Genomic DNA, 72,089 nt, shown 5'->3' with positions numbered 1-72,089 from the left:
ATGAGGATACATTTTCACATATTTGAAACATGATAAATAAATAACAAGAATTTCTTTTATATTCAACCCAATAGAATAGGTTTTTTGTATGATTCACCTAAACGTCCACTTCGTTGGGGTTTTCCATTGTTTGTCACAACATTAATTAATCAATTACTGTCAATAGTCCCAAATTATGATTCTTTTCAACTTCACTTCAAAATTCCCTAATAACAGCGATAAATGCCAAAAGGTGTTGGTTTTCATGTTGCCTTTTCATAGACAATGGCCAACATTGTTATCAGCCCCTTACACAAATATCGAATTAATATCACTTAAATAAATTATCAAACTTACAATGGTGCATGAAATTGAATGATTTTCTAGAAAATAACTGCACACATGCATTTTCATTATTTATGTGCTCAAATTCAACAAAACTAATGGTAAGATAATGATAGTTACAAGCATACAAAAATACACAATTTGAATATCAATATATTACTTTTGCCAGAACTGGAATAGGGAATAATACACACATTCAAGTGTGCATAAAATAAAGTTACGAAATCAACTTTACTTAGATATGAGAAATATTAAAACAAAAAAAAATTGAAAAATAAAGACAAAGGTAACCAAACTAAACTTAAATTAAGTTTAAACAAAAAATAATGAAATCAACCAGTAAGGAAGGGCAAAAGTCGGGCGGTGCCGACTGTATTATACCCTACACCAACCCTATAAGTATTGGGTTGCCCAAAAAGTAATTGCGGATTTTTCATATAGTCGGCGTTGACAAATTTTTTCACAGCTTGTGACTCTGTAATTGCATTCTTTCTTCTGTCAGTTATCAGCTGTTACTTTTAGCTTGCTTTAGAAAAAAAGTGTAAAAAAGTATATTTGATTAAAGATCATTCTAAGTCTTATTAAAAATGCATTTACTTTCTTTTAAAAAATCCGCAATTACTTTTTGGGCAACCCAATACAATGTGGGTGCTATATCCAATTCTGAACCAATTTTTATGGACCTCGGCGAGCAAATATGTTCAAACTGTAACGACTACGGTTAACAAATGACAACATTCATGCAAATTGTCCAAAATCTGACGAACATATATATGGGAGCTATATCTAATTCTGAACCGATTTATATTAAATTCACCAGTAATGTCGAGAGTCAAGAGAAAATCCTCTCTGCGAAATTTCGAAAGAATCGGTTAACAAATGACCATTTTATTGCATTATTACTGCAAATCGGACGAACATATACAGGGTGGCTGATGAAAGCCGCTACCAAAAAAAAATGTAATAACTTTTTTTCTATTTAATAATAATAATTTAATAATTAATTTAATTAATTAATTAATTAATTTAATTAATAATAATTTAATAATTAATTTAATAATTTAATTTAACATGAATAAAAGAAAAATGTATTCCATACACCGAAAAAAAAATGTAGCAATATTCATCATTGTAGCAATATTCATCAGCCACCCTATATATGGGAGATATATCCAAATCTAAACCGATTTTTTCCAATTTCAATAGGCTTGATCTATAGACCGGATGAAAACTTCGACCTGTAATTTGTACACAAATTAACATGGACAGACGGACAGACAGAAGGACGGCCAGACAGACAGACGGGCATAGCTAAATCGAATCAGAAACTGATTCTGAGTCGATCGGTATACTTATCAATGGGTCTATCTCTCTTACATTTGGGTGTTACAAACAAATTCACTAAGTTATAATACCCTTTGCCACAGTAGTGGTGTAGGGTATAAAAATGCATATTTGGCCATGAACATTCCACAAAGGAAGAGGGGAATCTTCTTACCAATCAATGAGTGTTGCCCGATTCAAGTTGAAGTTCAAAGGTACGTTAGGCTAGGTTAGGTTGAAAAGAGGGTGCAGATATTAAACCGCTCCATGCCACTATGGACATACACCTAAGCCAGTAATCGGCTTGTTGTACGCTCTAAAAACTATAAATTAACCTCTAAAAAGAAAATTTTAAGTTAGGAATTCCGTGCTACTTACAAAATCCTTAATTGTTTTCAATGCCACTCCTCTAAGTTGGTTCATGTGTGATATTGTGTCTTCACCTAAGTACCGGTATCCGTTGGACGCGCCAGCCGGGCAATGACAAAGGAATTGCTCCAACGTCTCATCATTTTCCTCGCATGCCCTACACATGCTATCACTTGCCTCACCGATTTTACATAAGTGATCTCGTAGTCCTATGTGTCCCGTTATGATACCAATAGCTATACTGACCTCCTTCTTGCTTCCTTTCAGTAATAGCCTCGTCTTCCCACGATGTGGATCCCCCTATAGGATTTTCGCCGTACTACCGACCGTTTCGCTGGTCCACAATATTGCATACGCATTCGTCGCCCACTTCCTTAACTCGAACTGCGTCGACCCGAAAGGCTTCGGGTTAACCAATTTGATTGACGGTAGTCCTCTGGCCTTCACCGTCAAATCGCCTGTCTTTTCATTTCCCCTTACTCGGTTATGGCCCAGCACCCAAACGATGCGGATTTTGCCATCCTCAGAAAAGGCGTTAATCTCCTTCTTACACTGCAAGACTGTTCGTGATCTTATCGTCCTGGTTGTTATTGTTCTTATGGCAATTTTACTGTCGGTAAAGATGTTCACACTCGACGTCCTTGCGTTAGCACCACACCACTTTACGCATTCCGCAGGACCGTAATATGGTCAGGCAGTCTAAAACACATGTCAGTCCCTGGATGTTCAATGCCCACTCTGTCCTCTAGCTTTGGTCCATTCGTGTAACATGATCTTCCTGATGGCAATTCTAGGGTTCCGTCAATCCAAGACTGTGTCGATGGCAGCAGTGCGTCGCACTCGACTTCAAGGTTCATCTCAGGTATCCGATCGAAAACCTCTCCCCTTTCTTCCAGGTTTCCTATCGTCGCCTCGATTATAACGCGATGGTATGAGCTGCTCTCATCCACAATTCATTCTCCCATCGCCTTAAGTCTCATAGCCGTAGTGGCTGCCTCACACTTAATCTGTATGTCAATTGGTCGTATACCTAGAATAGTCTCCAGTGCCCTAGTGGTCTTTACTAGTCTTTCCCGTATTGAGAGATACCGTGATTGTCTCGTTGTCAGCCCCCTTTTTGTTAGGCAGTGTTGAGTCACCTGTCACTGCACGGCCTGGTGTCGCAAAATAAAAATTACTGCCTATCCTAGTCTAGCCAATCTTGAAAAAGACAGCTTTGCTCCCGTAGTGCGCCATGCCTTTAGTCTTAGCCAAACTTGTCACGGAGACTTGATCAATGCCAACCACAAAGAGAGTTCCTTCCGCCTCTCCTCCCTCCGCCCTCCTATGGAGCGTGAATACTTCTGACGAGCTGTTTGACGGTATCAATACATTCCGCCGACGCAAAACGCAGCGTAAAGATGTCCCCTCTAAACTCGCAGCTCATCATTTGTATGGGTGGACCCTCAACAGAGTTCCACACAAGTTCAAACATCCGATCGTTAACCAGATCCTTCACTTGGGACCGATGATCTGGTGGAATCCTACCGGATGCACAGCCGATATCGATGACTGCATAAGTCAGCTCATCTCTGTTGTGCTTCCTTGCCACGCTGGCTTAAGAGTGCGGCTCCTTACCATTCTCAGCAATCGTCTTCCCCTACCGTGATGGCTGTGGCATCCTCTTGGAAGTAACAGTCTTCCATGAAGACTCAGCGGCCGTGCGCGCTTCCTTCGTTCCTGTTCCAACTTTGTCCACCTCCGCAGGATATTTTCTGGAGTCTCCATTGCGGGATGGCTGGCTTGGTTTTTCCAGAGTACTCGAAAGCGGGAAGCTCTTTTTCTTCTCCTGTATTTAGCCGTGTTATGCTCTTCGGGAGATGTGATTCTTTTTCTAGCTTCCGTAGAAGTGCTTTGAATGTCATATCTATCCCTTCCAGCATCCTGCACTTTTTCCCGATTACGCTGCCGGTACATACTCCTATGTCTCTTTCATCGTGCACCGGATCGCTTTCTCGGTCTGCTTGTGAGCTTAGCAAAGCCATCGCTCACTTCTAATGTCATCCCGGTGTCCTCATCTCTCGATTCGGCTGCGATGACTGTTTCGTTGATACAGTCGCTGTCTGACTCCGAGTCAGAAATTCCACCTTTACTTAAAGGCTGGGGACGAACTGTGCATCCCTCTGGTTTATTCGTCTCTTCCTCATTTACGACGACTAGTTGTGCGCTTGAAGCATTACTCTCGACTACAGGTGCCAAGGCACCCACACCTATAGGAGGGGAGTACAATATGCTTCAGTCTGACGCCACCACCGCAAATGTTGAGTCTTTGGAGTCCAATTCTAGTCTACTTCAAAAGGCTTTAATTTTTTTTTCGTAATAGGCTGTACCTATTCCGATATACGAATATATATTTATTTTTCTTTGAGGAGCGAAATAAAAACAAAAACGCTTCACTCAATGGCTGCAAATAATGTCGGACCTTTTATAGTCGAGTCAGACTCCTACGCTGCGCCTTCTATAACTCTCTAATAACTTTTAGGGACACTTCGCCCTGAATGCGGATATCGAATTCGTGCCACTGTAGCCTACGACGCTGAACGCGTTCGATTACTGACGAGAACATCGGACAAAGCGGTGTTTATCCCCTCTTAATGTTGTGGACATTTGCGAGGTACAATGCCATGCATGGTCATTTAAAACAATTTTCCCCAAAGAGGGAACGCCGTTCGGACATGGCTATAAGAAAAGGTCCCCTTCATTGAGTTTAAACTTGAGTCGGAAATCACTCATTGCTATGTGAGAATTTGCCCCTTCTCGGTTCCTGGTGGTATTGTTCTTCCCTAGAGAAATGTTCTCATTAGAGGAGGGATGGCACCTCAGCCATTTCGACTCAAATATGGATATCAAATTCGTTATTTTTTCCCAACGGAAATGAAGTTCAGTTTAGGGGGTGCTTTAGGGCGTACCCCAAAACACTTGGCTCCAAAATTGGATATCAAATTCGTTTTCTACTCTCAAATACCTTTCATTTGAGTCCCCTCTCGTCATAATGGGTCAAATAACCCATTTGACGTATTGTATCTTTAGGAGGAAAAGCGCCACCTAGACTAGAATGTAAATTTTAATGTCATATTCGTAATCCACTTTTTAATACCTTTTATTTGAGTCCCACATAGCCTTGATCGGTTAATATGACCAGTTGGGGGTATTTGGGGATGGGTGACCTCCCATTACTTGGACCTAATGTTATATGCCATATTTGTTATCTACTGCCTTATACTTTTCATTTGAGTCCTATATTGACATGAACTTCGAATATATCTGCTTAGACGAGTTTTGGGCTTGGGGGGCCCGCTGGGTACTTGGACCCAAATTTTAATACCATATCCGTTTTCTGGTCTCCAATACCTTCCATTTGATGTCTTTATTGTGCCCATCGGACCATTTTCGGATAAGGATGGGATTTTTAGGGTTAGGGGGAGCGTCCGCCTCCACCCGATATCTAAAAATTATGTAGCCTATGTTTCCTCCCAGATAAACCTATGAAAATTTTAAGAAAATCGGTTCGGCCAAGTATCATATAGTCACAATGGGTCTAATGCCGTTTTTGAGGGTTGGCGTGACCTCCTATACTCATATCTGATTTTGTATGCTAGATTCGAAATTTGATACCCATATTTTCCTTATCGGTCCACTTTAGATTTTGGGTGGTATTTTTGGGGGAAACAATGGAGGGTCCGCCCCCTTCCGTTATCAATAAATTATAAAGCCTATTTCTAATTCCTGACCATATTCGTAATCTACTCCCGAATACATTTCATTTGAGTCCCATATTGTCATGGTCGTCAAATAAACCTATTTTAAGGGGTTTTGGGGCTGGGCGGTCCCCCAAGTACTTGGACCCAACTTTTGTTATGAAATTCGTACTCTACTCTTGAATACCTTTCATTTGAATCCCATATTGTGCCGAGCGATCCACTTTTATTTTTGAGTAGTACTTTTGCGGTAAGGGGGAGAGTTCGCCCCCTCCCGATATCAAAAAATAATATAGCCTATGTTTCCTTCGAGACCAACCTACACAATCTGTGTGACAATTTCAAGGTAGTCGGTTCTACCGTTTTTGAGTCTATACGGAACAAACAAGCAAACCAACAAACAAACAAACACAAGTTGAATTTTGTATATATTCGAATATTCGACCTATAAGATGAATTTTAATTTGTAAAACCTCAAACCGCAATATGAAATTTCGTCACAGGAAATGCTTTTGAAATTTAATTTTTCCAAAAAAAAATTTAATCTGATTGCAGTTCTACAGCAAGTTTTTAAGTCTTGCTGAGGTTTTGGTATTTCTTGAAAAAATTATATATGATTATAGGGATATTCTACGTCAAATGTTTACACTTGCAGCGTAAAAGGTAAATTCTAGCAAAAGAGAAACAAATAAAAACCATAAAATAATCAAACAAAAATTTAATTTGCCCGCATGACGTCAAAATGTATTAATGATAAAAAAAAAGCAAATCTTAATCATTGTCAAGGCACACAGTCATTTAGTCATTCGGCATCATGAAAAGCTTTGGGCAAAGATTTTTTGCACAAGTGCCGAATCACCAAAAGCTTTGGTACAAATGAAAGCAAATGCAGACACGGCCGTCGGTGTGTGTGTGTGTGTGTGTTCGAAAAGTACATGAACAGCTGGTTTCCAAAAGCTTTCATATTTTCCCCATTGCCCCATTGAGTTTATGAAAATATTTTCAAATTTTCATGGTTGTTGGGTTTAATTATACCTTTCGCTTTGTGTTGCTATTCGTAAACGAACATAGAAAACAAAACAAAACCGAAATGTGCCATAAACACTAAAAACACTCACGGAATGTTAGCATCCGTTGTGGCACGCTTTTCGATTGACAAACAAAGGCGCCTTAGCCGCCGTTCGTTTATGTGTTCATCCATCCTCTCTCTCTCTCTCACTCTCTTTCTATTACCACTATGTGCGTGTGTATGCAGTGTTTTCCCATTAACGCACTCACCCATGCTGCTTTGCTCAATGGGCACGAGCCGCGTTTTATACTCGCGTGTCTCGTGTTTGACCTGAATGAAAAATGAAAAACATTTTAGCCATTACGCCTAGAATGACCACATGAACATGACATTTCCTATTTGGGGAGTAGTGTAACTCCGATGGATAATTTGCGTGACATTTGTCGTTCGTTGACAATGATGATAGGTGAATTTGGGTGATGGGATAGGCGAACCGCCTGGGAGAACTTGTCTAACAAAACAGCACACAGTGCGTGATGTTAAAAAATTTTATCACAAAACTGGGTGCATGACCGGCTATTCGTATGGTTTATTAAAAATGGCAAAAGGTCTTCGACATTCTTGAGTATTATAAATAAACTTTAAGATATAAGCACTTCGCCTCTAATTTATTTTGGGCGAGATACCTGAAAAAGTAAGGAAAAAGATGAGAAGTCAGTGTGAATAAATTTGGGTTTTTAGGGAAGCATATCGATTGAAAGATCTGAATCGATTTTGACGAAATGTTTTACACATATTGAGGCTAAAAGTAAAACATCTTATGTAAAATTTAGGTGGGCTGGCCCCCCAACGACTTGGTCCAACATTTGGATATCAGGTTCGTATTGTACACTCAAATAAAGGGTGATTTTTTTGAGGTTAGGATTTTCATGCATTAGTATTTGACAGATCACGTGGGATTTCAGACATGGTGTCAAAGAGAAAGATGCTCAGTATGCTTTGACATTTCATCATGAATAGACTTACTAACGAGCAACGCTTGCAAATCATTGAATTTTATTACCAAAATCAGTGTTCGGTTCGAAATGTGTTCGTGTTTTGCCAACCAGGGTTGGCAAAAAGTTAATAGCTAAAAAATCACCCTTTATTTAATCGATATAATGAAAATGTTTTTATGACCATTTCAGACACCTGTTAAAAAGTTTGAGGGTTCTTTTTCCCCAGCCACCATCACGAATTCACGAAATGCCGCATTAGATTTTAATGAATTGTTAACTGTTGTCACATGTGGTTCTTTTTTGAGGACCCACAAATGGGCGTCATATTTGACTGACCATTTCCACTCCTCCAAATGTAAAGAGTAGATAACACTGTTTGCATACCAAATGGTTTGTCAAAAAGCAGCGAGTTATCGTTAATATCATAATTTTCGAAGGCGATTTATCCTTCTCTTTGCGCTATGTCATGTGGCATTACTTTCATAAGTTCTTGCATGGATGTTAGTTTAATAATCCCAGTGCATTGAAATTAGGCCAAGTTTATTAAAATTCAAAAAATTAGACTTATGTAGAAGCCGCCAGGCGTTTCGGTCACGTGACATTGCGTGTTGAGTTTTAGAATATATTCAGTTGGTTAGTCAGTCCGAATTCATGGTAGTGGCTAGTTTGGATTAGTAAAAGGGCAAATGCAATTTTTGATTGCGTGGGAATTAAAAATTTGTAGTCTTTTACATGATAAGAAACAAGAAAATGCTAAATTCGGCCTGACCGAATCTTATATACCCTCCACCATGGATCGCATTTGTTGAGTTCTTTTCCCGGCATCTCTTCTTAGACAAAAAAGATATCAAGATATGGTCCGATTTGGACCACAATTAAATTATATGTTGGAGACCTGTGTAAAATGTCAGCCAATTCGAATAAGAATTGCGCCCTTTGGGGGCTCAAGAAGTAAAATAGAGACATCGATTTATATGGGAGCTATATCAGGCTATAGACCGATTCAGACCATAATAACCACGTATGTTGACGGTCACGAGAGGATCCGTCGAACAAAATTTCAGACAAATCGGATAAGAATTGCGCCCTCTAGAGGCTAAATAAGTCAATACCCACGATCGGTTTATATGGCAGCTATATCATGTAACGGACCGATTTGAACCATACTTGGCACAGTTGTTGGATATCATAACAAAATAATTCGTGCCAAAATTTCATTCCAATCGGATAAGAATTGCGCCCTCTAATGGCTCAAGAAGTCAATATTCAAGTTCGATTTATATGGCAGCTATATCAGGTTATTGACCGAATTGAACCTAACTTAACACAGTTGTTGGAATTCATAGCAAAACACGTCGTGCAAAATTTCATTTGAATCGGATAAGAATTGACCCTCTAGAGGCTCAAGAAGTCAAGACCCAAGATTGGTTTATATGGCAGCTATATCAGGTTATGGGCCGATTTGAACCATACTTGGCACAGTTGTTGGAAGTCATAGCGAAACACGTCGTGCAAAATTTCAATTGAACCGGATGAGAATTGCGCCCTCTAGAGGCACAAGAAGTCAAGACCCAAGATCGGTTTATATGGCAGCTATATCAGGATTTTGAACGATTTGAACCATACTTGGCACAGTTGTTGAATGTCATAACAAAATACGAAGTGCAAAATTGTATTCCAATCGGATAAGAATTGCGTCCTCTAGAGGATCAAGAAGTCAAGACTCAAGATCGGTTTATATGGCAGCTATATCAAAACATGGACCGATATGGCCCACTTACAGTCCCAACCGACCAACACTAATAAGAAGTATTTGTGCAAAATTTCAAGCGGCTAGCTTAACTCCTTCGAAAGTTAGCGTGCTTTCGACAGACAGACGGACGGGCATGGCTAGATCGATATAAAATGTCACGAAGATCAAGAATATATATACTTTATGGGGTCTCAGACGATAATTTCGAGTAGTTACAAACAGAAGGACGAAATTAGTACACCCCATTCTATGGTGGAGGGTATAAGAATTAACAAATAAAAGTTTAATAAAATTCTAAGTTTTGTGAAAAAACATTTTTTTACGCATTGCTTTTCATACCCTGCACTGTGGTACAGGGTGTTATAGATTTGTGCATTTGTTTGCAACGCTAAGAAGGAGAAGAGCTAGACCCATTGATAAGTATACCGATCGATTTTGAATCAATTTCTGATTCGATTTAGCCATGTTCGTCTGTCCGTCTGTGAGTCCATGTATTCTTGTAATCAAAGTGCAGGTCGTGTTTGTTGTCCGATTGTCACGAAATTTTGCACATATCACTTTTTTGGCCCAATGACAAACGCTATAGATTTTGAAAAAAATCGGTTCACATTTAGATATAGCTCCCATATATATCTTTCATCCGATATGGTCGTTTAAGGCTGTAGAAGCCATAATTTTCGTCCGATCTCCACAAAATTTTGCACTGGATATTTTATTTGAAGTCTACATGTGTGTGCAAAATTTCATAAAAATCGGTTTAGATTTAGATATAGCTTCCATATATATGTATCGCTCGATTTGCACTTATATGGCCGTAGTAGCTACAATTTTCAACCGATCTGAACTAAATTTGGCACGAACTGTTTTGTTACTGCACTTAATATATCTGGGAAATTTCATAAAAATCGGTTCAGATCTAGATATAGCTCCCATATATATCTTTCATCCAATTTGAACTATTAAAGCTGTAAAAGCCACAATTTTAGTCCGATCTTTACCAAATTTGGCGTGGAGTCGTTTTTGTAAAGTCTCAATGTATGTGTATAATTTCATAAAAATCGGTTCAGATTTAGATATAGCTCCCATATATATCTTTCATCCGATTTGGCTTTTTAAGGCTGTAGAAGACACAATTTTGGTCCGATCTTTACAAAATTTTGCATGAGGTGCTTTATTTGGTGTCTTCATATGTTTGCAAAATTTCGTAAAAATCGGTTTAGATTTAGATATAGCTACCATATATATCTTTCATCCGATATGGCCTTTTAAGGCTGTAGAATCCACAATTTTCGCCCGATTTTACATGAGACGTGTAAATTGACGTTCCAATACGTGAGCAAAATTTCATTAAAATCAGTCCTAATGTAGATATAGCTCCAATGTGTATATTTCATCCAATATGGATTTTTAAGGTAGCAAAAACCACAATTTTGATCACATCTCAACAATCTAGGGCGTGATTGTATGTGTCATTAAAATTGGTACAGGTTTCCCACATAATATTTTATTCGATATCGCCTTTTGAAGATGTGGAAATCCAAATCTTTTGTCCTATGGTAGGAAAATCTTATAAGATTATAAATTTCTTTTTCAATTGGTATCCAAATTAAAGTCTGACTAGATTTCGAGATATGTTCTACATATAAAAAGGGATACATGCGCTAGGTGGTGTAGGGTATTATATAGTCGGCACCGCCCGATTTTTGCCTTTTCTTACTTGTTATGAACAATTTTGTCTTCGCCAACATTTTATTCTCCTAAATATTGGGTTGACCAAAAAGTAATTGCGGATTTTTAATATAGTCGGCTTTGAAAAATATTTTCACAGCTTGTGACTCTGTAATTGCATTCTTTCTTCTGTCAGTTATCAGCTGTTACTTTTAGCTTGCTTCAGAAAAAAAGTGTAAAAAAAGTATATTTGATTAAAGTTCATTCTAAGTTTTATTAAAAATGCATTTACTTTCTTTTAAAAAATCCGCAATCACTTTTTGGGCAACCCAATAGTTATCCAAATGCACATTTCAACAAAAAAAAGTTATCATAATTTTACTTAGTAAGATTTTTATTGAAGAGTATGTTAATAGTCAATTTTAAGAAAAAATATTTGGGTAATAATTTTTCGAAAAAAAAAATATTGGTTTTATTTTTACCACAGAAATACACACGAATGCGCAATTACTTATTTTCCAGGTTCAATGATCGCGAACTGACAAATTTCTTATATCTGGCCGACTTTCTATTTATGTTTAAACTTTCTATCTCACACAGCTATCGATTGGTACACTTTAACTACTTTTCCTACTATCACATCAATATTTCAATGAAATGTAAAAGAGATGTAAGGAATTTGATGTTTAAACCTTTATCCTTGTGGCATGTAGTAAAGCTTTTCGCTTCTCCTTTTTGTATTACTACTAAAAATCCTTTTGTAACAAGAAAAAAAACAACTCAACTCAAGGTCAAAGAATAAAAAACAAAACTTCCATCTCCCTTTCATTGTCATACTCATATTTCCCAATGATTTGACAGATAAATAAAAGCAACCTGTTTTCTTTGCCTTTTTGCCATCATCATTACCCCAAAAAAAAAAAAAAATAATAACGAGTGTACTTACTACTCAGCCTTGCTTCCGCACCCAAAACAATACCCTTTGAATAAAAGTAGTCTAAATGACCAAACACTTTAATATTTTGTTGTCTTCTTATTATTCCACATACATAGGTATGTATAAAAAAACTGCTTACCTAATAAAATGCGATAAAAAAAATAAGACTGACTGCCATCGCAAATTGTTCTAAATACGAAAATATCTCAGAACGAGCGACCAACAATCAAACACAGCAAGCAAAGCAAATCTACTTGTAGTGACTACACTGGGCATTGTTTAAATAGGTCTAAGGTGAAAAGCATATGAATGAAAAACAAGTAAAAAGGCATTTGGATATCCAACATTTTGGGTATATATGTAAACCACCTTTTGTCATAATCCGGTGAAAAAGGTGTAATTTGGGAAGAAGTTTTAATATGGCATAGCACCTCACAAATGTCGCCAGCACTGAAAATATTTTCTGATGTTATGACCAGGATTCGAACCCAGGCGTTTACCGTCAGAGGCGGACATGCTAATCTCTACGCTACGGTGGCTTCCTTCTCACGATCCGCAAAGTGATGTAAAATTCAAATTATAGCTTAATGAGCGACTCAATTTTTTTCCTATTAGAGCGGAGTGTATCCAATCAACATCTCTTTGTAAGGAAATTTTATAGGGCTGATAGCCTCATATGTTATATACCAGCAGCATTAGCGACACCGCTGAAATAAATGTCTGATATTCTAGCGAGGAATATCAGTCCTTCAGAGACATGGTATGAACATACTGTTTGAACATACAATTTTATTTTACTTAACCTATTCAAATGATGGCCAGTGTAGACCTACACATCTCGGTTCATCACAAAGGTACACGGATATATCGCTGATTGAAATGAACAAACTTGACTTTGAAAAATTAGCCGTGCCGTTGTTACAGACGCAAACCGCTGAAAACCAAATCGAAAGCGGAGCATAAAATGTACACCAGCGGCAGATCAGCTAGGCAACTACAACACAGAAAAGCGAAAAGCTCTACAAGCGAACATATGCTGGTTAGCAAGCTTCAGCTGTTGTCTTACCGTTGCTTCTGTTGCCGCCGCCGCTGCTGATTAGTTGGTCGTTCGGTCGATGATTGCGTGTAAAGAACTTTTGTGTGCAAAACGAAGAGGCGTAGGGGAAATCACCAGTGGACGAAGCACACACACAACACCGACAAAACAATAGCAGCAGCAGCAACAACAAGTAAATCACACAGCATTAGTTTAGTGATAGCCATTCTCATTCAGCCAAGCCAAAACAACAATCGGTGGCAAACACAGCCAAGCAGTTGTCAAGTTGCCTTCGCTCAGGGCACACACATTCAGCATTCAGTCACTCAGTGAGTCAGTCGGTCGGAGGTGGTGCACAGCTGTCACACTCACCCAAAATACTCTTTGGCTCTAGCGGTGTGTCGTGCGAATTCATTCTGGTGGCGACAGCCATCTCTTGCGGAAATTCTGACAATTTAATTTTTTCGGCTCTCGTTCAAGTGATTAATAATCAAAGAAAAGATAATTCCGAGAATTATTTGCAAAGGAAAATTCAAGCTTTTATGTGATAATCATAGTGGCCAAACAATAGCAACAACAACATAGTGCTGTGAGGGCTTTCTCATCCTTTAGTGCTGTTTGAGTGTATGTGTGTGTGTGTGTGGTGTGTGTGAAGGCTACACGTGAAATAAAAGTTTATGCTGTAAGGACACCCAAAAGCTCTTCTTGGGGCCCCCTGTGCGTATGAGTATGGGGTTGTAATGCGTAGCTCAGGATAAATGAGATATAAAGAAAGAGCTTTACATTGCCAAAGTGATAACAGACTGTCGATGACAACAAAAGAAGAGAAAAACCACAACAGAAAAGCACGAAAATCGCATAAATTGTGTACACAGAGATAAGAAGAAAAAAAGAAACAAAAATTACATAAAAAAGTAAAAGTGAAAAGCATCTTAAAAAAGAAAAGTGAAATTAGTACATACATATAAGATTTAGAAAAAGGTAGTTCACAAAACAAAAAAAAAAAGGAAACTAAAACCAAATCAAGCAAATATTGAGTAAGACTGTTCAAATTGTTGACAATTTATTAAGGCGCCTTGCAAGCAGCATATTTTGTTTCCCCAAAGATTATTTACAAAACAATATGGGAACCATGCCTACCTTGGAGCAAATCAAGTTGGGACTAAAGTAAGTAGAACAACATAGAAAAACATGAAAGAAAATTTACACAATCTCTAAAACGCCAAATTGCCATTTGTCATTATTAGCCATAAGGTGCTCCAACATTAAACTGTTAATTTAGTTCACTCGTTCATTCATTCATCTTGTCATCCATTAACTGAACTAATTTCGTTATATCATGTCGTTCTTCGTTATTCCCAAACAATTTCCGCTATATTTAAAAGAACAAAAGTGCAAAAAAAACCCCACAATCTATTCTTGTCATTAAATTCCCATTCGAATTGCTTTCTCTATTCCTTTTATTATCATAAAAGAAAATATTTTCTAATTTATTGTCTTAACGGTGTGAAAAATAATGCATATGGTTGTTTGTTCGGCGGTCTCAAAACCGAAACACCAATACATATTGTCATTCACAAAATTGTAAAGAAAAATTTGTTTTGGTGGCCAATGAGCAAAAATCTCATATAGCCAAATATTTATGAACATACAGAAGCTTATTTGTTTTTGTATGTATAAAGGAGACAAATTGTCAAGGCCTTTTTGCAATAGGCCTGAAGGAAGGCCTTTAGAATTTTTATACCATCCACCATAGGATGGGGATATACTAATTTCATCATTCTTATTGTAACACTTCGAAATATGCGTCTGAGACCCCATAAAGTATTGTATATATATTCTTGATCCTTATGTCATTTTATGTCGATATAGCCATGTCCGTCCGTCTGTCTGTCGAAAGCACGCTAACTTTTGAAGGAGTAAAGCTAGCCGCTTGAAATTTTGCACAAATACTTTTTATTAGTATAGGTCAGTTGGTATTGTAAATGGGCCAAATCGGTCCATGTTTTCATATAGCTGGCATATAAACCTGTATTGGGTTTTGAATTCTTGAGCCTCTAGAGGACGCAATTCTTATCCGATTTGACTGAAATTTTGCACGCGACATTTTGGTATCACTTCCAACAACTGTGATAAGTATGATTCAAATCGATTCATAACCTGATATAGCTGCCATATAAACCGGTATTGGGTCTTGACTTCTTGAGGCTCTAGAGGACGCAATTCTTATCCGATTTGACTGAAATTTTGCATGTAGTGTTTTGGTATTATTACAATAACTACGCTAAGAATCGTTCAAATCGGTCTATGTTTTGATATAGCTGCCATGTATACCGATTTTGGGTCTTGACATCTTGAGCCTCTAGAGGGCGTAATTTTCGTCCGATTTGACTAAAGTTTAGCATGTAGTGTTTTGATATCACTTCCAACAACTGTGATAAATATGATTCAAATCGGTTCATATCTTGATATAAAGCTGTCATATTATCCGATCTTGAATCTTGACTTCTTGAACCAATAGAGGGCGCAATTCTTATCCGATTTGACTGAAATTTTGCACGCGATGTTCATGTTATGATATAGTTGCCATATAAACCGATCTTGGGTCTTGACTTCTTGAGCCTCTAGAGGGCGCAATTCTCGTCCGATTTCATTGAAGTTTTGCACGTGGTCCTTTGGTATCATTTCCAACAACTACGCTATGTATCGTTCAAATCGGTGTATGTTTTGATATAGCTCCCATATAAACCGATCTTGGGTCTTGATTTCTTGAGCCTCTAGAGGGCGCCATTCTCATCCGATTTGACTGAAATTTTCCATAAAGTGCTTTGTTATGATTTCCAATAGCTTTGCTAAGTACGGCGCAAATCGGAATAGAACCTGATATATTGGGTTGCCCAAAAAGTAATTGCGGATTTGTCATATAGTCGGCGTTGACAAATTTTTTCACAGCTTGTGACTCTGTAATTGCATTCATTCTTCTATCAGTTATCAGCTGTTACTTTTAGCTTGCTTTAGAAAAAAGTGTAAAAAAAGTATATTTGATTCAAGTTCATTCTAAGTTTTATTAAAAATGCATTTACCTTCTTTTAAAAAATCCGCAATTACTTTTTGGGCAACCCAATAATTGCCCTATAAACCGACCTGGCATCTTGACTTCTTAAGCCTCTAGAGGGCGCAATTATCATCCGTTTTGGCAGAAATTTTGTACAACGTCTTCTCTCATGACCTTCAACTTATGTGTCTAATATGGCCTGAATCGATCAATAGCTTGATACAGCTCCCATATAAACCTCTCTCCCGATTTTGCTTCTTGAGCCCCTACAAGGCGCAATTCTTATCCGAATGAACTGAAATATTACACAATGACTTCTACAATGTTCAGCTTTCATTAATGGTCCGAATCGGACTATAACTTGATATAGCTTCAATAGCATAACAGTTCTTATTCAATATTCTTTGTTTGCCCTAAGAGAGATACCGCGCATAGAGCTCGACAAATGCGATCCATGGTGGAGGGTATATACGATTCGGCCCGGCCGAACTTAGCACGCTCTTACTTTTTTTTTTTTGAGAATGTGAGATATGGTAATGACCTATGACAATAAAATTTGTATAATCTATAGTCAAAAATTTTAAAAACATTTGGATATAAGTTGAAGTCACCCTACTTTATTTAAGCAATTAGGTTAGGTTAGGTTTTTAGTGGCAGTATGCAATCAGATCCACTGAGACATTTGTTGTCCATTACGACACCACAGGCACAGAATTCAGCTCGAAGAGTCTACAAATGTGAGATAAGTATGTGAGAAGTTTGCCCCTGTTCCTTAGTGGAATGTTCATGGGCAAAATTTGCATTTTTGCCATATAGACCGATCTCTCAGTTTTAGGTTTTGGGGCCATAAAAAGCGCATTTATTGTCCGATGCTGCCGCAATTTGGGACAGTGAGTTATGTTAGGCCCTTCGATATCCTTCTTCAATTTCATTCAGATTGGTCCAGATTTGGATATAGCTGCCATATAGACCGATCTCTCGATTTAATGTTTTGCACCCATAAAATGTGCATTTATTGTCCGATGTTGCCGAAATTTGGGAAAGAGAGTTAAGTTAAGCCCCTCCACATATTTCTGCAATTTGGTCTAGATCGATCAAGATTTGCATATAGCTGCCATATAGACCGATGGCTCGATTTAAAGTCGTGTCCCCAAAAAAAGCTGCTTTTATAATCCGTTTTAACTGAAATTTGACACATTGTTTTAGGCTTTTCGATATCCATGTTGTATATGGTTCAGATCGGTTTATTTTTAGATAAAGTTACTAAAAAGACCAAGATTTTGTTATACACAATTGAACAATGACTTGTACCTATTAGTATTTGGTCCAAATCGGATCATATTTCGATATAACTGCTATGGGACATAAGGTATGCAATTTTCACCAGATTTTGACGAAAGGTGGTTACCCTAGGTGGTGGGTATCCAAAGATCGGCCCGGCCGAACTTAACGCCCTTTTACTTGTTTTATTTCCGCATATTAAGAAAACTTGGCGAGGTTAACCCTTTTCGTATCCAAAAGATGCTGTTCAATCGTATCCAAAAGAAGCGTTCAATAACCATGTATTAGAGGTGTCTTTATGGGGGCGGAAAAATTGCTTCGATAATTGGTTAAAGCGTATGCAAAATTATTGGTTGCCCAAAAAGTAATTGCGGATTTTTTTAAAAGAAAGTAAATGCATTTTTAATAAAACTTAGAATGAACTTTAATCAAATCTACTTTTGTAACATTTTTTTTCTAAAGCAAGCTAAAAGTAACAGCTGATAACTGACAGAAGAAAGAATGCAATTACAGAGTCACAAGCTGTGAAAAAATTTGTCAAAGCCGACTATATGAAAAATCCGCAATTACTTTTTGGGCAACCCAATATATAAATCATGCTGGAGAATACTTTGAAAAGATTAAAACCATTTTAGATGATAAATAAGTGCAGTTTCATTTTCAAGCCAAAAATATATATAACAGGCCACGCAAGAGGCTTAGCTTTTGTATTGTGGCATCCTTCCAACATTTTATGGCATTGATTTTTTCACCATTCATCCTTATCTAAAATCTGCTAGTATTGGTGAACTTAATCTCACTCACCAATAGTGATGTCCTTCATATATATTCCAAATCAAGTTTAAAAGATGTTAATTTTTAGGTGGTAACTTTCATAATTTGCCAGCAAATGTCCAGAAAATCGCTTACAATTTTCTGAAAAAAATAACCCCCGGAATATGAAACTCTAGCGCCTCTTATAACACTATGAGGCCCTCATAACATGGTGTTTAGGCCCTGGGTTTCGCGTTGGGGACAATACAAAATGGGGTAAGAATAAACATTTTCGCGTTATTCATCATGCCCAAATACACATGGTCATCATGTTCATGTATTGATAGATGTACATGCATATGGGAGTGTGAGAATTTTCCAACAGCTGTTTCAACTAATAAATGAGCTTTTTCCCTGTGAGTGTCCTTTATATGTGTCAATATCCCTGTGGATATTGTTTTTCTATGACAATAACACCATATGCATATGTTTTCATTTGATCTTATTACTATCGTTTCACCCTGCAAATCGCCCAAAACAAAAAATACCAAAAAAATTTCCGAGGTAGGTATGGCATGAACACCTACCCCCATACAACAAAGGTTGTAGTGGCCTTTAGAAGAAGACAAAAAAATGTGTAATACTACTATGCTTTAATGGCTTATATCCCTGGTGAGATAACAAAGAGCGAATTTTCTTTGAAAATCCCTCAAGGAACCTTGAAAGCTTTTTGAAAAAGCCATAATCGCTGTGTTGTATGAATCGAAAGAACTGAAATTAATGAATATTTACTTATGGCCTATTAAGGGTTCCAAAGGGATTTCACTTTCACTTTTTTGTTTGTTTGTTCGAAAAATAATTCCTTTTATTTATTCACATTCACTGTGAGTTGGAAATTTATTAATTACATCATACTCTTGCCTCATCGTTGTTGGTTTAGGAAAATATGTATTATTTATTTTCCATCAAGTGTTTTAAGATGAGCTCATTTTTAAACAATTATTTGATGAAGTATGGTGGGAAGATCATTAGGAATATAAAAAAAAACAGCCAGATGTAATGTTACTTGCTGCAGCTTTAAGCTGAACATACATTCATACATGTGTACAGCGTAATGAATGCATCATAATTTTCGCCTAGAATACAAAGTTTAACTCACAGCAAAAAATCAAACTTTGTCAGTTGCTATTTATGATAAACCTCTTATCTCTTGCAGATATTTTTGTATTTGAACACATAATGACTCATATTTGCCAATTTTATTTGACATGTTCATAAATCGTTTCTATCGACTGAAGTTTTCAAATTTGCCATCAGTGTGCTGAGTTTTATCTACCCTAAGGTGATGGCGATAATTATCGCATAATACCGAGCACTTAAGCCTCTTAGTAGGCACTAGATAAGATAGCATAATCCCTCATTAGACACAAATTGTTGGAAGTGCAGATCTACAATGACTTTCAGATAAAAATCTACATTTTACACAACGAACCTAAATCCCTCATGGACATAGATTTTGTTCCATAATAAATTTCCTTTCGAATTGCAATAAAGTAATTTCTTTTTTTATACCCACCGCCGATGCATGGGGGTATATTCATTTTGTCATGCCCTTTGCAACACATCGAAATATCCATTTTCGACCCTATATAGTATATCTGTTCTTGATCAGCGTAAAAATCTTAGACGATCTAGACATGTCCGTCCGTCTGTCTGTTGAAATCACGCTACAGACTTTAAAAATAGAGATATTGAGCTGAAACTTTGCACAGATTCTTCTTTTATGGACAAGCAGGTTAAATTCGAAGATGAGCTATATCGGACTATATCTTGATATAGCCCCCATATAGACCGATCCGCCGATTTAGGGTCTTAGGCCAATAAAAACCACATTTATTATCCGATTTTGCTGAAATTTGGGGAACAGTGAGTTGTGTTAGGCCCTTCGACATCCTTCGTTTATTTGGCCCAGATCGGTCTAGATTTGGATATAGCTGACATATAGACCGATCCTCCGATTTCGGGGTCTTAGGCCCATAAAAGCCATATTTATTGTCCGATTTTGCTAAAATTTGGGACAGTGAGTTCTGTTAGGCCCTTCTACATTATTCGCCTATTTGGCTCAGATCGGTCCAACTTTGGATATAGCTGCCATATAGACCGATCCTAGATTTGGATATAGCTGCCATATAGACCGATCCTCCGATTTAGGGTCTTAGACCCATAAAAGCCACATTTATAATCCGATTTCGCTAAAATTTGGGACAGTGAGTTGTGTTAGGCCCTTCGACATCCTGCGTTAATTTGGCTCAGATCGGTTCAGATTTGGATATAGCTGCCATATAGACCAATCCCCGGATTTAGGGTCTTAGACCCATAAAAGCCACATTTATTATCCGATTTTGTTGAAATTTGGGACACTGAGTTGTGTTAGGCCCTTCGACATCCTTCGTCAATTTGGCTCAGATCGGTCCAACTTTGGATTTGGCTGTCATATAGACCGATCCTCCGATTTGGGGTCTTAGGCCCATTAAACCCACATTTATTGTCCGATGTCGCCGAAATTTGGGACAGTGAATTAAATTTACCCCCTTGACATACTTCTTCAATATGGTACAGATCGGTCCAGATTTGGATATAGCTGCCATATAGACCGATCTCTCGGTTTTACAATAGGTTTTGGGGCCATAAAAAGCCGAATTTATTGTCCGATGTCGCCGAAATTTGGGAAAGTGAGTTTAATTAACCCCCTTCGACATCCTTCGTCAATTTGGCTCAGATCTGTTCAGATTTGGATATATCTGACATATAGACCGATCCTCCGATTTAGGGTCTTAGACCCATAAAAGCCACATTTATTATCCGGTTTTTTTGAAATTTGGGACACTGAGTTGTGTTAGGCCCTTCGACATCCTTCGTCAATTTGGCTCAGATCGGTCCAACTTTGGATATGGCTGCCATATAGACCGATCCTCCGATTTTGGGTCTTATTCCCATAAAAGGCGCATTTATTATCCGATGTTGCCCAAATTTGGGACAGAGAGTAAGGTAAGCCCCTCCACATATCTTTCCAATTTGGTCTAGATCGATCACGATTTGCATATAGTTGCCATATAGACCGATATCTCGATTTAAAGTCTAGTTTTTGGATGTTCAATATTTTGTAATACACAATTGAAAAATGACTTGTACCTTGAGGCATAAGGTTTGCATTTTTTTACCGGATTTAGACGAATGCTGGTTTACGTATATACCAGAGGTGGTGGGTATCCAAAGTTCGGCCCGGCCGAACTTAACGCCTTTTTATTTGTTATACCCTGTACCACCACTGTGGTACAGGGTATTATTGATTTGTGCATTTGTTTGCAACGCTAAGAAGGAGAAGAGCTAGACCTATTGATAGGTATATGGATCGGCTTAGAATCATTTCCTGATTCGATTTAGCTATGTCCGTCTTTCCGTTTGTCTGTCCATGTATTCTTGAAATCAAGGTACAGGTCGCATTTGTTTTCCGATTTTCAAAAATTTTGCACAAGTTTCTTTTTTGGTCCAAGGACAAACGCTTTTGATTTTGAAAAAAATCGGTCCAGATTAAGATATAGCTCCCATATATATCTTTCATCCGATATGCCCTTTTAAAGCTGTAGGAGCCACAATTTTTGTTCGATCTTTACCAAATTTGGCAAGAAGTGCGTTTTTGAACGTCCCAATTTATGTGCGAAATTTCATCAGAATCGGATCAGATTTATCTATAGCTCCCATATATATCTTTCATCCGATAAGGTCTTTTAAGGCTGTAGAAAGCACAATTTCGATCCGATGCTTACAAAATTTGGCACAAGGTGTATTTTTGGTCGTCTTATTGTGTGTGCAAAATTTCATTAAAATCTGTTCAGATTTAGATATAGCTCCCATATATATCTTTCATCCGATATGCTCTTTTAAAGCTGTAGAAGCCACGATTTTTTTCGATCATTACCAAATTTGGCAAGAAGTGCGTTTTTGAACGTCCCAATTTATGTGCGAAATTTCATCAGAATCGGATCAGAATTATCTATAGCTCCCATATATATCTTTCATCCGATAAGGTCTTTTAAGGCTGTAGAACGTACAATTTTGGTCCGATCCTTACAAAATTTGGTACAAGGTGTTTTTTTGGATGTCTTAATATGTGTGCAAAATTTCATTGAAATCGGTTCAGTTATAAATATAGCTCCCATATATATCTTTCATCCGATATGTCCTTTGGAAGTTGTAGGGGCCACAATTTTGGTCCGATCCGACCAAATTTAGCATAAGATGTTTCGTGTGACGTTTTAATATGTGTGCAAAATTTCATTGAAATCGGTTCAGATTTAGATATAGCTCCCATATATATCTTTCATCCGAAATGACCTATTATGGCTGTAGAAGGCAAAATTTTGGTCCGATCTTTAGCAAATTTGACACGAAGTGCCAATATGTGTGCAAAATTTTATCAAAATCGGATCAGATTTATATATAGCTCCCATATATATCTTTCATCCGATATGCCCTTTTGAAGTTGCAGGGGCCACAATTTTGGTCCGATCTTTACCAAATTTGGCACGCAGTGCTTTTTGTGACGTCCCAATATGTGTGCAAAATTTTATCAGAATCGAATCAGATTTATATATAGCTCCCATATATATCTTTCATCCGATATGGCCTTTTAAAGCTGTAATAGATACAATTTTGATCCGATCTCTACAAAATTTTTCGTGAGATGTTTTTATTGACATACCAATATGTGTGCAAAGTTTCATCAAAGTCAAATCAGATTTAGATAAAACTCCTATATATTTTTTTGCGTTTTAACTTTGAAGGCTGTAGAAGCCACAATTTTCGTACCATCGTAAGAAAATTATACAAGGTTCTATTCGATATTTCAAAAGGTATGCAAAATTAAAGTCTGACTAGATTTGGTTATAAGGGCTATATATTAAAAGTATTACGTATACTCGATGGTGTAGGGTATTATATAGTCGGCTCCGCCCGACTTTTGCCTTTCCTTACTGGTTTTTTTATAGTTTACTTCCTCCATCATACAAGAACGAACAATAATTGTGTTTTTAGCCCATAAAGGATATTTGGACCTCTGTGCCCTAAAATAATTCCCAATGATAACGAAAACAACAACGAAATTAGGTTAATTTCTCTATCATTGATGTGTGTTATACACCCATCAACCCACCACAGCCGTACTGGTTGCATGCAATTAACTCGCCCGATAAAGAGACATAATTAGTGCGTCGGGTTAACTTTCCATTTGGGTCAATAAATCCATTTGGCATTATGATATAAGGGATGATTACGTTCAGTCAAAGGACTCAGAGACGTCATCAAAGAAAATTATTAATACTATGCACCCACAAAGGTGCTCTGCGTTTAGCTGACTCCCTCACCGCAAACTATTGCTGGGGACTATGAGTGTTGCGTTTGTTATTCATAGGCTGGACTTTGTTTGGCGGTGGGAGTTTCATTGCAATTGGGTGTAATAAATTTAGACACTAATGGGAATGTGATATGCGGTTTTAGGGCAAATCAAATTTAATTACACAAAGTAATTGTAGCCAACTAATGATGCGAACGCTTTATTTTTTTGTCATAGTATTAGTAATGAAACAAGAATAATGTAGCTTTTTTTTGTATATGTATGTATGTATGTCTATCGATGAGGAGTATAATTAGGAAACTACGCAACTATTGTGGTTTTAATAGATGGCGTTAGTTACAAAAAAGTGGGGCTAATATTAAATGCACTAGAAAGTTTTAAATGTAGGGGGATAAGATTCTGTATTGGATGATTTAATTAACAAACCACAAATTTTTATGTTAGTCGCATATTGACATCTTTGAAATTTAAAGATTTCTGCTTCAACAAGATATTTGCGGTCTAACGCACATTTGTGAAAAATTATGTTTTTATCTGCTACCAGCTGAACCGGGCCCGCTCCGCTGCGCCTTATATGGATTGTATGGATCAAAATTATCCTTTGAATATTTATTTTCGACAGCTAAACAGCTGTTAGTGAAATGCTACGAAAATATTACATACATATCGCTTGACTAACAGTATGACAATATAAGTGTCTTTGTCTGAATCCCATGTGATCTTTATTGGACCGTGAATTCGCTCGGAGGGTTTAATGCCATTCGAAAAAGACTTCATTTCCGCTCGATATGCTCATGATGTCCGTTTTAGGAGTGCTTTCGGGGGTGAGGTGGTCCCTTAGACACTTGGCCCTGACCTCTTGTCGAAAATACCATTTATTTTAAACCCCATATTGCCATTGGTTTAAGTAGAGTTTTAGGTGGGGCCAAACACTTGGCCCCAAAAATTGGTTATCAAATTAGTTTTCTTATCTCAATTATCTTTCATATGAGCCACATATGGGCATGGTCGGAAAATTTTTACCTTTTGGGCTGTTTATGGAAAAAGAACGGTGCCCCAAATACATGGTCCCACATTTGCATATTCGTATTCTACTGCCAAATACCTATATTTGAGCCCCATATTGCGATGGTTGGTAAATAATTGCTGTTTGTGGTCTATTTTGGGAAAGGGACAGAAAATTGGTTTCGAAATTGAGTAACAATTTCCTGCTTTACTCTCCAATACCTTTCATATGAGCCCCACATTGACATGGTCGGTAAATATTACCGATTTATGGGTGTTTTGGGGAGTGGCGTAGTCCCCCAAACTCTAAGCCCTGAAAATATATCAGCGTCGTGCTCTATTCTCATGTATCTATATATCATTTATTTGAACCCCATATTTGCATTGACCTTGAAATTAGATATCAAATTCGTTTTCTTATCTCAAATAACTTTCATTTAAACCCCTTATTGCAAAAGTCAGCAAATATGGCTGGTTTGGGGTATGGGCCCCAAAAACTATCAATATCGAGCTCCACTGCCTTGAAGATGAAAATTGTCTTAGTGAGCAAATACGTCCTATATGGGGGTTGTTATGGTGGTGGGACGTCCCCGAATGATGATATCAGATTCGTGGCCTTCTCTCGAATACCTTTTATTTGAGCCCCATATTTCCATACTTAGTCAACATGATCGGTTTGGGGGTGTTTTGGGGGATGGGGCAGCCACTCATTGACTAGGCCTTGAATGTATTTATCGTATTCGAGTTCTACTTTAAAATACCTCTTATTTGAGCTCCATATTGCAATGGTTAGCAAATACTTCTTAAATGGGGGGTGTTATGAGGGTGGGGTGGCCCCCTAGAAACTTTTTCCCGAATATTGATATCAAATTCAAATTTCATTTGAACCCCATTTTGCTATGGTTGAAATTTGTCCTCTTCAGGGGATGTTTTTGGGGAGAGGCGGCCTCTTAAATAAATACTTGGTCCCACATTTGGATATCAGATTCGTATTCTATTCGTAAATACCTCTCAATTGAGTCCCATATTGCCATGGTGGGTAAATATGTCCGATTTAGGAGTGTTTTTGGGTTTGGGGTGGTCCCCCAAACACTTGGCCCGACAATTGGATATCAGATACGTTTTCTAACCTTAAATACCTTTCATTTGAGTCCCATATTGTCGTGATTAGTCTATTTATATATTTTGTAATACTCAGGAGCCGTGAGCGCTTCCTTGTTGCCGGGGGGCTTGGCTTGGTCTTCCCAGAGTACTTGAAAGCGGGGAGCTCTTATGCTCTTCGGGAGACCTTAATCTCTTTCCAGCTTCCGTAGAAGTGCACGAAATGTTACTTCTATCCCTTCTAGCATCCTACGCTTTCGCCCTTCGTCGTGCACCGGATGGCTTTCTTGGTGTGCTTGTGAGCCATCGCTCACAACTTCCGTCATCCGACTATCCTCATATCTCGATTCGGCTTCGATGACTGTTTCATTGACACTGTCGCTGTCTGAATCTGTATCGAAAACACCACCTTTTATAAAAGGCTGCCAGTGCATCCCTCTGGTTTATCCGTCTCTTCCTCATTAGTCTGACGACTGGTTGTGCGCTTGAAGCATTACTCTCGACCACACCTATAGCAGGGGAGGCCAACATGCTAAGGTCTGATGCCACCACCGCAGCTGTTGGGAGTCCATTTTAAGCCTACTCCTGAAAGGTTTTAAAAATTTTCGTAATAGGTACCTAGTCCGAGATACGGATTTTTTTCTTCGAGGGGCGAAATGAAAACACGTCCGCTCCAACGATTACACGGTATGCACATTTACATCACACAAAATGATAACAGCATGTGAAATGAATTGCTCAACATGCAAATAATGTGATAAGCATTAACAAACACACATAGTCCACTTAAATCCGGCAAGCTTTAATTTATAAAAAAAAAAATTTAATGTCTCGCTAAATGGCTGGCTTGCGTATGATTAGTGATTTGATCAGTTTCATCATTTCTATACCGTGGCCTATGCCTAGGGATCAACATTGTTTGTCTGAGTAATGTATAGATGGGACTTACGATTAGCTGGTGGTATAACATACAAATACTTGTAAATGAGAATTATTGAGAGAATCACATTATTTTGAGATGTCATAATACGCATTGACCTTGAACTGCATTCTTGGGGAGCACAAAGCACAATTTAATCGCACAGTGTTTGGAATCGTTATATGAATTTTATTGAATGTAGTGAAAGAAAAATTCTCTATTACTAAGTCCAATAAGGTACCAAGATATACGGGATATACGAAAATATGTTGCACATTATTTGTTGGAGAGCTTTAGGATTTGACTAGAGTTTGAATTTTAAAGCAAAATAATTTAAAACAAAAAATTTTCTTTTCTGGTACACATATCAAAATATAGACCGATTTGAATCATATACGACACGGATATCGAAAAGCCTAACATAAGTCACTGTGTCAAATTTCAGCGAAATCAGATTATAAATGTGGTTTTTATGGGCCCAAGTCCTTAAATTGAGAGATCGGTCTATATGGCAGCTATATCCAACTCTAGACCGATCTGAGCCAAATTGACGAAGGATGTCGAAGGGCGTAACACAACTCACTGTCCCAAATTTCGCTGAAATCGCACAATAAATGCGCCCTTTATAGGCCCAAGACCTTAAATCGAGAGATCGGTCTATATGGAAGCTGTATCCAAATCTGGACCGATCTAGACCAAATTGAAGTAGGATGTCGACTGGCCCAACACAACTCACAGTCCCATATTTCGGATAATAAATGTGGCTTTTATAGGCCTAAGACCCTAAATCGGCGGATCGGTCTATATGGGCGCTATATCAAGATATAGTCCGATATAGCCCATCTACTTTATAGGGTCGGAAATAGATATTCCGATGTGATGCAAACGGAATGACAAAATGAATGTACCCCCATCCTTCGGTGGTGGGTATAAAACTCGTCAAGAGTCACAAGGCCAAATTTTGGCCAAAAATTCGTCAAATCGTCATGCCAGACAGCCCTGCATGCAGAATCGAAGTCATTATGGGTCAACAAAACTAAATTTTATTGCAAAATAGCTCCACATGAGCCAAATAAAGCTAGCCACTTGCAATTTTGCACAAATACTTTTTATTAGTGTAGGTCGGTTGGGATTGTAAATGGGCTAAATAGGTCCATGTTTTGATATAGCTGCCATATAAACCGATATTGGATCTTGACTTCTTGAGCCTCTAGAGGGCGTAATTCTCTTCCGATTGGACTGAAATTTTGCACGTGGTGCTTTGGTGGCATTTACAACAACTGCGCTAAGTATGGTTCAAATCAGGTCTATGTTTTGATATAGGTGCCATATAGACCGATTTTGGGTTTGGACTTCTTGAGCCTCTAGATGGCGCAATTCTCGTCCGATTTGACTGATATTTTGCACGTGGTGTTTTGGTTTTACTTCCAACAACTATGCTATGTATGGAACCAATCGGTCATTGTTTTGATATAGCTGCCATATAAACCGATCTTGGGTCTTGCCTTCTTGAGGCTCTAGAGGGCGTAATTCTCTTCCGATTTGACTGAAATTTTGCAAGTGGTGCTTTGGTGGCACTTTCAACAACGGCGCTAAGTATGGTTCAAATCGGTCCATGTTTTGATATAGCTGCCATATAAACCGATCTGGGATCTTGACTTCTTGAGCCTCTAGAGGGCGCAGTTCTCGACGTACTGTTTTTGTATCACTTCCATCAACTATGTTTAGTATGATTCAAAACGATTCATAATCTGGTACAGCTGTCATATAAACCGATCTTGGATCTTGACTTCTTGGGCCTCTAGAGGGCCCAATTCTCATCCGATTTACTGTGCTAAATCGGATGATAACTGTGCTAAGTATGGCGCAAACCGGTACATAACCTGATATAGCTGACATTTAAACCGATCTGGGATCTTGACTTCTTGAGCCTCTAGAGGGCGCAACTCTCATCCGAATTGGAAGAAATTTTGTACAACGGCTTCTTTCATGACCTTCAACAGAGGTGTCTAATAATTTTTGAATCGATCGATAGCTTGATACAGCTCCCATATAAAACGATCTCCCGATGTTGCTGCTTGAGCCCCGAATCGGGCTCTAACTTGATATAGCTCCTCCTCATCCTCCGTCCATATTCATTATTCTTTGTTTGACTAGAAAGAGATACTGCGAAAAGAACTCGACAGATGCGATCCATGGTGGAGGGTAATAAGATTCAGCCCGGCCGAACTTAGCACGCTCATTCTTTTTTTTATCCAATTTCACTGAAATTTGAAACAGTGAATTGTTTTAGGCCAACCCCCATCCGACCCGAATATGGTAAAAATTGGACTGCATTTAGATATAGCTGTCATATAGACCGATATGCCGGTTAAGGATCATAAAAGCTTTATTTATTACCCGATTTTGTTGAAATTTGAAATACAAAATTCAACAGTGACCACTCAATGTCCGTGCCGAATTTGAGTGCATAAGTTACCCAGTTTTCATGGTGGTTTACTATAAACCTGAGGTGGTGGGTATCCAAAGTTTGGTTCGGCCGAACTTAATGCCTTTTTACTTGTTATTATTTTTCGATTTAGTTTGAAGAACATTTTTGATATTTACCTCTTTCATCAAAATAAAGTTTTATATTTTAATTATTTTTAACATTACATAGGAAACTTTTATTCTTTAAACAAGAATCGCAGATTAAGTTTATTGAGGCTGTCTGAAATGCATTTTATTGGTATATTAAATGAGACAAATATTTTAAATGGTCAAAATTGATAAGTAATTCTAGGTAAGCTCTATTTATAATCACATTCCAGAATTTTATGACCTAAGAATTAAGCATTGGAATTGATATAGACGTGTTTTTTAATAGCATTTTTTAATAATGCAAAACTGCGAAAAATTTAAATTTAAATAATTTTTGAATATTATATGCCATGCAAATTGTGCACCTTATGTATAGACCAACAATAGCACCGAAATGTCATTAAAAAGAAGAAAAAAAAAACGAGAGCTTATTAAAAAAAAGTTTTTTAATTAGGGCTGATGTATTCATCATACAATGGATGTTGTAAAGCAATAAAATTTTATGTTTTAATTTCACAGCCAGTGATTTAAGTATGTTTTTGTTTTTAACCCCTAAAAATGGCATCACATTTGGAAGCCTAAATACAGGGGAGGTGTATAATTAAACATTGTTCCCAGGCTCATTGACCTACATCTCCAACACTCTTGGGGACAGATTTGCCTGTACTAAATACAATACAAAGAAAAGTTTTTCTTTTTCAAATTCACTCTTGTAAGTTAAAAATAAATCCTGGATACTAAAAAAAAAGTTGAGAATAACCATTCGCCCTGGTGTTTTTGATTTTTGTGTAAAAGAGAGCTTAAACACACAATACTCATGTTGTATAAAACCCCATATATTGTAATAATTGAATGATTTCATCAACAGCATTTGGCATTTGTTTGAGAGCTTATTTGGAAATTGGATTGCACACACATTTATTTCAACCCCATTTCGGTTCAAAAGGAAACTCTTCAATATGGCAATTACATTGATATTCTGTGAAACTCATGTTCTGTATTTTCTTTGGGAGCTTTTCTTTAATTTCCCAGAATCCTGTGATTTTCATAGGCTTTTTCTGTACATACTATTCAAATACCCATTACCATTTGTTGGGTTTATCTAAAATGCAGAACAATATTTCATTAGTCATTTGAATTTTTCGTCGAATGCTTGGTTAACAGAATCTGCCTGCCGTGTACCTAACATATGTCGCTGTTCATAGCCATGTTTTATTTGTTTCAAAGTGGTCTATAAATAGCTGATTTTATTGGGATGTAACGAAAAAAAGTGTGCAAAATTTATAAATGCTAAATCGGGCAAGAGACAAGTTGAATCAAAGAAAATAAAAATTCAGGGCGAAAAACACTTTCAGGATTTGCATACCCTACACCACTGCTGGGGTGCAACACTATAAGGAGACGTTGTCAATATCTTCAACAATACCTGTTAACGACACCATTCGTCAATGGAGGTTTTGACACTGTTGTCATGTAAAATAGAGAAAAAAAAGGCATACATAGTAGATAAAGAGGAAAAAACCAGCTCGCTGATCAGATTTAAAAAATGAGCTTTCTGCACCACGAACTTTCAGCGAACTGCTCCAGAAAGCTAAAGTTGGGTTGATCACAAATACTTATTATTAAGTCTCTAGGTGGTGATGTGATGGACCACAGCCTAAGAGGTCACACATTTATTTGTTAGTCTCAACGGTATGTTAAAATCTGCAAGCTCAGTATCAGTATGATTAACTTCCCTGCATCCTGAATACACTTTGATAAATTCCCACCAGGCAGCGTAAGACTTTAATCGATTATTCAGATTTAGATTAGAAAGATTTAATTTATAATATTACACAATGACTTCTACAAGTTCAGCATTGAATTCATTTATGGTCCGAAATGAACCATAACTGGATATTGTTCCAATAACATAGCAATTCTTTTCTTTTATCCTTTGTTTGCCTAAAAAGAGATACCGTGGCAAGAGCTCCACGAATGCGATCCATGGTGGAGGATATATAAGATTCGGCCCGGCTGAACTTAGCACGCTTTTATTTGTTATACCCTCCACCATAGGATGGGGGGTATACTAATTTCGTCATTCTGTTTGTAACTAGTCGAAATATTCGACTGAGACCCCATAAAGTATATATATTCTTGATCGTCGTGAAATTTTATGCCGATCTAGCCATGTCCGTCCGTCTGTCTGTCGAAAGCACGCTAACTTCCGAAGGAGTAAAGCTAGCCTCTTGACTTCTTGAGCCTCTAGAGTGCGCAATTCTTAACCGATTGGAATGAAATTTTGCACGACGTGTTTTCTTATGATATCCAACAACTGTGCTAAGTATTGTTCAAATCGGTCTATAACCTGATATAGCTGCCATATAAACCGATCTGGGGTCTTGAATTCTTGAGCCTCTAGAGTGCGCAATTCTTATCCGATTGGAATGAAATTTTGCACGACGTGTTTTGTTATGATATCCAACAACTGTGCCAAGTATGGTTTAAATCGGTTCATAACCTGATATAGCTGCCATATAAACCGATCTGGGGTCTTGACTTCTTGAGCCTCTAGGGTGCGCAATTCTTATCCGATTGGAATGAAATTTTGCACGACGTGTTTCGTTATGATATCCAACAACTGTGCCAAGTATGGTTTAAATCGGTTCATAACCTGATATAGCTGCCATATAAACCGATCTGGGATCTTGACTACTTGAGCCTCTAGAGGTCGCAATTATTATCCGATTTGTCTGAAATTTTGTACGACGGATTCTCTCATGACCATCAAAATACATGTTTATTATGGTCTGAATCGGTCTATAGCCCGATACAGCTCCCATATAAATCGATCTCTCTATTTTACTTCATGATTCGCAATTCGTATTCGAATTGGCTGACATTTTACACAGGTCTCCAACATATAATTTAATTGTGGTCCAAACCGGACCATATCTTGATATCGCTCTAATAGAAGAGCAAATCTTTTCTTATATCCTTCTTTTTTGCCCAAGAAGAGATGCCGGGAAAAGAACTCGACAAATGCGATCCATGGTGGAGGGTATATAAGATTCGGCCCGGCCGAACTTAGCACGCTTTTACTTGTTTTTGATTAAATTCATTTAGTAATAACTTTCGGTACACAATTATCTCCATTTAATGTTGTATAGAACTCATTTAGAGTCAATGAGCTTTTTCCAAAACATCGTCTTCTCTCGTAGGCAAATATAGGACATACCCCTATAAAAAGAAAAGTGGTTTCAAGAACTTTTAGGTTACAAATAGAGCAATTACCGTTTGTATCATTTCTAAAGGTTCTGGAATTGAGGTTAAGCAGACCACCTCTGGCTCAAAAAACTAGACTCATAAATTTCTGGGAGCTGGCATCTCGGAACTATAGGGGGATATCGTATTTAAGATGTGGGTAAGGGTCGTGGTATTGTGAGGCCAAAGCCCAGTTCTCATTCAAGACCTTCTCACGTCCCATAAGGTCACATAAAATACTATCGTGCCTTAACGTCTAAGACTAAAATCAACGTCAATGCTTAATGCAGCACCTAAATCTGACCAGCTCTTTGTCCAGTAAACCCCGACACCTATGGTCTCGTCAGCCTGCAGTTGGGGTAATCTATCACTAGGCATTGCAAGTACCTTGATAATATTGGGTTGCCCAAAAAGTAATTGAGGATTTTTCATATAGTCGGCGTTGACAAATTTTTTCACAGCAAAAAAAAAAACAAAAAAAGTGTAAAAAAAGTATATATGATTAAAGTTCATTCAAAGTTTTATTAAAAATGCATTTACTTTCTTTTAAAAAATCCGCAATTACTTTTTGTGCAACCCAATATAATTAAAGTGCAGCCTGAGGGTCTACAAGAACATACTTGGTAGCCCCGTTTCGAAATGTAACATATAGTTAGGCGTATTACTTGGTAAGTATAGTACCTTTTTATGAAGAACCTGTATAGTTTATCTACTTGCTATTAGCTACAATGTATACACAACTGAGCGCCGGAAAACAATATAGACTTGGCAGCGGTATTAAATATCTTCATCTTATTCGAAATGCTAATTCTTCCGTTGTAAATGTAGCGTAGCCATGTAGAATTAATAGCCATTTTTGCAGATTGTAGTTTGTTAGAAAGATGCTTAACAAAGGAAAGGTTATACGTAAGATTCATACCGAGATATTTGTACTCATTAATGACCTCTATGGGCTCAGTGCTGTAATACCAAAACAGACTGCTACTGATCCTTGGCCCCTTTCTGAAAACAACAATCTTAGATTTGGTCTGGTTTAAACTTAGACCCCATAAAGAGCAATATGCGTATAGAGCAGCAATCTTCGACTGAAGTTTCGTCGGTGAGTCCGAAAGCAGGACAATATCGTCTGCATACATAAGCACTATAATCTTGACCCCCCCAATGTAAACACCAGCGGGTAGGACCTCATGTAAATCATTAAAATACCAAGCGAACAGTATTGGGCTCAGTAAACAGCCTTGACGGACTCACTGAGTAACCTTAATAGGTGTAGATAGGGTTGAACCAACCCAAACTTGACTTGTGGTGTCACAATAAATCAGACGCATTATACTATAATCTTTGTAGAGAGATCCAATGTGGCCAATTTAAAAATTTCGAGGTACCGTGTCAAAGGCAGCAAAAAGTCAACAAAGAATGGGAACGTCTTTATACTTCTCCTCCAGTTCAAGTAAACTATGCTTATATGGTTAAAGATATTACCAGTAGTCGAGTAGCTCCGTCTAAATCCTGCCTGGTATTCGTTCAGAAAGCGAATTTGCTCTACCCACGACTTAATTCGGTTCAACTCTATAGCGGTGACTATTTTGTACAGTGTGTCAAGCAGAGCCAAACCTCTGTAATTCGACACCACATTTATGTTAAATTTTTTGAGTAATGGCATGATTATCGATCTGCGAAATGACAAAGGGAGAGACTCCCGAAGAAAAATAAAGTTAAGCAGATGTAGAACTTCTTGTAGAAACGAAACTGAAGCATATTTGTAGAATTCAAAAGGAATTCTATCAAAGCCCGGCGCCGTATTACTTTTTGCATTACCGAGTACAAATAATAATTCGTGCATTTCGAAAGGGCCGTCTACAAATGGGTCCATGTGGTACGGTAGCACATAAGCCATCTCGTCTTCGTGATAGCTACATGGCAATAAGTCTATAAAGTATTCGCGGAACGATTTCGCATTAAGGTCGTTTTCTATTCTATGTGGTCTTTATTTTAAAGTATTCGCAAATTTGCATCAATCAGCCGAGTTCTTGACAGTATGTAATCTCTCAATGTCCGAGTGCGTAATGCCAATTTCTTTTTATTGCAGAGATTGTAAAAGAGCCTACTTTCAATACATTGTCTTCTACAAATCTGATTGTTAAATAGCAATTAAGACATTTAAGCATGCGTTTTCTGGCTGACTCGCACTGTGCGTCAAACCATCTATTCTTGCGCTCGAGAAAACATTTACCTGGTGACTTTCCAACAGCGTCGTGTATTTTCGATATAAGAATGTCAACATTGCAATCAATGGTAGATCCGGTAAAATGGTAATTTAAGTCACATCGTTCGGTGATGGCGTTGCCATATACATCAGACCTCAAGAGACACCATCTCAGTGTCTGTGGCAATATGCATGACTTCTCTGCGCTAATGGAATTCGACTTAATTGATAGTTCCAGTGGCATATGATCCGAATATGGTTTACAAGACACACGAATATTGTCCAATAGTTCGAAAACAACGGCCAAGTCAGCTATAAAAACAAGGTTCCTTACCATTGAGCTTAAACTTTAATCGCACATCACTCTAGGTGAGAAGTTTAGCCTTGTTCCTTAATGGAATATTCATGGGCAAATTTACACAAAACAAGTATATGGGTGGTTAGATCGGCAGGAGTAAAAATAATTTATTTAGACCTACATTAGACTTTGAAAAACAAAATTTTGTTCCAAACACTGTGCGATATCACGCCATTGTAAAATGTAAACCCAACACTAGCCTAACCCAATAATTGTCAACTAAGTAACATGTGTTACTTAGCTGCCAAACGGTAAAAAAAAATATTTCCAGATTACAATGTAAAATTATAACAAATTTAAAGCAACTAAGGTAGTATACATACTACACGTGCAGGTATGGACTTGAGCATTTGAGAACTACAATCATTGAATCAATCAATCAATTATGGTGAACAAATGACAGTGACATATGTCATATAACAAATCTGTATATACGTCTGTATAAAGAACAATTTATAAGTATTCAAATAATCTTTGAGCAATTTTGAGACGGCTCGGAATAGATCGATTGCGTTATGCAGTTAAAAAGGAATGAATTGATAAACTCTAATGGAAATGGATTTAAGACAAGTAAAAGCATGCTAAGTTCGGCTGGGCCGAATCTTGTGAACCACCACCATGGATTCTGATAAAAATCATTCATTCTGACAAATGAATTTTGTAGCAGAGCATAGTTCTACTTGACCTACCAAATTTCTGCCAAACCAGGCACATATTGAAGCATCTAGGAGCAGTAGAAGGCTAAACGAAAGATGGGTTCTATGAAAGCTATATCACATTATAAACTGATTTAGATAATACTTGCCATGGATGTTGGAAGTCATGACAAAACACTACATGCAAAATTTCAACCTAATCGGACAAATATTCGAGCTTCCATGGGCTCAAGACGTTAAATCGGGAGTTCAGACAATACCTGGCAGATCGTTAAAAGTCATCGTTAAAAGTCTTAATCGGAAAACTATTGCGGCTTTTAGGGGCTCCAGAAGGCTAGTCGAAGGATCCCAACGATCTACTTCAAGAATAAGTAACTGTGCATATTTTCGAGTGGCCAGCTTCATGTGTTCGACCGCTTTGTGATTTCATCAGACCAAGGGATGAACGGACTGACATGACTGGATCAATTCAAAATGTCGAGACGACAAAAATATATATATTTTATTAGGTGACAGCCTAAGGAACGTAGACAGGCTCGTATTAGAACTACAAGACAATAATAGGTACATTTTAGCGCCAACATTAGAAAAATAGGAAATATGACATTTCTTGATGGATTTTAAGCATTTTTCGCTTGCTAATTGAAGGAAAAACATAGGAGTTGCTGAAAAGCGAGTTTTTTGCAACAATCTTTAATACTGAACACTGAACTCGAAAATTTTTTCGTAGTCTTTGCTAAAAAACAAACGTTTGCAACACATCGAAATATCATTTTCCGACCCCAATTTCGCTGAAATTTGGAACAGTGCGCAGTTTCAACCCTCCTAACATCCGACCCAAATATGGTGTAGATCCGACGATATTTAGATATAGCTGTCATATAGACCGATCTGCAGATAAAGGGTCTGAAGGTCATAAAAGTTTAATTTTTTATCTGGCAAAAAGATCAATATTTTGTTCTACAAAATTGAATAGTGACATATTTATTAGACCACTTAATGTCAATGCCAAATTTGTTTGCATAAGTTATCCAATTTTCTCTGGATTGTGACGAAAGTGGATTTACATATATACATATGGCCGGGCCGAACCACCACCTAATGCCTTTTAATGCCTTTTTACTTGTTAAGTAATTCTGTTTATTTCGAACTGCGAAATGCTTGAAAATTTTCGAAAAAATGAAGGAGTTACAGCATTTAAGGCCTTAAAAACGACTTTGAATTTTTACACCAAAAAAATTTTATAGCCGGCTTCGAATGGCGTGCCGCATTACTTCAAGGAAGTCTGACAATAAATGAGGATTTTATGGCTTAAGATCCCAAATCGGTTCATATGGCCGCTATATCCAAATATGGTCTGATATGAATTCTTATTCTTGTTGTAGTGCAATGTTAGGGGGCCTCCTTTTTTATGCCGAGTCCGAACGGCCTGCGGCTTAGCGACATCTCTTGTTTGTTTTAACATGCCATAATACCCAACAAATGTTTCTTTCTGATGTCCCCGCCAGGATTTGAACCCATGGGTTCAGCTTCATAGACGGAAGTGTTAACATCTGCGCTAAATGCAAAATACAAATGCAATTTTTGCCCATGATATTGGGTGAATCATATACGGATATTGGGTGAATCATACACGGTTCAGGTACCGAACAGTTTATATAATTCACACTTTAATTCTTCAAGGAAGTCAGACAATAAATGAGGATTTTATGGCTTAAGATTCCAGATCGGTTCATATGGCACGCGGTTTGGATATCGGGTGGCCTAGTACAACTCCACCTTTCAAATTTATATCAAAGTATAGTCCGATCTGTACCTAATTTGGTACAGACAACGGACCAAAACAAATCCAAATCACTGCTTTAAATGTAAGCGAAATAGGAAAATACGGCCTTCATGGGCTGTAGAATATACCTAAATTTGGTTCAATCTGGACTAACAAAAAAGTTGAAAGATCAAACAAGGAAACACAAACTTTACATGCAATCGAATGTAGGGCTGGGAAATACAGAAGTTCAAGAGCCCATGGGCTTGGAAATATTACCAACAGTGCCACATGTGCCCAACGCTGATCTAATGATTAAAACTATTTGATTTGGTTTTGGACAAATCAAGAATGTAAGAATTTGAGATATTTTGGGCAAAAAAAAACCAAACAAGATGAATCAAATATTTGATTAATCTCAACGTACCTGGATAAACAAATGTTGAAATTTTGTTTATCCCAAAACACGTTCTCTTTGCAAGTGAATAAAAATAACCAGAAAGTTAGTCACGTTCTACTCTAGTGTCCCTATATATCCGTACTTAGCTGCCTACCTACCTCTATTTGTATCTTTGTTCATTCAATATGTATTGCGATAAACAGTGGAAGGAAGAAGACAAATGTAAATAATATGGTAATTTTTGATTTGTAGCCAAAAATGACGACAATAACATCCAAATCGCATCTCCTCTCTTTGCGGAGGGCTGGGGTTCAGATACATTCAGAGATCTGTGGGAGCAAATGAACAGCGAACAACACCAATCTGGCCCATGTTGCAGGGATAGGAATAATCAAAATAAAATAATCAGTCTATAAATAAAAGAACAACATTGGCATTATCATTAGCTACAGCATCATGACGATGAATAACATCATTATTATTATTGTCAGCCTCATTATTATCTCCTAACGTCATCAAGGCAGTCATTGTCTTCCTTTCTGGGGCTATTGTTGTTTGTATAAAGAAACATCATTAAATTGTTTGGCAAATCTTCCATGTCAGGCAAAATAATGATGCTTGAGAAACTAAACTGAACGTCGTCATGAAAGTCGACTATTGGCTGCTGCTTAAAATAAATCAATCATTAAGAATATCGGAACGAATTGTGGAAATCGAAACACGTGAACTAAATAGAAACAAAACGCATTATTCTTATTCACAGAAGTAAACAGATAAATTGCTTTCGAATAAAGCGAAAAACAACAACAACAACAATGTGGAACAAACACAAAAGATAGGAAGGAAATATGGATGTTGGGGGTACATACAGCTATGAGCGAAGCTCTGGCTATTCTAAAGAAGATTTGTGATAAGCTTTCGATGATTGATATGCCTACAACTCCGGATTTATTGTTCATTTGGTAATTTGTTATTGCCAAAATATATTATGAATACAACAAAGAATTGTTATTAATATTAATTAAGTAATTAAAATCAACTTAACAAAAGTTAAATCAATGAATGAATGAAAGAGGCCTTATGGAAAAGATGTGGTTATATAATTCATACATACATGCAATACAATTAAACATTTGGAATATATTTGGGACAAACAAATCTGTTTAATTGGGGAAGTACAATTTTTCAATTCACCGTTGAATCTTAGTTGTGAATTTGCCACGTTTTAATGCTGCGTTAATGGTAAAACTTTTATCAACTTCATCTGCGATAAGGGATGGCTTTTTTACGCCAAAAATACAAAAATTCTTTTAAGCCAAAAACGCTTCGTTTACAGCAAAAGATGATTCATAGTAAGAAAAGGGTATTATTTTGGTTTGATTTGATTTAATATCTTGGCAGCGAGCGTAGGTAAGAAAAACTAATTTTTCATTTCGTAAAACTCAGTCTACCAGTTGACATTATTGGAAGGTTAGAGATCGTGTGTAGATGTAAAAGCGGAACTTTTTTTAAAATTTTAGTTTAGGTTAAAAAAAAAAAACAATAGCACAAACATAAACCTCGCATCAAAAGGCGCGCAGTGTTGTCCCGGTGGACAAAAATGCAAAAACCGAAAGTAGAAATTGTTATGAAATTTTTTACTAATTTTTGTTTGTTTCTCTTTCGAGACGAGCTCAATAATCGGAGATGCAATTGGAAAAGGAAAGCCAAAGATAAAAACACACACCAACCACTATGGGACGCGTTTCGTCTTTGGTTGGAAGACTTTTCAACCATATTAGGTGTGTTGGCTTCAAGGGCCGTGCGTTGGCATGTTGAATTTGAATCGTAATCGTATTAATAGCAAAAACGCATCTATGATGCAATTATCACATTAAGCACGCTCGACAACCCTGTCTATTAGCTGTACTTTTTCCCATTGCATGTATTTTTGTGTAATGACTGTGGCTTTCTATGGCAAATTACACTTCTTCCGTACTACACATGATTTTGCGCATCTGTTGGAAGTTGTATTGATGGCTTCGAACGCTAAACAACGGCAACGGCTCTCCCAGGTTTGAATCCCGGCCTGATCTTACTAATCTTTTAAAAACCCCTAAAATAAAAAGATTTCAAAGAAATATTTATATTTTAGGTTTCCCCTCAACTAATCGATGTTTTCGTGCTAAATTTTTTTAGCAAATGAATCAAGGCGTTTTCAAAAAGGTGGCCTCATGAGCGAATTGCTACAACAAAGCATCTGGGAACTTGATATGTCAAAATTTGTAAGCAAGGCGAATAAAATTCTACTCGCCGTGCCATTTTAAATTTTCGACAAATTTGCTTAGACCGATCAGAACAAGAAGTTTTTTTTTGAGTGTCAAGCTAGAAAAACAAATATAACAAATAAGATCGTGCTAAGTTCGGCCGTGCCGAATCTCATATATCCTTCACCATGAATAACGTTTATCGAGTTCTTTGTGCGGTATCTCTTTTTAGGCAAACAAAGAATAATGAATAGGAACTGTTATGCTATTCGAGCTATAATCAATTACAGTCCGATTCGGACCATATATGAATTGAATGCTGAACATTATAGAAGTCATTGTATAATATTTCGGCGCATTCGGATAAGAATGAGTCTTGTAGGGGCTCAAGAAGCAAAATCGGGAGATCGGTTTTTATGGGAGCTGTATCAAGCTATAGGTCGATTCAGACCATATTGAACACGCATGGGAGAAGCCATTGTGAAAAAATTTGCGCCAAATCGGATTAGAATTTCGCCCTCTAGAGGCTTCAGAAGTCAATATCGCAGATCCGTTTATATAGCAGCTATTCCTGATTATGAACCGACTTGAACCATACTTAGCACATTAGTTGGAAGTCATACCAGAACACCACGTGCAAAATTTCAGTCAAATCGAATGAGAACTGCGCCCTCTAGTGGCCCAAGAACTAAAGATCCAAGATCGGTTTATATAGCAGCTATACCGGGTTATTGACCGATTTAAACTATACTTAGCACAGTTGTTAGAAGTGATACCAAAACACCTCATGTAAAATTTCAGCGAAATCGGATGAGAACTGCGCCCTCTAGCGCCTGAAGAACTCAAGATCCAAAACCGGTTTATATGATAGCTATACCAGGTTATGAACCGATTTGAAGCATACTTAGCACAGTTGTTGGAAGTCATACCAGAACACCACGTGCAAAATTTCAGTCAAATCAGATGAGAACTGCGCCCTCTAGAGGCTCCAGAAGTCAAGACGCAAGATCGGTTTATATGGCAGCTATATCAAAACATGGACCGATTTGGCCCATTTACAACCCCAAGCGACCTACACTAATAAAAAGTATTTGTGCAAAATTTCAAGCGGCTAGCTTTACTCCTTCGAAAGTTAGTGTGCTTTCGACAGACAGACGGACGGACACACGGACGTACATGGCTAGATCGATTTAATATAACATGACGATCAAGAATATATATACTTTATAGGGTCTTAGATGCCTATTTCGAGATGTTACAAACAGAATGACGAAATTAGTATACCACCATCCTATGGTGGAGGGTATAAACATGCACAAAATTCCCATTGCCTTCAAAGGCTTAACCTACCAAACTATCAAGAAGGCCTAGTTTTCACAAGGTTATTATAGCGGTAGATAGCTACCAAGTGAAGCTGATGTTAAATGGTGCAGAATAATTAGCATAATGATAGCAAAGGGCTCAAATAGGAAGATTTTAGTTAGAGGGGTTTTGTATGACTTTTTGAAGCTCTTGGATTTTTGTGGGATTTTCAGATCATTTGAAGAGGACAGTTAAAGTTTGTTGGCTACGAGGATGACGTTGACATTATGGTGTGTGGCAAGATTGGCCAATGGGTTTGATATATCCCCTGGAAGATAGTTTGAGCTACTCACCAATACGAGGTAATTTGGTGTGTTGAGGGGATTTCTCATAGATGGGGTGAAGTTATCGCACTCATTGCAATGTCAGGACTTTGATGTCGCGCTGTATACATGACGAACTTACGTTTGGTTTGTGTGGCCGCCGTTTTAACATGAATGTTGGCTCCTTTATTCTAATGTCTGACATTGCATTGACATTAATTTTATCTGGCTTCTTTTGAGCTTTTTCAATCTTTCAATTCGATTCTGATATTTAAATTTTTCGGCATACTCGTTTCGACCAATCAGAGCAAGAAGAAAGAAGTTGGTTGATTTTTATGTCTTGCATTGTACCGACGTAAATTTTATCAGTTTTCTTCAGCGTTTTTTTATTAATCTTTCAGGGGCGACACAATAGACCTTAGTTCCCTGAGTGAAGCTGATAGTGAATGGGGTTCCTAGACGCGTGCCATTATATACCCTCAGTTTAAAAACCATAACAGCAGCAAACACAATTAAAAAATTATTTATTTTGATGTTTATAAATTCAAAATTCAAAAATGAGTTGATATATCAAATTCTCTCAGCTGGGTTGATGCGGTCACCTGATAATACGCCTTGAAATGAATGCTACAAATTTTTTTTCCCCAAAAATTAAAGTTTTTGTTTACGTAAGCAAAATTGATTATTTTTAATAGGGGTACCAAAGTAGAATAAGATCTTCAAGAGGACATAACTGAAAGCTCATTTGTCAACGACAGGTGTCACACACATGAACATATAGTTAGTACCTTTAGTTTTAAATAGGGGAAAGAAATAACGCAATAATGATCAGCGTAAAAATCTAAGACGATCTAGACATGTCCGTCCGTCTGACTATTAAAATCACGCTGCAGTCTTTAAAAGTAGAGATATTGAGCCAAAACTTTGAACAGAATCTTTTTTTGTCTATAAGCAAGTTAAGTTTGAAGATGGGCTATATCGGACTATATCTTGATATAGCTGCCATATAGACCGATCCTCTGATTTAGGGTCTTAGCCCCATAAAAGCCACATTTATTATCCGATTTTGCTGAAATTTGGGACGGTGAGTTGTGTTAAGCCCTCCGACATACTTCGCCAATTTGGTTCAAAACGTTCAGATTTCGATATAGCTGCCATATAGACCGATCCCCTGATTTTGGATCTTAGGCCCATAAAAGCCATATTTGTTATTCGATTTTGCTGAAATTTGAGACAGTGAGTCATATTTATTATCCGATTTTGCTGAAATTTGGGACAGTGAGTTGTGTTAGGTCCTTCGCCTTAATACCGAAATGGTATTGGTTTTCATACAAATCTGTTATTGGTTTTATCACCAGACTGTTATTGGTTTTAGTACCAAACCGTTATAGATTATTCAAACCCCTTATAAACCAGAAAAAAAAAACACATTGAAAATAATTTTAATCAAATTCTTTTTTGATTATTTATGGTAATAATAACAAAAAGTAATGTTGCACTCTGACCAACCTCAATTCTATGAAATCAGCAATTGATTCCATATCCATTGATTCCCAGTATTGGTTTCCACATGAATACATTAGCACAGCATCGTTTTCCACACAAGAGACTAACATGTTTTTGATGTAGAATGTCCTTAAAATTTGTACTATTACCATTTTCACAGCTTTCGAGTATTTTAGCAGGTTTTTAGACACTCAAACTGTATTAAAACATTTCATTAATTGTTTAACAACTATTTAATAATGACGTCAATATTTTAAGTACAAAGCTCAACAACACTTCTGGCGCTATGGCGATGACAAGAATACAAATATGATGCCGTCAATTCCTAATAGCCTCCTTTCTATGGTATTGAATTGATACCATGTGGTATTAAAAATTTTTGCCAATGACGCGAACAAAATAATACCAGGCGGTATTGGCAAAGTACTGTAATTTTTCTAGCAGTGTACACAATTCTTGGAAGCAGTTGCATATTATGGTACTTTTATCTATTATCCAGCCATGAAATCGGGTTTATTTGGAAATTAAAAATAAGTTCTGGAAAAATGGGATTTATTTTTGTACGGCAAAAACTGAAAAAAACAAGATTTAGTGGCCAATGGAAACGTAATTTAAGTTACCTTTCTGAAATCAAAAATTCATTTAGTTGAAAGAAAAGAGTAAAAATAGACATGTTCAGCCGGGCCGAATCTTCTATTACCTCTAACTTGAATTGAATTTCTCTATATACTCCCAACTAGAAGAGTATAATTGAAGGTCATAACAAGTTGTTGATATGGATTTTTCACTTTACATTTATTTATAAAAGATGACCCCAGTCAACCAACATTGTGAAAAGTTTTGAATTGGTATTTAGACCCAGCAGTGGTTTTTGTACAAAGCAATGATTCTTGTGATTGTTTTGAGACGTAAATACTTTCCCGCCCTTACAATCGTTATCTCGAAGGTAGTAGATCGTGGTGTTATACAATTTTAATTATTTTATTTTTTGCACCACCCAATTCTAAAGATAAGATCCCCTAAAATTCATGAGCTCGCTCTGTCATAAATGGAATACAAATAAACGTCAAATTGACTAATCACGTTCCTTTTGGTTTGGCACCATGTCTCTTGCATTGAGTTGTTAATCATTTTCAAACCTTTCAGAGTTTATTCACACAATTGTTTGTTCTATTAGTCATTTCTAGCGTCACGATCCAAAGTTGAATGGTTAAAAAAGCTAAGAAAACAAATCAAGTTTATTTTTATCTTAACGGAATTGGCAACGGATTCTTTTATTTCTTAAACTCGTTTTTGATTTAAAGCTTTTTTATGCTCAATCACGTGGAATGTTATAAAATGCAGAAGAGAAATATTGAAATTGAAATTTTATTTTTTGACAGCACATTGTACTGATTTCCAAAGTTATTATCAGCTTTCATTTTTTGAATTTTTGCTTTATTTTTGTTTGTCAAAAATTTGTAGGAATAAATTTAAATATAGCCTTGGCCTTGATGAAATACACATGTATTATACATACATTGCCTCTTAGAAGAGATTGATAAGAAATTATTTAAAAAAGATCCTAAAGAGTCCCATTCCACATAAATCCACATACCTACAGCAAGTAAAAACGTGCTAAGTTCGGTCGGGCCGAATCAGCCATGGATTCTGTTAAAAATTTACACAAACTGAATTCAGTTCAAAGCCATAATTTTGCTTTACAAAACAAATTTCTGCCAACCCCGACACAAATTATGGGTTTTAGGAGCAGTAGAAGGCTAATCAATCCAATTGCATATAATTGCAGTTTTTAGGGGCTCAAAAAGTCAGATAGAAGGACTAATATATGTAGTAGATTAATCCAAATCTGCACCGATATGGACCATTTGCAATCCCCAACTACCTAAATCAATAAGATGTAGGTAGTTTCAAGATTACAAATATCAGCAAAATTTCAAGCGGTTAAGATTTCCACATACGGACGAACATGGCTAGACCCATTCAGAACATCAAGAAGATCAAGAATTTATGTAGTGTATGGGGTTTCAGATCAATATTTAAAGTTGTTACAAACTGATTGACTAGGTTAGTAACTATCATATGGTAATGGGAATAAAATGGATAATATTACCATAATCTAATCATTCCGTTTGGAAGAATATTGATTTGGGACTGCTTTATAGTGTCCAAAATCAATATTCGGAAGTCCGCCTCGACATTTTGAGTGGATCTAGCCATGTCCGCCCGTATGTGGAAATCATGAAAGCGGTCGAACGAAAGAAGATATCCGCTGATTGATATAGGTCATTGGGAACTGCAAATGGGCTACCTCGGTTTAGATTTTAATACAGCTCCTATATAAACCGATATCCCGATTTGATAATTTGAGCTCCAGGAAGCCCTAAGTCCATCCGATTTAGTAGGAATTTTGCACGTAGTGTTGTCTTCCAACAACCGTGCCAAGTGCGGTTTAAATCGATCTATAACCTGTTATAGCTCCCACATATACCGATATCCCGATTAGTATACTACAGCCCCTAGAAGCTTAAATTTTTCCCCGATTTTGCGGAAATTCGGTACTTAAAGTATACATATACCCTTCACTTAGGTTCCTTACTTTACTCCAATTGGACATTACAGAAATTTTATTCCTCTATCCGAACGTAAAATAGATGCTCCCAAGCGCCTTGATCTTCTATTGATCGATTCAGATCATATACGTGTCTTATATGATCTGAATCGATCAATAGATTGATACAGCTCCCATATAAACCTATCCCCAGATTTTACTTCTTGAGCCCCTACAAGGCGTAATTCTGATCTGATCCGAATAAACTGAAATACTGAAACTGAAATATGAAAATGAAAGAAGGTTATGAGAGAAGACGTTGTACAAAATTTCCGCCAAATCGGATGAGAATTGCGCCCTCTAGAGGCTCAAGAAGTCAAGATCAAATCAATATCAAAACATGGACTATATCAAAACATGGACTGATTTGACCCACTTACAATCCCAACTGAACTACACTAATAAAAATATTTGTGCAAAATTTCAAACGCCTAGCTTTACTCCTTCGAAAGTTGGCGTGCTTTCGACAGACAGACAGACGGACCGACATGGCTAGATTGATTTAAAATGACATGACGATCAAGAATATATATATACTTTATGGGGTCTCGGACGCATATTTCGAGGTGTTACAAACAGAATGACGAAATTTGTGGAGGGTATAATAAGCAATCCGACACTGAATGTATCCTTTAAGATACATTTGGCCTATAGAGGGCGCAATTTTCCTCCGGTTAGACTAACATTTTTTACAAAGATTTCTCTCATGACTTTCAACTGACTTTATTTACTTTCACTTTATTTAGTCTGTGCATTGATATTGCTTCTATATAAGTCGATCTCCTGATTTTTGTTCCTGATTTTCGTTTGAAATACAGGTGATGGGAAATTAATAGTATCGATACTATCGATATTTTATATTAAAACTGTCGAAAATATCAAATGTTGAGATTATCGATAGTTTGCCAGCTCTATCGCTATGGTCATTTCGACAGACGGACGGACATGGCTTGATCAACATCAAGACGATCAAAAATATATATACTTTATGGGTCTTAAGGCGAATATTTCCAGGTGTTATACACGGAATGGCTAGATTAGTATACCCCCATCGTGTGGTGGTGGGTATAAAATAAAGATTTAAGTATGCTTGAAGGGAGGTTATTATACATTCGGCTTCATGCGACTTATTTTTTATATCCTACACCACTACTGTGGCACAGGGTATTATAACTTAGTGAATTAGTTTGTAACACCCAAAAGGAAGAGAGATAGACCCATTAATAAGTATACCGATCAACTAAGAATCACTTTCTGATTCGATTTAGCTATGTCTGTCTGTCTGTATGTCTGTCCGTCTGTCCATGTTAACTTGTGTACAAAGTACAGGTCGCAGTTTTCATCCGATCGTCTTCAAATTTGGTACAGGCATGTTTTTCGGCCTAGAGACGAAGCCTATTGAAATTGGAAAAAATCGGTTCAGATCTTGTTCGAAATCGGTGCAGATTTAGGTATAGCTGTCATATATATGTCAGTCCGATTTTGAGAAATATTGCAAAAAAGTGATCATTTGTTAACCGATTGTGTTGAAATTTGGCAGGAAGGATTTTCTTATGACTCTCAATATTACTGGTGAATTTCAAAGAAATCGGTTCAGATTTAGATATAGCTGTCATATATGTATATCGCCAGATTTTCACCCCTAGAGCCACTGCAAGCGCATAGTTTGACCAATCTTGCCAACATTTTGCACAACGCTTTCCTGAACGACTAGCACATTATATGAGAAGTTTGCTCGAAATCGGTTCAGAATTAGATATAGCTCCCATATATATGTTCGTCAGGTTTTGGGTAATTTCCCATAATATTGTCATTTGTCAACCGTAGTTTTTATACAGTTTGAACATATTTGCTCGCCGAGGTCCATCAAAATTGGTTGAGACTTGGATATAGGTCCCACATTGTACTTATAGAGTAGGTGTAGGGTATTATACAGTCGGCACTGCCCGACTTTCGCCCTTCCTTACTGGTTTTTATTGTTTTTCTACAAATTATAATTACAATTTCTTAATCCATGACAAAGCAAAACATTTATTAAGGCTTTTAAGAAATAAGCCCTTTTCCTTAGAAATAAATGCTGCTCAACATAGCAAGCAATTGTTTCCTGCTTCCGGATTAATTTTTCAAAGGAACGAAAAGCTTAGGCAACAATATCTATTAAAACAAATCCTTTGCAGGTTATGTGTATACCTGCATAGGTAGTTTTTTGTTTGGCCAAACAATTTCCCTTTGTGAGCTTGCTTAAAATGAATGACAATACGACATTTTATTTAAATATGACCATAAATATTAATCGGCCTAACTTTTAATCCTTACATCTCATTTCTTTCAAAACTCATAGTAAACACAATACACCTACGCCCAGCAAGCCCACTTTCGAGATAGACATCATGGGCACACGTTTCGTATGCATATGGAGAACTGACTGACAAACTGATGAAATCGCATTTGAACATACCCACATACTACTGGATATTTATTTATTTAATTTTATTTAAATGAAATAATCAATTTCCATAAAAATATACCACCATTGGCAAAGAATGGCGAAAAAAAAATAATGAAATAGCGAAAAGGCGATAAAGATTTCAATTCATTCGGTTGTCGCTGCTGCTTTGGTCATAAATTCACAGCGGTGCGATTTAGATGCCGTATCTCATGTTTTCAACTTGGATTGATGTCATTTTTATGTCGGTTATTTCGATTGTTCTGTCATTTTGGTTATAAAGCTAAGCAAACAATTCTTTTGCTGCCCACATTCACATTCAGTTATACAACGAGGTGGGTCTAAAGAGGCCAGTTGAAGATCATTGATGACTAATTGGTTACCACTTTACTGGTTACCATTTCAAATGAAAAGAAATTTTCAAACAAAACCAAAAATTATTTCAAATTAACAGGTGTATCTAAGGTTTTCCCAAATTCTTTCACCCTCCCTCGTTTATGGTGAAATCATAAACTGCCGACTGTTGAATGCTATTTTTGTTATTGTTGTTGAAATTTATTACTTGTAATAATTGAAATCATTTTTCCAAAGTACTCGCGACAGCCTGTGTAGTGGGCAGTGAGTCAGGCCGGCAGTCGAGCAGGCTGGCTGGCTGGATGGCTGGCTTTGTCTCCATGCCTGTACTTTTGCAGCTTATTTGCCGCACTCAAAAATTCATTTTGGCATTTTTCAAAATTCATGAACAGCACAACAGTGGCAGGATTTTCGATTTTGATTAGTTGGCACATTTTTGTACTCGAAACGGACCGTGCATTGGAATGGAATGCTCTCATGCACATGTTGAAGAGCTTTGCGGTAGTGACGTCTGTGCTCGGTTTAAGGTTTTGCTCTAATTGGAATGTATCAAATTCTATATGGGATTCACTTGAGCTCAAATAATCGCCAACCCCACCTATCGCCAACCCCCACCGCAGCATAGCGCTGCTTGAATAGGACATGTGAGTGTTACGTATGTCCATTGAAGAATTCTTGAACTCAATTAAGATGTGAGTGATGTGTGTGTGCGTGTGTGTGTGTGTGAGGGGGGACAAAGTAGCAGCAAGGAATCACAAACATGTGATAAATAAATGGGATAATTTTCAAAGATTTGCTGTTGTTGGGCGGCAGGGTTAGTTTGTAGGTCAAAAATATGGCAAAAATCTTTCATGACAATCAATTTTTCCATACGAAAATTAACCCAAAAAATCTCTTTTTATATTTTTTTTCAGAATGGTTGACTTTAAAGTTCAACAACGACGTTATCGCAGCAAAGAAAAGACCATTGTCTCCACAATTTATGGCCCTGTAAAGGGAGTCAAACGCAAGTCCATATATGGCGATGCCTATTTCTCATTTGAAAAAATTCCCTTTGCCAAACCTCCAATTGGTGAGCTGCGTTACAAGGCTCCCCAGCCACCAGAACCATGGACGGAAGTCAGAAGTTGCACATCGACGGGACCCAAGCCGTTGCAGAAACATTTTGTGTTCCAAATGACGGATGGTTCGGAAGATTGTCTGTACTTAAATGTGTATACAAAGAATGTAAGTATTAACAAGTAAAAGCGTCTTATATTCGGCCGGGCCGAATCTTATATACCCTCCACCATGGATCGCAGTTGTCGAATTCTTATACCGGCATCTCTTCTTAGACAAAACAAGATACCAGATCGGTTTATATGGCAGCTATATCTGGTTATGAACCGATTTGAACCTTATTTGACACAGTTGTTGAGAGTCATAATAAAATATGTCATGCGAAATTTCAGATAGGAATTGCGCCCTATAGAAGCTCAAGAAGTCAAGTCCCCCAGATCAGTTTATATGACAGCTATATCAGGTTAAGTACCGATTTGAAGCATACTTGCCACAGTTGTTGAATATCATAACAAAATACTTCGTTCAAATTTTAATTCAAATCGGACAAGAATTGCGCCCTTTAGCGTCTCAAGAAGTCAAGACCCAAGATCGGTCTATATGGCAGCTATGTAAGGTTACGAACCGATTTGAACTATACTTGGCACAGTTGTTGGCTATCATAGCAAAACAAGTCATGCAAAATTTCATTCCAATCGGATAAGAATTGCGCACTCTAGAGGCTCAAGAAGTCAAGACCCCAGATCGGTTTATATGACAGCTATATAAGGTTATCGACCGATTTGAACCATACTTGGCACAGTTGTTGGATATCATAAGAAAACACGTCGTGCAAAATTTCAATCCAATCGGATAAGAATTGCGCCCTCTAGCGGCTCAAGAAGTCAAGACCCAAGATCGGTATGGCAGCTATGTAAGGTTATGAACCGATTTAAACCATACTTGGCACAGTTGTTGGATATCATAACAAAACACGTCGTGCAAAATTTCAATCCAATCGGATAAGAATTGCGCTCTCTAGCGGCTCAAGAAGTCAAGACCCAAGATCGATATATATGGCAGCTATGTAAGGTTATGGACCGATTTAAACCATACTTGGTACAGTTGTTGGATATCATAACAAAACACGTCGTGCAAAATTTCATTCCGATCGGATAAGAATTGCGCCCTCTAGAGGTTCAAGAAGTCAAGACCCAAGATCGATTTATATGGCAGCTATATCAAAACATGGACCGATATGGCCCATTTACAATCCCAATCGACCTACACTAATAGGAAGTATTTGTGCAAAGTTTCAAGCGGCTAGCTTTACTCCTTCGGAAGTTAGCGTGTTCGACGACAGACAGACGGACGGACATGGCTAGATCGACATAAAATGGCGTCTCAGACGAATATTTCGAGTAGTTACAAACAGAATGACGAATTTATATGGAGGGTATAAAAATGACCAAAACAGGGAGGATTATATATAGCGTTTTCTATATATGGAACATGTTAGTACAGTTTAATTTAAACAAATGTTTTTCTATTCTTTCTCTTTTTTGTTTCAATTTTCAGTTGGAACCCATGCGACCCTTGCCTGTCATGGTTTGGATCTACGGTGGTGGTTTCCAATTTGGCGAAGCCTCACGCGATCTCTATAGCCCCGACTATTTGCTACGTGAAGATGTGGTAGTGATTTCCATAACCTATCGCGTTGGTCCTTTTGGCTTTTTATGCATGCAAGATCCTGCCTTTGATGTTCCCGGCAATGCCGGCCTCAAGGATCAAGTGATGGCTCTGCGTTGGATCAAAGAGAATTGTTTAAGATTTGGTGGTGATCCCAATAACATCACCCTCTTTGGTGACAGTGCTGGTGGCGCCTCCGTACATTACATGATGTTAACCGAACAAACTCGAGGCTTATTCCACAGGGCCATATGCATGTCTGGCACTGTTTTGTCCCCTTGGGCGCAGACACCCCAACGTAATTGGCCTTATCGTTTGGCTGTGACTGCTGGCTATACGGGCGAAGATAACGAGAAGGATGTGTTTGAGTTTCTAAAGAATGCCAAAGGATCGGATATAATAAAGGCCAATGAGGACTTGTGCACAGATGATGAGAAGAAAGAGCGCATTGGCTTTTCCTTTGGCCCTGTGGTGGAACCCTATGTCACCGATCATTGTGTGGTGCCCACCAAGCCAATTGAGATGATGCGTAATGCCTGGAGCAATAATATACCCATGATTATTGGAGGAGTATCCAATGAGGGTTTGCTGTTGTATACTGGTAAGTAGGGGATGGGGAGATGGAAAAGGGGAAATGGGGTTATTTTTTAGCAGCGCGAAGGTACAACCATGGCAAAATTAAGCCACAATTTATAGCCGACTTAAATTTAGTACATGGAGTATACTCATGGTGCCTTAACACCTTGTAAAATGTTGCCCAAATAATTTTATGAACAAATTTAGGTCTCTATAAAAATCGTTTGCCAACTTGACTCCTTAGGCTTTAAGAAGAGTCAATCTTTACTTGATTTAATTTCTTCAAAATTCAGCACCGTTAAACGTAGCACGTCTTTTCTAGAGACTTCTTATATTCTACACCACTACTGTGCTACAGGGTATTATAACTTAGTCCATTTGTTTGTAACACGTAGAAGAAAAAGAGATTGACCCCCTTAATAAGTATACCGAGTGACTCAGAATCACTTTCTGATGCGATTTAGTTATGATTGTGTGTGTCCAAAGTAGAGGTTGGAGCGTACCGGCAGGGCTCAGAGATGTAGACGAGTCTGGTTCTACAGAAACGTGATTAGACCAATACTTATTTACGCCTCAGTAGTTTCGTGGGAAGGAGAAAAAGTGCAACGTAAGTATAATACATCATATTCAGAGAACATGTAGATTAGGAGTGAGGCAGCCACTGCAGCTATGAGACTTAAGCCGATGGGAAAATGGAGAGAGGATATTGGCAGCTCACATCATCGCGGTATAATTTAGGCGACTATAGGAAACCTCGAAGGAATTCTGCCAGGCGCACAGTCTTGTATTGACAGAAATCTGGTATTGTCATCTGGAGGTTTATGCTACACTGATGGATCAAAGCTAGAGGACAGGGGTTCTTAATGTGGCCTGGTGGTGTACATTAAGAACCCGGGGCCTGAGATCTGTTATCGTTGTCTGACCATTATACGCTCCTAAAGGTGGAGATCTTGGCGATCACGGAATGCGTGAGATGATGTGTCAGAAATTTGATATGTGGGGCAACTAAATTTATTTTGTGTAAATTTTTAGAATAATATATGGTATGGGTTCCCAAGATTCTCCAAGGCCTATCTTAGCACGTTTTTACTTGTCAGATACAACTTGTTCTTTTTCAAAAGATTTACTTACCTATTTCTATTTGTTTACGCCTTGTTTTTCAGATACCAAAAATAAACCAAAATTACTAAATGAATTGAATGACTGTCGGTACGTTGTGCCCTTGGAATTGAATATGGATCGTGAGAGTGAACTTTGTAAGGAGTATGGCTACCAATTGCGCACCACCTATTATGGTGATAATATGCCAAGTATTGAGACATTAAACGAATATTTATTGGTAAGTAATAGCTACCTGATTTAAACAAATTAGGCTGACGGCATCCTATTACAAAATTTTTTTGCTTATTCTCTTCCTTTTTTGTAGATGGTCTCCCATGAGTACTTCTGGTTTCCCATCTATCGCACAATTTTGTCGCGCTCCGAGTACGCCAAAGCCCCCACCTATTTGTATCGCTTCGATTTCGATTCGAAACACTTCAATCATTTGCGCATTATTAGCTGTGGCAAAAAGGTACGCGGCACCTGTCACGGTGATGATCTCTCATATTTGTTCTACAATTCCGTCGCGCGTAAACTCAAAAAGCATACCAAAGAGTACAAATGCATCGAACGTTTGGTGGGCATGTGGACACATTTCGCTGCCCATGGCAATCCAAACTATGATCCCGAACATGCAGACCTGTGGCAGCCGGTGTCGGCAGCCTCATTGGAGAAACGTCAACTGAAGTGCCTTAATATAACCGATGAGTTGAAGGAGATTGATGTGCCGGACATTAAGAAATTAATGGTATGGGAAAGCTTTTTCACACGCAATGAATTACTTTAAGCTCTCTCTCTCTCTCTCATTACATAGAAGAGAGTATTACAATTTGTTAAATGTTTTTGGTAGACTATCTAGCTACCTTATAAGAAAAGAAATTACAAGCTTTTATTGGAAATTAGCCAAACAAAACGGATAAAAGAACAATGCATTAGTTGTAGTTTGTTTATTGTGTGACAGAAGAAAAGCTTTGGTTATAACTTTAGAAAAGTTGAGATTAAAAAAAAAGCTTTAAAAGCTTTGAGAAATTTAGGACTATGCTTTAAAAGGCTAGGTGATGTTTAAAGGTAAAGAAAAAGACAATTTCTTTAAGAGTTTTTTGGTATTGAGTTTTTTATTCACAAACAAATGAGTATGCCTATATAAAAATTTAAACGAATACCTTCCAAGCTTTTTTATTAGCTGGCCTAAGCATAGATAGCCAAAGTAGCACAATTTTTTTTTTTGTATACAAATTTAATTTATTAAGAAAATTGAGTAACTTTTGCTTTAACACTTATTATAATAGAAAGCTCTTTAAGTTTATAAGCCGCGTTTAGCAAAGACCATTGGAAATATGAACATTTTTTTTGAGTCCTAAGTCCATTAACTAATAAAATTTTAAGTGCAATCTTTAGATATTTTTCAAAAAAAAAATAAAAAAAGATGGGTTAACATTTAGTGGTGTAAATGTAAGTACGATGTCCACATAAAACTTAAAAGTTATTTTAAAAACTTTTCAGCAATGTAGCTTTTTTTACAGGGAAATTGTGCTGAAGCTTTGCATAGATTCTTTTTTTTTTTTGGTCAGATTAAGTAAATCTTGACATAGCCCCCATATATACCAATCTTGTGATTTAAGGTCTTACACCCATAAAATATGCATTTCACCGAAATATGGCACTACAAGTTATTATAAGACCCTTGACATACGTAACGGGTGGACTCATAGAAAAATTAAGCACGACCTAGACAAAGTAACCATATTGGTTCATAAAGGTGAATCATCACACAGATGTTATTAGATCACCCACAAATATTTATAAGCCAACAACAGTTATATTGAACAAAACGTCCACAGTCGTTCACATTCTGACAACATTAAGTGCACAGTATTTTAAAAGATTGTAAAAAGATTTTTTGTGCCGATGAGTATGGAATCTGTGTTCAATCAATCCCGTTGCGCCTTGCCACATTACAAATACAATGTTTCAAGAGTCAATTAAACTAAAGGTTAAAGGTTGATATACATCAGAGAATCACATGAGACCGAAAATTTGGCACTCAATAGCCACTTTGGCCACAGAAATTGTCTGTATCGCATGCCACATAAAAGCAGAGTTAGGTAAAAACACACGCACAAATACAATAGAGTGAGAAATGCTCGAAAGTACTCGTTCAGTGGATGTGATTTTCAATTTGGATGTGATTTTCAATTTGACATCAAGTTTTGTAGAGCGGCATTGATATACTCTGTTGTTTATTTGCACTTGCTTGGATCAGAATATATATATCGCCCGATTTTCACTCCGAGAACCAATTTTTGACCAATTTTCCCAAAACTTCGTACAACGCTTTCCTTGACGACTTCCATAATATCTATAAAGATTTCTAGAAATCGGTTCAGATTAAGATATAGCTTTCATATATATGTTCGTCCGATTTGCACTAATATTGCAATAAAATGGTCTTTTGTTAACCGATTCTCTCGAAATTTGGCAGAAAAGATTTTCTTTGTACTCTCGATATTACTGGTGAGGTATATGGAAATCTGTTCAGATTTAGATATAGCTCTCTCATATCGCACGATTTTAACTTCTAGAGTCACCGGAAGCGAATTTATTGACCCATCTTGCTTAACTTTTGCAAAACGCTTTCCTCGACGACTGCCACAGTATCTGAGAAATTTGCTCGAAATCGGTTCAGATTTTGGTATAGCTCCCATATATATGTTAGTCCGATTTTGAGAAATATTGCAATAAAGTGCTAGTTTTTCAAATGATTCTATCAAAATTTGGCAGGAGGGATTTTCTTATGACTCTGGACATTTCTGGTGAATTTCATAGAAATCGGCCCAGATTAGGATATAGCTGTCATATATGTATAAAGCCCAATTTTTACTCCAAGAGCCACTGCAAGCGCATTGTTTGGCCAATCTTGCCAAAACTTGACGACTACCACATTATCTTAACAAATTTGCTCGAAATTGGTTCAGAATTAGTCAGATTTTTGGTAATTTGCAGTAATATTGTCATTGTTAACAGCAGTTATTACAGTTTGAACATATCTACTCGAAATTTGATACTGATTGTTTAATAACCCATTGGAAAACATCCGCCGAGGTTCATCAAAATTGGTTCAGAATTGTATGTAGCTCCCACATTGTACTTATAGAAAAAGTGTAGGGTATTATACAGTTGGCATCGCCCGACTTTTGCCCTTTCTTACTGGTGTTTGTTTAATTTTGCAAAAAAATCGAATATTTGCGATAGTATCCATCGGAAAAATATCAATCGATATTCAGTCAAAAAAAAACTAAATATCGAAAGTGCCATCGATATTTTGTCAGCTCTAAGATTTACAGCAATTTAAACAGCAGACAGAATTGTTGGCAGAAACCGCAGACTTGTGTTTTCTAAAACAGCAGTTATGTCTGCTTTACCAGTTTCAGTAGACGAAATCCATTATTTGAGCAAACTTTTTTGCTATTTGGAATAACAAATTTCTTTGAGTGTATTTATATGATGGCAGCACACAATACCTATCGCTTTTCCAATATCTGAAAGAAATAAATCAATGGGTTATTTTAAAAACTATCCTAAAAATGATGATGTCAACTCCATCGATATTGGGGCATCTATGTTTTGATTCGATTTGTCGTCCCCTAGTAGTTTTTTGTGATCAAAACCTGCAGAAAAGATGTACTAAGCTATAATTCTGTATACCATAGCAGCATCAAACTGTAGATACATGATCTATTCCAAGTTTCAATCCATTTGTATAAATTGCTGTAAAAATTTCCAAACAGAATGGCGTATGGCACGATTAAATGGATCAGCCCCTATTCCTAGGTTATGGGTAAAAAAGTAGGGAAAAATAAGGGGTTTAATCTTAGGAAAGATTGTTAAATAAAACTAAGCTTTATAAAGCTTAGAAAGCCTTATGCTCCATACCAATTTATTTGAGCTTTTGTTTTAATTCCAACACAAGACTGGAAAAAGGCAGGGTTTAATCTTAGGAAAGGTCGTTAAATAAAACTAAGCTTTATAAAGTTTAGAAAGCTTTATGCTCCATCCCAATTAAATTAAGCTTTTATTTTAATCCCAACTCAAGCAGGGAAAAATGCAGGGTTTAATCTTAGGAAAGGTCGTAAAATAAAACTAAGCTTTATAAAGTTTAGAAAGCTTTATGCTCCATCCCAATAAATTAAAGCTTTTATTTTAATCCCAACCCAAGTAGGGAAAAATGCAGGGTTTAATCTTTGGAAAGGCCATTAAATGAAACTAAGCTTTATAAAGTTTAGAAAGCTTTATGCTCCATCCCAATTAATTAAAGCTTTTATTTTAATCCCAACTCAAGTAGGGAAAAATGCAGGTTTTAATCTTAGGAAAGGTCGTTAAATAAATTAAGCTTTATAAAGTTTAGAAAGCTTTATGCTCCCTCCCAATGTATTTGAGCTTTTGTTTGAATTCCAGCTCATTTTAAAAATGTTTTTTGAAAAATGTTCAAGTTTATTTCCTCAAAGTTACAGTAAGCCGTACCATGACTTCTTTTTCGCTATAAATAGTACTAAAGTTCTTCTGAAGATGTCGCTGCATAATTGGTCAAATTGCCATATCTCGATTAGGTTTTGTACTTTTCTATTTGATGCACTATTATTTTGGTCAATTCGAAAACCAGATCGTATATGCACATGGACCTAAGTCATTTTAGGAATAGATCAGTGATCGACGTACACAACAAAATAATCCCATACAAGCTCATGGGCTTGGAAATAAGTTCAGCTGTGTTAGTGTGCTTGCTACAGGAATAGATCCACCTCAAATCTTTTCTAAATACGAATGTTGTAATATAATGTTTGCCTATATATGGCTATAAGCATTAGAAGTGACTCCATTTATCGATGCTTTTTTTTAATTCATATAAAAATGTTTCTATTTTCAATGGTCATTGTTAAAGCTTTTTATCTGTTTGGTTTATTATTTCATTTAAATTTATATCCCTCAGCTTTATTATAATTAGTTATACATTTTAATTAAACCTTTCAAAATGTTTTGAAGCTTTTTATAGTAACCAAAGCAAAAAACATTTTTAAGTATTTAGTTTTAGCCATAAGTAAGTATGTGACAAGTAGAAATCATTTGTGATTTATGATCGAATTAAGGCCAAGAGAAAGCTTTCTAGTTTTATGAGAAAAAAATAATATACAAAGAAAAACACTAGAAACCACCATAAAACCTGTCAAAGGATTTGAAGTTACTATTCTAACTCATAAAATTAGCTTATATCTTAAAAATTAAAAAGAAAAACAAAAACAAAACACGAATGTAATTATCAAATATTTTTATTAAAGACAAAGATAATGTGACGCAACTTAAGTACCTTTACAGTGATGACACAAACGTTTGAAGTGTAGCGCTTAAAAGCGTTTCTAAACAAACCTCAAGGCGATAGTGAAGCAGGCGAGATAACAGTTAGATATGATATATACATAGATACGATAATTAAGCTTAATAGCTAGCCTAGCCTAAGTTAAGTGTAAACCTATTTCTTCCGTTCCTAGAAATTCCATTAAAAGACAGTTATTTAAAACAACAACAACAACAAAATTTTTAGTTTGAAATTCAGATGGTAACTCAACCAAGATTGGCAAATGAAAAAAGGAAAGGAAAATATTCCATTAAGAAAAATGACACATCTTTAAACGTTTCATTTCACCTTTTTGTTGTATACTCTGTTTTCTGAACATTTTCTCATTTTCGTAACAATACCTAATACTAAACTACTGTTAAACTATTTCTTAGTGTTAAATCTATTGATTGATTAGTTTGTAAGTCGATTGTAACCTCAAAGAAATCCAAATAAAAAAAAGCCCTCCGTCTTTTAAATAAACAAAGTTTTGACCCCATACTTGCATAGCTCTGTGGATGAGACCAACAAAACCGAAACATTTTAACCAAGTACTCCACCTGCAAAAGTGAAACAAAGCCGCCAATTTCGTATGGGCTTATTCTTATCTTATAAAACTAAAAGTATTATTAAATAAAAATAATAAAAGAAAAATACAACAACAGTCATGCCAGCACACTCGATATAACATTTATGAAGCACCACATTCGTGTAGTTTTTTTATGTCTATGGATTTAGGAAAACCATTTTTAACGAAGACAAAAAATCCTAACAGCTGTGTGCTAACTGTTAATTAACAATATGTAACAATATTTTTTGGCTAATGAAATTATTGGAAAAGAAAAATTGAAAATAAAGTGAAGAAAACTCTTTGAAATGGGTTTCTTTTATTGAAGCTTACAGCTAGGACAAAAGGTTAAAGCATGTTGTGTTTCAAAAGGTAAGTAAATGCCAGAAAGCACCAGATCTTCTTAGAGTTTTACAACGGCTGCAGTACTGGTTCTTAATTGTGTCCAAACGTCATATTTAAAAATGAAAAGTGTTCTGTATACTCCGTCATATCATTATTGAGAAACTCACAAACAAGCAACTATTGCAAATCGTTGAAATGTATTATCGACATTTTTGGCGAAAAGTTATTTCTTTTCTGGCTCAATAAATACGTAAACCAACAAAACAGCCACAGGCCGTACAACAGTCAATATGCATCCCGAAAAAACCTAGACAAACAGTTGGATAAAATCGAAAAAAAAAACAAAAAAAAGGCGTTAAATTCGACCGGCCCACCACCTCGGGTATATACGTAAACCACCTTTCGTCAAAATCCGAAGAAATATGCAATCCTTACGCCCCATAGCAGCTTTATCGAAATATGTTCCGATTTGAACCAAATACTAGTAGGTACAAGTCATTGTACACTTTTGTATAACAAAATATTGATCTTTTTTTAATAAGTAAAAGCGTGCTAAGTTCCACCATGGGTCGCATTTGTCGAGTTCTTTTCCCGGCATCTCTTCTTAGGCAAAAAAAAGGTTTAAAGAAAGATATGCTCTGCTATTAGAGCGATATCAAGATAGGGTCCGGTTTGGACCACAATTAAATTATATGTTGGAGACCTGTGTAAAATGTCAGCCAATTCGAATAAGAATTGCGCCCTTTGGGGCTCAAGAAGTAAAATAGAGAGATCGATTAATATGGGAGCTGTATCGGGCTATAGACCGATTCAGACCATAATAAACACATATGTTGATGGTCAAGAAAGGATCCGTCGTACAAAATTTCAGGCAAATCGGATAAAAATTGCGACCTCTAGAAGGCTCTAGGCTCAAGAAGTCAAGATCCCAGATCGGTTTATATGGCAGCTATATCAAGCTATGAACCGATTTGAACCACACTTGGCACAGTTGTTGGACATCATAACGAAATACTTCGTGCAAAAATTCATTCAAATTGGATAAGAATTGCGCCCTCTAGAGGCTCAAGAAGTCAAGACCCAAGATCGGTTTATATGACAGCTATATCAGGTTATGAACCGATTTGAACTTTACTTGGCACACTTATTGGACATCATAACAAAACACGTCTTGCGAAATTTCATTCCAATCGAATTAGAATTGCGATCTCTAGAGGCTTAAGAAGTCAAGACCCAAGATCGGTTTATATGGCAGCTATATCAAAACATGGACCGATATGGCCCATTTACAATCCCAACCGATCTAAACTAATAAAAAGCATTTGTGCAAAATTTTAAGCGGCTAGCTTTACTCCTTCGTAAGTTAGCGTGCTTTCGACAGACTGACGGACGGACGGGCAGACGGACGGACATGGCTAGATCGATATATATACTTTATGGGGTCTCAGACGCATATTTCGAGGTGTTGCAAACATGACGAATGACGAAATTAGTATATCCCCATTCTATGGTGGAGGGTATAAAAAGAGAGACCTAATCATTAACTATAATTGGACTGCACTCATTGATATGAGAGAAATATCCACTGTTCCTAGGGAATTTTCTTGGGAAATTTATTTAGTAAATGTCAAAGGTTAAAATTCATAGCGCCATGGGGTGAATTAATATCTGCACCATCTTCTCGACCTTACTTAACATAAATGGCAAACAAGTAAGGAAAGGCAAAAGTCGGGCGGTGTCGACTTTATATTACCGTACACCTACATTGTAGGTTCAAAGTGGGAGCTATATCTAATTCGGAACCAATTTTGATGGACCTCGGCGGATGTTGTCATAGGGCTTATTAAAATCCCCATATCAAATTTCGAGAAAATATGTTTAATCTGTAATACCTACGGTTGCTAAAGGACAACATTATTGCAAATTAGCCAAAATCTGACGAACCGATTTCGACCAAACTTGTCAGACATTGTGGTAGGCATCGAAAAAGTGATAATCGGGCAATATACATATATGACAGCTATATCTAAATCTGAACCGATTTCTATGGCTCTATGTCGAGAGCCAAGAGAAAACCCTTTCTGCCGAATTTCGAGAGAATCCGTAAACAAATAAGCACTTTAATGGAATATTTTTCAAAATCGGACGAACATACATATGGGAGCTATATCTAAATCTGAACCGATTTAGAGCAAACTTTATAAAAATTGTCCAAGAAAACGTTTTACAAAATCTTGGGAAGATTGGTCAACAAATGTGCTTGTAGTGGCTCTATGATTGAAAATCGGGCGGTATATATATATGAGAGCTATATCTACATCTGAGCCGATTGCTATGAAATGTGCAAGTATTGTTGAGAGTCAAGAGAAAATCTTTTTCTGCCAAATTTCGGGAGAATCGGTTAACAAATGGCCATTTTGTTGCATTATTACTAAAAATCGGACGAACATATATGTGAGCAATATCCAAATCTGAACCGATTTTTTTCCAATTTCAATAGGCTGAAAAACATGCCTGTACCAAATTTGAAGACGATCGGGAGAAAACTATAGTTTTTAATGTGGACAGACAGACGGACATAGCTAAATCCAATCAGAAAGTCATTCCGAGTCGATGGGTCTATCGCTCCTCCTTCTGATTGTTACAAACAAATGGACTAAGCTATCATACCCTGTACCAACCACAGTGGTGTATGGTATAAAAATCAATTTATCGATACGAATATAAATTTTGAAATTTGTGGGTTTTATTAGATTAAAAACCATTTCCATAAATTGTTTTCCATTTCAATGTCAAGTACTGACCTTAAGATCCAAATTCAGTTTCTACACTAATAAAGATAGTGTAATAAGGGAAATAATTAATGTGCCCATGGCAAAACAAATTCCATTTCATTTGTTGAAGTGCTTAGTTTTCACTTTGAGTGTATTTTGAAAAAAAGGGGAAGCCTCTTATCGGACGCTAGACTAAATTCAAGGCTACCACGAAACAAAAAAACCCACCTGCCAGCCACTACTATCTGATTAGAAACTGATTAGAGCGAATGTTCGGCAAATAAACATATGACCGATAGAAGTGCTAAGAATTTCATTTTATTTTTTTTATGATGATTTCGTGATTGCTAGCTATCACAAAATTAAAAGTAAATTTCAAGTTACAATTTAAACCTCTCATATTTTGATTGGATTTCTGTTATGAATTAAATTTTTCTGTTATTGGCATGTGTGAATGCTCAACTTCTTCGTCAGTGAGTGTGAGCATTTCCTTGTCTATTCATTGGCAATTGGGTGATTAACTTGTCTAGGGAATTTAGCTCAAGGGGCAGGGAAGCATTTGAGAATTTCTACATAAAAGAAAAATTATTGATTTTCTATTTAAAGCGATGGTAAGCAATCACAGCAACGACATCAGCCAAAGTTCATGAAATTGGCGTGTGTACAAAAAAAAAAACCCAACGCTTTTGAGATATCGAAAAAAAAAAATTATGTTTGAAAAATCGTATGTGTCCAAAGATAAGATAAAACAGGGAACAGGGTAGTTAACGTCATGGGGTGCGATATGCGAGCGTTTGATCCGTTAATTCGTCATCAAATTCTGTGAAATCTATGGAGAATAAACATTTTTCACGCCCTGACATGCTAATGCTTAAGAAATTTGACAATATGTCACATGTTCGGTCTTGCTTCATCAGTCCGTCATACCAATACCAAGTACCAGTGCCTTTTAACCGGCAATGTCATTGGAATTTCTCCAATCTCTCACCATCTTCCCCACATGCCATCACTTGCCGCACTGATTTTGCATAAGTGAGCGCGTAGTCCTACGTGTCCCGTTATGATACCAAAAGCTATAGTGACCTCCTTCTTATTTCCTTTTAGTAATAACCTCGTCCTCTCATGATCTGGATCGTCCCATAGGATTTCCGCTGTCCTACCAGCAATTTCGCTTTTGTTTCGCGTTTGTTGCCCACGCCCTTAACTAGGAATATGTCGACCCGAAAGACTTCGGGTTAACAAAGTTAACTGAAGGCAGTCGTCCGTCCTTCTCTGCCAAATCGTCTGATTCCTCATTCCCCCTACTCCGTTACTGCGCGGCACACAAACGATGCGGATTGTGTCATCCTCAGAAATGGCGTTAATCTCCTTCTTCCACTGCAAGACTTTTCGTGACCTTACCGTCCTGGTTGTTATTAATCTTATAGCCATTTTACTGTCCGTATAGATGTTCACAACCGACGTGTTGGCGTTAGCACCACACCACCTCACGCATTCCGTGATCGTCCAGATCTCCGCCAGCAGGACCATATTATGGTCAGGCAGTCTAAAACACATTTCAGTCCCTGGGTTCTCAAAGTAGACCTTCAGGCCCACTCTGTCCTTTAGCTTTGATCCATCTGTGTAACATTATTTTCCAGATGGCAATGCAAGGGTTTCTTCAGTCCAAGACTATGTCGCTGGCAGCAGTGCCTCGCCCTCGACATCAAGTATCGTAATAGATAAACTATCGAAAACCTCTACTTTTTTTCCAGGGTTCCTTTTCCTTCTGGGTTTCGTCGATTATACCGCCATGTTATGAGCTGCTCCCATCCTCAATCCAATCTCCCATTGCCGAGTTAATGATAGCCATACGACGGAACCGTGGCCTCCGAGCGCACGACTAAACATTACAGTCCAAGACTGTGTCGCTGGCAGCAGTGCCTCACACTTGACCTCAAGTGTGGTCTCCGACATACCATCGGAAGCCTCTTCTCTTTCTTCCAGGTTTCCTCTTCCTTCTAGGTTTCCTCTATTATACCGCGATGTTATGAGCTGCTCCCATCCTCTCCCATTGCCGAGATAATGATAGCCATACGACGGCACCGTGGCCTCCGAGCCCACGACTAAACACTACAATTTATTGTAATTTATATTCGCAGAGCGGATTCATCCGAAGATCGATCACCCTTCTCCTGCTAGTAGCCAAGCAACTTAAGGCACTGTCCCTCTCAAGCATTATTGAGGAATTTCCCAGAGCTAGGCATCATAATGGACTTTATAAGACGACAACATTTACCCCAGCATTGACAACATGTCCCCCCAACCGAGTCTGAAACATTAGATCGCAAATTACCTGATGGGATCGCATGTCGTATTTGGAAATAAGCAAACTTTTATCCATACAACAAAGACCTGCAGAATGAAATAGAGTGTTACTTAAATAGGATGATATCTCCGAAACTATTAAATAACTACCTATGATCTTTTCACCTACCGTGGCCGGCATCGAGTTCGTATCATTTGCGAATAATTTTAAAAATTTGGTTTTCGGCCTCAACTTTGATGATAACTGCAATATGTTAAACGTTTTGTCTATCGATGTTGCTGTTGCAAGAATTCTGAAGATATCTGCCAATATCTGGCACCAAATTTTCATCAAACTATGTTTTGGACCAGCCACACAATCTCTGCCAAAATCAGGTTATGGGCCAATTTGGTCAATACTTACCACGGATGTTGAAAGCACCCTACATGCAAAATTTCAGCCAAATCGGACCAAAGTTTCGGCCTCCAAGTCAAATCGGGAGGTCGATTTATATGGGAGCTATGTCAGGACCCTTTTTTCAAATTGGAAATTAGCCAGGGGCTCAAGATCTCTAGGTCTATACATAAAGAAAGTACAATTTCGTACGTTTTAGCACCAATATGAACGAATTTCCAGTTTTGAGATTTGTAGTCCAATGTATAAGGAAAGTATTATTTTGTACCTTTTAGTACATAGACGTACAAATATCAAACACATTTTCTGGTTGGCCGATACATGCTGTCAGAGTTTACCTGTATTCCCAATTTCAGAGAAAGTACCAAATAGTACCAAAATAAATGTGGCTTTTATGGGCTTAAGACCCTAAATCGGCGGATCGGTCTATATGGCAGCTATATCCAAATCTGAACCGATCTGAGCTAAATTGCAGAAGTATGTCAAGGGGCCTAATGCAACTCACTGTCCCAAATTTTCGCAAAATCGGACAATAAATGTGCCTTTTATGGGCGCAAGACCTGAAATCGAGAGATTGGTCTATATGTCATCTATATCCAAATCTGGACCGATCTGGGCCAAATTGAGTAAGACTGGTAATGGGCCTAACACAACTCACTGTTCCAAATTATGGCAAAATCGGACAATAAATGCTCCTTCTATGGGCCCTAAACCCTAAATCGAGAGATCGGTCTATATGGCAGTTATATTCAAATCTGGACCGATCTAGGCCAAATTGAAAATCGATATCAAAGAGTCTAGCGCAACACACTGTCCTAAATTTCAGCAAAATCGCATAATAAATATGGCTTTTATGGGCTTAAAACCCTAAATCGACGGATCGGTCTATATGGCAGCTATATCCAAATCTGAACCGATTTAGGCTAAATTGGTAAAGGATGTCGGTGGGCCTAACACAACTTACAGTCCGAAATTTCAGCAAAATCGAATAATAAATGTTGCTTTTATTTGATTAAAACCCTAAATCGACGGATCGGTCTATATGGCAGTTATATCCAAATCTGGACCGATCTGCACCAAATTGAAGAAGGATGTCGAAGGGCCTAACACAACTCACTATTTCAAATTTTAGCAAAATCGGATAATAAATGTGGCTTTTATGGGCTTAAAACCCTAAATCGACTAATCGGTCTATATGGCAGTTATATCCAAATCTGGACCGATCTGCACCAAATTGAAGAAGGATGTCGAAGAGCCTAATGCAACCCACAGTCCCAAATTTCAGCAAAATCGGATAATAAATGTGGCTTTTATGGGCTTAAGATCCTAAATCGGCGGATCGGTCTATATGGCAGCTATATCCAAATCTGGACCAATCTAGGCCAAATTGGAAATCGATATCGAAGGGTCTAGCGCAACACACTGTCCTAAATTTCAGCAAAATCGGATAATATATATGGCTTTTATGGGCCCAAGACCCTAAATCGGCGGATAGATCTATATGGGGGCTATATCAAGTTATAGTCCGATATAGACCATCTTCGAACTTAACCTGCTTATTAACAAAAAAGCAATCTGTGCAAAATTTCAGCTCAATATCTCTATTTTTAAAGACTCTATTGTGATATCAACAGACAGACGGACGGACAAGACTAGATCGTCTTGGATTTTTCCGCTGATCAAGAATACTCTATAGGGTCGGAAATGGATATCTCGATGTGTTGCAAACGGAATGACAAAATGAACAGACCCCCATCGTTCGGTGGTGGGTATAAAAACCTCTATTAACATGCTCGATTTTTCGTTCCAAACGCTGTGCCAAGCCAACCGGATAATCGAGGTTCAACTGTATTTATTATTATTTCAATTCAAAATAGCTGTGATCTTTTAACGGTTGCCTGCGTAGAGCTTTTCAATGCTTTGACAGTGCTGTTAAAATAAATACAAATGATGCCACCTTTTTAACTAAACAGTATGTTCGAATGCTGGCTACAGCTGTTCGATCAAAACCGGCAGTCAGGTTTTTTCAAGAGAGTTTCTCTTTATAAAATTTTCTCGTAGTGTCACAGTCATCGCGAGAAACTCAAAGTGAACGGAACATATTGCGGATACAAATTTGTAGGCATTAAAAAAAGAAACATAGACAAATTGTGATTTTATAGCTATTGTGTAATACAAATAGATACAAAATACTCCGTTTCATGTAATGCACGTGGTTTGCGTGTTTGGTGTTTGTTTTAGGCTTCACTACATATAGTCACCCCCATGGTGTGTGTAGCTTGCGTTGTTTTTAGATGTCAATAATAATTGACTCACTCTCACTTTGCGCATTGTTTCGACTCACAAAGGTGCATCCAAGGGTCATTTTTCAATAAGTGGCTTCCTCAATTTAAACACACACACACACACTCACATACTTTCGAAAAAGAGAAACAAATTCGATGTTGAGTAGGGTTATTAAGTGAAAAGTGTACTGTCATCATACTCCCTATAATTTGGGACGGACAAACCCCTTGTTTTGCCGCTATTAGTTGCTGTTGTTTGGTGTTTTTGTTTTCATTCGTTTTGTTTTGCTTTTATTGTAGCCAGAGAACTGAGTGAGAGTAAATGAATGCTCTCCCGAGGTCGTGTATCTTATCGCTAAGCATTGTTTATTAGTCAGTTAAGAAGTGAGTGTGCGTGAGTAGCATAGTGTACAGTGTCTGAATTTATCGGTTAACATGTTTGTTTATTTTTCATGCTTGATTGTAGTCAAAAAGTACGGTAATATTTACTAAATAACTGTTGAAACTTTCTTCTCTCGAAGAATTAAAGGAACGAGTTTTGAAGATAACGATCAACAATAGCAATTTCCAAATCGCATTTGCAGCTTAAAACTTCAACACCATGAGCCACATATCACTATGGGATATGGTCAAGTATACCGTAAGGTGAGTATGTTAATTATCAATAAACATGCAAGATAAAAAAAAGTAATGTGCTCATCGCCATTAATCGCATTTGACAAATTCTTAGAACTATTTTCGGTGTTAATAGGAACTAGTATATTAGGTTAGGCCATAGTTAGGGTAGATTTTGGAAATCGTAATAATATACAATAGGTGCTATGTGAACAACTTCAGCTAAATCAAGTAATATTAGTACTCCCTAGTTGGATGGATCACGTGGTGGCTATAATCTCAACATGAAAATTGCAAATTTGCCCATGAACATTCCATTAAGGATCGTGGGCAAACTTCTCCCATATCAATGAGTGTTCTCCAATTCAAGTATTATTTCAATTATAGGGGGCCTCTTTTTTATAGCAGAGTCCTGTTGCGACTATAGCCATAAAAGTATATATCGGATGAGAGATATATGTGAGAGCTATATATAAAACCGACCGTTTTCAATGATATGTTGAGCTCAAATTAAGAGGTCAAATCAAATGCTTGATGCAAAATATTGTTGAGATCGGAGAAAAAAAAATGTGGCTACTACAGCTAAAATAGTACAGATCGGATGAAAGGTATCTATGAAAACGGTATCCAAAACTCAACCATTTCTATAAAACAAATCGAATTTAAACGATTCACTCAAAATTTGGTAAAGATCGGACTTAAACTAGGGCTGCTACAGCTATAATAGTACACACCGGATTAAAGATATATATGGGAACTATATTTAAATCTGGACCGATTTTTTTCAAAATCAATACCATTTGTCCTGGGTCAAAGAAATGGCAATGGCAAAGTTTGCTAGTAATCGGACAATAAATAGGAGAGGTTCGAGTGGCTGTTTGCCATTATTCTAAATACCTTGTCTAGCGGTGCCCTTTTGTGTTTTCTAGCGCTCAACGGAATTTAATTCAGGATTGCCTCTTCGATCTAGCTGTGACGTTTTATACCCACTATCGAATGATGGGGGTATATACATTTTGTCATTCCGTCAAAATATCCATTTCCGACCCAATATGGTGGGATATATTCATATAGCCCCCATATACACCGATCTGCTCATTTAGGGTTTTAGGCCCATAAAAGCCACATTTATTATCCGATTTTGCTGAAATTTGGGACAGTGAGTTGTATTAGGACCTTCGACATTCTTCCTTAATTTAGCTTAGATCGGTCCAGATTTGGATATAGCTGCCATATAGACCGATTCGCCGATTTAGGGTCTTAGGCCCATAAAAGCCACATTTATTATTCGATTTTGCTGAAATTTGGTACAGTGAGTTGTGTTAGGCCCTTAGACATCCTTCGGTAATTTGGCCCGTATCGCTCCAGAGTTGGTTATAGATGCCATATGGACCGATCCGCCGATTTAGGGTCTTGGGCCCATAAAAGCCACATTTATTTATCCGATTTTGCTGAAATTTGGGACAGTGAGTTGCGTTAGGCCCTTTGACATCCTTCATCAATTTGGCTCAGATCGGTTCAGGTTTGGATATAGCCCCCATATAGACCGATCCGCCGATTTAGGGTCTTAGGCCCATAAAAGCCACATTTATTATCCGATTTCGGTTAAATTTGAGACAGTGAGTTGTCTTAGGCCCTTCGGCATCTTTCTTCAATTTGGCTCTGATCGGATCAGATTTGGATATAGCTGACATGTAGACCGATCCTTCGATTTAAGGTTTTGGGCCCATAAAAGGCGCATTTATTGTCCGATGTCGTTGAAATTTGGGACAGTGAGTTAAGTAAAGCCCTTCGACATATTATTGCAATTTGGCCCAGATCGATCAAGATGTGGATATAGCTGCCATATAGACCGGTCTCTCGATTTAAGGTTTTGGGGCAATAAAAGGCCCAATTATTGTCCGATTTCGCCGAAAATTGGGGCTGTGACTTGTGTTAGGCTCTTCGACACCCTTCTGCGACTTGGCTCAAATCGGTCCAGATATGGACTTAGCTGTCATATAGACCGATATCTCGATTTAAAGTCTTGGCCCCATAAAAGTCGCATTTATAATCCGATTTCACTGAAATTTGACACTGTGACTTATGTTAGGCTTTTCGACATCCGAGTTGTATATGGTTCAGATCTGTTTATTTTAAGATAAAGCTACGAAAAAGATCAATATTTTGTTATACACAATTGAACAATGACTTGTTCTTATTAGTATTTGGTCCAAATCGGAACATATGTCTATATAGCTGCTATGGGGCATAAGGTATGCATTTTTCACCGAATTTTGAGGAGGTGGTGGGTATCCAAAGTCCGGCCCATCCGAACTTAACGCCTTTTAACTTGTGTGTACTCCTAAATCCTATCCTTCAAGAGCTGCCAGACGTTTTCTTCCATTGTGATACCACGGAGCAGGAGAAAGAATATGTCGAACAACTTGCGAATGTTTGCATCCGTTAAATCAGACAAGCTCTCAAATAAATGAGAACCTAAAATGGAACTCCTACTGACTGCCACTGTGGGACACACACAGATGTTGTACAGTCTCTTCTTCCTCGGTGTCCTCACAGCTAATGAAGAAATCGTTATTTACTACCTTCAGTCCGTCAGCATGTATTCCGATTAGCTGGAACAGACGTCTCAGTTATAGTGACAAACACTATAACTGAGACGACTATTCCAACCAGCGACAGCAGAGCGGTAGACCTCCTCAAGTCTATATAAGGCCACATAATTTTCAATGTTCACTTCATACTGCTCGTGGTTCATACGACTCCTGTATTCTCCATTAACGCAAACTGGTCCAAATATTTTACTAAGGATCTTTCTCTCAAATACTCCAAGCACTGTCTCACCTGCTTTCACATGTGCCCATGCTTCAGAACCATATATCAACACGGAGAGTGTCAGTGTCTTGTATAGTGTAATCGTGGGCGCTTCGGTAGCCGAGTTGGTAGCGTGCTTGGATTACCAGTTTAGGGGTCTTGGGTTCGATTCCCGCCAAAAGCTTTGGTCTGTCGCTACTGTGGTACCACAATGTGCTTCAAAAATTGTCTAAGTGAGTTTGTAAAGGTCTGCCACTCTTATTTAACCTCACCATAGTGAAATCTTCGTGGCATATAGCTACACTTCTTCGAAAGTTTTGCTTACGACAAATAGACAGACGGATATGGCGAAATGGACTTGGAATGTCAAGTAGATGAAGATAATGAAGGGTTTCAGATCAATATTTCGATTAAGGAAAAAGGGAATGAAGAAAGTTAGAATACCTCCCATTAGGATGGGAGGTATTTTAACTTTCTGGAAGGTTAAAAAATCAAGATTTTTCAAATATAAAATTAGATTTATTCAGCAATCAAAATTTTAGGTGAATGCATGCATGCGACCTTCTGGCTCTTTGGCTCGGAATCATTTCCAAAATCCTTCGGTAAAGGAAAAAATATTTAATTTTTAGTAGTAGTTATGAAGCAGGGCCACCGCATACCAGAGATACGGTGGAGTTAAACGCCTGGGTTCAACTCCCGGCGATAACATTGAAAAAGATTTTCAGCTGTGGTTATCCTCTCCGACTATCAGACAGCATTGATATGTTCCTTAACGGAATGTTCATGGGCAAATTTCCATAAAGCGTAGAATGGGTATAGAAAAACTTAAAAATCGGGAAAATCTACAGTTGCTTATATTGGGCCCAAAAGATTGTGCAACCTTATAAACGCCTGGAAAGATTATACGTAAATCACTTTGACAACCAGAATGTTAGGTTTCATACATTTTTGAATTTTAGATTTCTTTTCTTGACATTTTGTTATTGTCGTATACAAATGCAAGGCACAAAAACGACAATAACACGATATATTATCTGATGTCAGCAAGCAATTGTGGAAGATTTCGATTTCAACGAAATTAAAAACACTAAAATATTTTGTTTATTTTCTTTGGTATAAAGATTCTAAGCAAGATGTGGAATTCTCTCTTAGTTTCTGAATTTATTAAAAATACTGGCTTTTAAAGCGCAAAGTCAGCCTCGAAAGAAGTCACGTTTTTTTTTTTATATATCAACACTGGCATATGAAATTTAAGCTACTACAAAATATTTTAATGTGGTAACCTTTTCACCACAAATTAAATAATCAATTCTTATTAATGGCCAAAACTCTAAGGGGGACAATGAACTTTCATCAAACTATTCGTAGGCATAGTTTTTTGGTATATAATGAGTGACGTATGTATTAGGCTAAAATGGATGGGGTGGGATGACAACAATTCTCTACTAAAAGAGTGATGGGAAATACACTTCATCTCTTCATGAAAACATAATTCAATTGACTTTTCCCCTTTG

The 72,089-nt window shown here is 37.3% G+C and overlaps 2 protein-coding genes across 15 annotated transcripts in view; both read left to right on the top strand.

The window, feature by feature from the left end:
• Positions 1-13,376: 13,376 nt before the first annotated feature.
• LOC106094515 (esterase B1) lies at positions 13,377-59,350 on the top strand. The gene is made up of 5 exons (XM_013261770.2): positions 13,377-14,321; positions 49,595-49,907; positions 51,297-52,008; positions 53,147-53,322; positions 53,410-59,350. Exons 1-5 carry the CDS (start codon positions 14,278-14,280, stop codon positions 53,869-53,871), a joined length of 1,707 nt encoding a protein of 568 aa, XP_013117224.1. The 5' UTR covers positions 13,377-14,277; the 3' UTR covers positions 53,872-59,350.
• A 7,582-nt stretch (positions 59,351-66,932) lies between these two features.
• LOC106095078 (esterase B1) overlaps positions 66,933-72,089 on the top strand; it is an 18,703-nt gene continuing 13,546 nt past the window's right edge. Inside the window, exons 1-3 of one of the 14 annotated variants that reach the window (XM_013262789.2) lie at positions 66,935-66,979; positions 67,447-67,530; positions 67,613-67,791. In XM_013262789.2, coding sequence (XP_013118243.2) covers positions 67,748-67,791 — 44 coding nt within the window. In that variant the 5' untranslated portion in view covers positions 66,935-66,979; positions 67,447-67,530; positions 67,613-67,747. Of the gene's footprint in view, positions 67,541-67,612; positions 67,792-72,089 lie in introns of all 14 variants that reach the window. The other 13 variants (XM_013262755.2, XM_013262552.2, XM_013262355.2 and 10 more) reach the window with 13 other exon arrangements.

This window comes from Stomoxys calcitrans, chromosome 2 (genome assembly GCF_963082655.1).
Source record: "Stomoxys calcitrans chromosome 2, idStoCalc2.1, whole genome shotgun sequence".
Classification (NCBI taxonomy): domain Eukaryota; kingdom Metazoa; phylum Arthropoda; class Insecta; order Diptera; family Muscidae; genus Stomoxys; species Stomoxys calcitrans.
This window is presented reverse-complemented; position numbering and strand designations above follow the sequence as displayed.

Excerpts from the sequence above, each read along its gene's own strand:
- LOC106094515 (XM_013261770.2), top strand. The coding sequence starts at position 14,278 with ATGGGAACCATGCCTACCTTGGAGCAAATCAAGTTGGGACTAAA. Across the intron at positions 14,322-49,594 it reads CAAATCAAGTTGGGACTAAA|AATGGTTGACTTTAAAGTTC; the intron begins GTAAGTAGAACA and ends ATTTTTTTTCAG. Across the intron at positions 52,009-53,146 it reads GGGTTTGCTGTTGTATACTG|ATACCAAAAATAAACCAAAA; the intron begins GTAAGTAGGGGA and ends CTTGTTTTTCAG.